At 37.0% G+C, this 72089-nt stretch overlaps 5 protein-coding genes across 5 annotated transcripts; 1 reads left to right on the forward strand and 4 right to left on the reverse strand.

Annotated features, from left to right (window-relative positions):
- Positions 1 to 23095: 23095 nt before the first annotated feature.
- On the reverse strand, positions 23096 to 24175 carry LOC104243429 (uncharacterized). The gene is made up of 2 exons (XM_070152874.1): positions 23747 to 24175; positions 23096 to 23407 (listed from the first exon to the last, which is right to left on the reverse strand). The coding sequence occupies exons 1-2, from the start codon at positions 24173 to 24175 to the stop codon at positions 23096 to 23098; spliced, it is 741 nt and encodes a 246-aa protein (XP_070008975.1).
- A 7106-nt stretch (positions 24176 to 31281) lies between these two features.
- Positions 31282 to 31761, reverse strand: LOC138874444 (uncharacterized). Its single transcript, XM_070152881.1, has one exon. The coding sequence runs from the start codon at positions 31759 to 31761 to the stop codon at positions 31282 to 31284; it is 480 nt and encodes a 159-aa protein (XP_070008982.1).
- Positions 31762 to 33895: 2134 nt separating this feature from the next.
- LOC104243428 (pentatricopeptide repeat-containing protein At1g14470) lies at positions 33896 to 36329 on the forward strand. Its single transcript, XM_009798609.2, has one exon. The coding sequence runs from the start codon at positions 33951 to 33953 to the stop codon at positions 36225 to 36227; it is 2277 nt and encodes a 758-aa protein (XP_009796911.1). The 5' UTR covers positions 33896 to 33950; the 3' UTR covers positions 36228 to 36329.
- Positions 36330 to 36662: 333 nt separating this feature from the next.
- Positions 36663 to 42131, reverse strand: LOC104243427 (PHD finger protein Alfin1-like). The gene is made up of 5 exons (XM_009798607.2): positions 41356 to 42131; positions 41188 to 41220; positions 39319 to 39547; positions 37221 to 37341; positions 36663 to 37137 (listed from the first exon to the last, which is right to left on the reverse strand). Exons 1-5 carry the CDS (start codon positions 41441 to 41443, stop codon positions 36862 to 36864), a joined length of 747 nt encoding a protein of 248 aa, XP_009796909.1. The 5' UTR covers positions 41444 to 42131; the 3' UTR covers positions 36663 to 36861.
- A 5303-nt stretch (positions 42132 to 47434) lies between these two features.
- Positions 47435 to 50734, reverse strand: LOC104243426 (NAC domain-containing protein 35-like). Its single transcript, XM_009798605.2, has 4 exons — positions 50223 to 50734; positions 49598 to 49866; positions 48396 to 49099; positions 47435 to 47558 (listed from the first exon to the last, which is right to left on the reverse strand). Exons 1-4 carry the CDS (start codon positions 50476 to 50478, stop codon positions 47555 to 47557), a joined length of 1233 nt encoding a protein of 410 aa, XP_009796907.1. The 5' UTR covers positions 50479 to 50734; the 3' UTR covers positions 47435 to 47554.
- Positions 50735 to 72089: the final 21355 nt, after the last annotated feature.

Raw genomic sequence — 72089 nt, forward strand, 5'->3', positions numbered from 1 at the left:
AAATTTTCCAAAAATTGGTGTCTTTATTTGTGGTAAAACTACGCACGGTCTGATTCATGCGGGGACATGATACGTAGGCAATCCACATAAGATTCGACCACCGCTAAAAGAAAAAGTGAATAAAAGAAAGAAAAAGAGAGAAAGAGAAAGCAAATAAACAAAAGTTTCAGAAACACCTAAAGGGCACAAGTAAAATAAGCCGGGATGATGCATACGGAGCAAAGACATGTTAGAAATGGTTAAACTACCTAGGAACATTGCATTCCCCAACGTGCAATTGCAATATGTGTTAAACTCTAACGCTAACAAGTTTGTTATTTTCCAGAGATTTCAAACCAGTTAGTTTGTTAGAACGTTCTGGCAGATTACCATTACCAAACAAGATCCAAAGGGCCCATATTGAAAAGCATGACTAACTCAGAAAACAGTGTTGAAGAGGAAAGGACGGAAAGTCAGATGCTGAAAGAGGCAATGGAAAAAATGGAAAAAATCAGACTGGAGATGAACGAAATGTAGCTAGCCCTGGGTAGGGTACAAAAGGGGCCCGAACCACCCGTTACTCCTACTCTCCAACCAGGACACACGCCGGAATACCCTTCACTCGGCCCTTCGACAAGCTTCCCAAGTCATCACTACTATCAGGGAAGAAATCCCTATGATCCCCAAGCTCCACCACCCGATCAGAACCTTCTCCCACCAAATGTTCCTATTTTCGTGGCACCCCCACCAGCCACGTTACAAAGATCATCCAGTGGGTCATTGTTTCAGGCTCACGATAACCAATATTACCCCCTGAACCTACCCTCAAAGCACCCAAGCCATATACTTATAATCCTCACTTTGAAATCCCGATGGAGACTGAAAAGCCGACTAAGGGCCCGGAGCAGGACGAAGTGCTTTGAAAATTTAAAAGCCTGGAGCAGTCCTTCAGGAATATGCATGGGTTAGGCAATCAGGTCAGTGTAGCTTACAAAGATCTATGTCCTTTCCCTGATGTTCAATTACCGGCAGGGTTCAAGATGCCAAAGTTTGATCTATACGAGGGGCACAATGATCCAATGGCACATCTGCGAGGGTTTTGCAGCAAGATGAGAGGAGCAGGTGGTAAAGATGAGCTGCTAATAGCTTACTTTAGTCAAAGTTTAAGTGGGTCTGCACTGGAATGGTACACAAGACAGGATCCGAGCAGGTGGTACACCTGGGACGATCTAGCACAAGCATTCGCAGGTCACTTCCAGTACAACCTTGAGATCGTCCCTGACCGTCTCACATTGCTGAAACTTGAGAAGAAGCCGGGAGAGAGCTTTAGAGAATTTGGGTTCCGGTGGAGAGAACAGGCAGCAAGAGTTGATCCTCCGATGAGAGAGGGGAAATGGTGGACTACTTTCTGCAGACTCTAGAGCCAACTTACTTTGGTCACTTGGTGACGTCAGTTGACAAATCTTTCAACGATATGGTGAAAATGGGTGGTATGATTGAAGAGGGACTTAAGTCTAACAAAATCCTGAGCTATTCGGCAATCAAAGCAACAACTCAGGCCATTCAGAGCAGCACGGGAGGTGCGCTCGGGAAGAAGAAAAGAGAAGAGGTCGCAACAATAGAGGAAGGTAATTGGTCCAGATCGAGAGGTCCTTTCCCCCGCTACCAAGCCAGACCCCATCACCCAAATTACCCACACACTCCAAATTACCCCCCACAGCCCTACTACCCACCACAAGAACCACATTTCTCTGTCTATCAAGCCCAAACATATACCCAGCCTCCGGCTCTCCCATAGTGGCATGCACCGGCTCCCCAAAATACCTATTCACCTCCACATAATACATATCCACTTCCACAAAACATATATCCACCACCAAGGGCCTATAGGAATCCCGCAGGGCCAGGTTTCCGGGGGAATCAAGCTTTCAGAAATAAAAGGGTGCAGAGACAAAGAACATTCATTGAGTTGGGAGAAACCTATACTGCTTTATTCCACAAATTAAAGCCGTTAGGTTTGTTGAGTCCTGTTGAGCCTAGATTGCCGAATCCCCTTCCCCAAAATATGGACCACTCGGTAAGCTGTGAGTATTGTTCGGGGGCTCCCGGACATGATACCGAGAAGTGCTGGAAGTTGAAACGTGCAGTGCAAGATCTTATTGACACCAACAAGATCGAGGTTCAGACACCGGAGGCACCCAATATCAATCAGAACCCGTTTCCAGCACACTACGAAACCCACATGATCGAGTTTGTGCACGAAGGAGGGGAGATAAAGAAACACTCACAGACGGTGATGATGATTCGTGCCAGTCCAAAAGAAAAGTCGACAGGCGGAGAAGAGGTGGTATAGTTGGAAAAGGTAGACGTCAAGCCAGTAGTGGTGATGGGGAAGAGTTCACCTGTTGTTGCAAAGAATCCAGAGCCGGTCAAAGTAACGGTGCGAGAGGTACCAAGCAAGCCAGCATGCATAGGGCCAGTAATGCAGATGTCGATAACCAGCAAGAAAGCCGTGCCATGGAGCTACAATAAAGCGATGGTAATGTACAAAGGGAAGGAGGTTGTGGAAGAAGTATGTGAGGCCCAGGGCTTAACTCGTTCGAGAAGGTGTTTTACTCCCGTAGAGTTAAAAAGGTCCAACCCAGCGGTGGCAAAGAAGCTAGTGACGGAGGAAGAGGCTGAGGAGTTTTTGAAGAAAATGAAGGCACAAGACTACTCCATTGTGGAGCAGTTAAGAAAGATCCCAGCACAGATTTTGTTACTATCACTGCTGATCCATTCCAGCGATCATTGCCAGACACTGATGAAAATCCTGAACGAGGCCCATGTTCCGGATAAAATTTCTGTAAATCACTTGGAGAGGATAGTGCATAAAATCTTCGAGGTAAACCGAGTGACATTTTCTGATGATGAATTGCCAGCAGAGGGTACAGAACACAACAAAGCCCTATACTTGACCGTGAAATGCGAAGACTCGGTGGTCACCCGAGTATTGATTGATAATGGATCAAGCGCCAACATTTGTACTTTGACTACTCTGAACAAGCTGAAAGTTGATCATGACCGGATTCGTAGGAACAACGTCTGCGTCCTAGGTTTCGATGGAGGTGGTACCGACACGGTGGGTGATATCATACTGGGATTGACCATTGGTCCAGTAGAATTCAACATGGAATTCCAAGTGGTAGACATGGCAGTATCATACAATCTTCTATTGGGGCGACCCTGGATCCATGCCGCCAAAGTAGTACCTTCTACATTGCACCAGATGGTGAAATTTGAATGGGACAGGCAGGAGATAATGGTGCACGGGGATGACGGTACAGGCATTGTGAGTGATGCAGTTGTGCCATTCATACAAAATGATGACGACAAAGGTCCATGTGTGTACCAGGTTTTCGATGCGGTTTTAGTGGATAAAATTTTTGAAGGCGAGGACCTTCCACGTCCCAGGATCGTAGCTGCCACCTTCATGGTAGCCTTGGAAATGCTAAACAGTGGGTTTGTACCAGGAAAAGGTTTGGGGGTTGATCTGCAAGGTATGGTCCAACCAATTTCTTTGCCCAAGAACCTGGACACTTTTGGGCTAGGATTCAAGCCTACGGTAGCAGATGTAAGGCGAGCCCGAAAGTTGAAGAAGAAAGTTTGGGTTCTTCCCAAGCCAGTTCCACGTCTTTCTAGATCCTTTGTCAGAGCAGGTATCAGAAGGTTGTCAGTCCCCAAAATTCTCGGACCTCTGATTGGGTCAGATGGAGATTTGAATCAGGGTTTTGAAAGGCTGTTCGCCGACGTCAACGTGATAGAAGCTGGAGAAGGTTCCAGTAGGGCAGATATACAGTTTGTGGGGCCTAGGGCCAATATCAACAACTGGACAGCTACTCCTCTTCCTACCTAGGGGGAGTCTTGGTAGTAGGCTCTGGATTTTCTTTCTTGTTTTCTGGATTATTCTAGAGTTGTAATCCAGTTTTGTTTTATTTTTGTATTCGACAAAAGCGTGAAACTCTGTTATCCCGCATTTTAATATAGTGAAAGTTTTCTCTCTTTATTTTGTTTTAATTCCGTTTTCTTCTTTTCTCTTTCTGAACAGTTCTCTTTATACTGGTTCTAATGACATGACATGCACAACAGATCTTTAACCTAGTCTAAAAAATCAATCTGATTCCGAACTAATTGTACAAGAGGTCAATTATGATGATGAATCAGAATACGATGAGGATGAAGCCTTTGAAGAGATAAACAGAGAATTAAGCCAGTTCGAAGAGAAACCCAAGCCCAATTTGAACGACACTGAAGCTGTCAATTTAGGGAATGCAGACGATGTCAGGGAAACCAAAATAAGCATCCACATTGAGTCGAACATCAGGAAGTAACTAATCAAAACACTCATTGAATTCAAAGATGTTTTTGCATGGTTGTACGATGACATGCCGGGCTTAAGCACCGATCTAGTGGTTCACAAATTGCCCACTGACCTGACGTGCCCTCCCATCAAGCAGAAATTGAGGAAGTTCAAGACAGATATGAGTGTGAAGATTAAAGAAGAAGTAACCAAACAGCTGCAGGCAAAGGTTATTCGGGTCACTCGATATCCTGATTGGTTGGCTAATGTGGTGCTAGTGCCGAAGAAAGATGAGAAGATCAGAGTATGTGTCGATTACTGCAATTTGAACAGGGCAAACCCCAAGGAGGACTTTCCATTACCCAACATCCATATCTTGATCGATAATTGTGCCGGACGTGAGATCGGGTCTTTTGTAGATTGCGATGCTGGGTATCATCAGATTCTGATGGATGAAGAAGATGCGGAAAAGACGACATTCATTACACTGTGGGGGACTTATTGCTACTGGGTAATGCCTTTTGGCTTGAAGAACGCTGGGGCAATGTACATGAGAGCAATGACTACGGTGTTTCATGACATGATACATAAAGAGATTGAGGTGTACGTAGATGATGTGATCATAAAATCTAAGCGTCAAGAAGACCACGTGGCAGACCTAAGAAAGTTTTTCCAAAGACTTCGAAAGTACGACATTAAGCTCAACCCGGCCAAATATGCATTTAGTGTTCCATCTGGAAAGCTACTAGGATTCATCATCAGTCGGCGAGGCATTGAGTTGGACCCGTCAAAAATCAAATCCATCCAGGAATTGCTACTGCCGAAGAACAAAACAGAAGTAATGAATCTGTTGGGAAGGTTGAATTATATCAGCAGGTTCATCGCTCAACTCACGGTGACTTGTGAACCTATTTTTCGGCTACTGAAGAAAGATACTGCGATAGAATAGACGGCAGAATGTCAGGAAGCCTTCGACCAAATCAAGGGGTATCTATCAAACCCACCTGTGTTGGTCCCACCTGAACCAGGAAGACCGTTGATTCTCTATCTAACGGTACTGGAGAATTCATTTGGTTGCGTACTGGGGCAACATGATATCACAGGAAGGAAGGAGCAAGCCATCTATTATCTTAGTAAGAAGTTTACGGTCTATAAGGTTAAGTACACTCAACTTGAGAAGACGTGTTGTGCCCTAACTTGGGTGGCACAAAAGTTTAAACATTATCTGTCATCATATACTACTTATCTCATTTCACGCTTGGATCCACTGAGGTATATTTTCCATAAGCCTATGCCCACAAGGAGGTTAGCAAAATGGTAAATATTACTCACAGAGTTCGACATCGTCTATGTGATGAGGATGGACATGAAAGCCTAAGCATTGGCCGATCACTTGGCTGAGAATCCTGTTGTTGAAGAATATGAGCCATTGAGGACGTATTTTCCTGATGAAAAAGTGATGCATATAGATGAGTTGGAATTATCTGAGGAACCAGGTTGGAAGCTCTTCTTTGATGGAGCCGCAAATGCGAAAGGAGTTGGAATAGGAGCGGTACTTATTTCTGAAACAGGACATCAATATCCTGTTATGGCACAACTACGTTTCTATTGTACCAATAACATGGCTGGATATGAGGCATGCATTTTGGGCTTATGGTTAGTTGCAGACATGGATGTCCAAGACGTCTTGGTCTTGGGAGGCTCGGACCTCCTGGTGCATCAAATCCAGGGTGAATGGGAAACACAGGATTTGAAGCTTATACCATATCGACAATGTTTGCACGATCTGAGCAAGCGATTTCGATCAGTGGAGTTCAGACACATCCCAAGAGTTCACAATGAGGTTGCCGATGCTTTGTCCACTTTAGCATCGATGTTGCACCACCCAGACAAAATTCATGTTGACCCGTTGCATATCCAGGTTCGTGATCAGCATGCTTATTGCAATATGATAGAGGAAGAAATGGATGGCGAGCCATGGTTTTATGATGTCAAGGAATACCTCAGGATGGGGATATACCTAGAGCAGGCCACCGGAGATCAAAAGAGAGCCATTCGGCGATTGGCAAATGGATTTTTCCTCAGTAGAGGAGTGTTATACAAAAGAACACCAGATTTGGGATTGCTGAGATGTATAGATATTGGTCAAGCCACGATAGTGATGACAGAGGTACATGCGGGAGTTTGTGGGCCACATATGAGCGGATATGTATTGGCGAAGAAGATTCTTTGAGAAGGGTATTATTGGCTCACTATGGAGCGTGATTGTATCAATTTCGTGCGAAAATGCCATCAGTGTCAGATACATGGAGATTTGATTCATTCTCCGCCAACAGAATTGCATACAATGTCAGCACCATGTCCATTTGTTTCATGGGGCATGGATGTCATTGGACCGATTGAGCCGGCAACTTCCAATGGTCATAGGTTCATTCTGGTCACCATCGATTATTTCACCAAGTGGGTTGAGGCAAAAACTTTCAAGTCGGTAACCAAGAAGGCGGTGGTGGATTTCGTTCATTCACATATCATCTATAGATTTGGGATCCCCAAAGTGATCATCACGGACAATGGCGCTAATCGTAGCAACAGTTTGATGAAAGAAGTATGTCAACAGTTCAAGATTACACACCGTAATTCCACCCCGTATCGTCCCAAGGCGAATGGCGTGGTTGAGGCAGCCAACAAGAACATAAAGAAGATATTGAGGAAGATGGTAGAAAGGTCCAGGCAATGGCACGAAAAGTTGCCATTTGCATTGTTGGGATATCGCACTACTGTCCGCACTTCAGTAGGTGCAACTCCTTATTTGTTGGTATACGGAACTGAAGCAGTGATACTGGCAGAAGTAGAAATTTCGTCCCTCCGGATTATCGCTGAGGCTGGGATTGATGATGATGAATGGGTCAAAGCCCGATTGGAGCAGTTGAGCTTGATTGATGAAAAGAGATTGACAGCAGTATGTCATGGTAAGTTGTATCAAAAGAGGATGGCAAGAGCATATAATAAGAAGGTGCGTCCTAGAAAATTAGAAGTAGGACAGCAGGTGCTGAAACGAATCTTGCCACATCAGGCCAAAGCAAAGGGCAAGTTCGGCCCGAATTGGCAAAGGCCGTTTATTGTGACCAGAGTGTTATCCAATGGCGCCTCATGTCTGACAGATGTCGAGGGAAGATGCATCGACATGGCTATCAATTCTGGCACAGCCAAAAGATATTATGTGTAATTCCTTTAATTGCAGTTGATGTTTGTCTGTTTGTACTTGGCATTTATCGGAGAATGAAATGACGGAGACAATTCTTTCTTCTATCCAAACACTTTAACCTTTGCTTCCCCCTTTGAGACTTATTTATTCTTTCATACCCCTCTCTTGGAATCACTAATGAAAATGAAAAAAAAAGAAAGAAAAGGAAGAAAAAATAATAACAAAATAAAAAGAAAAGCCACAAGAAAAAGAAATACAAAGGAATCGAATGAACTACGTTCGACATGATTCCTCAAAGAGGATACGTAGGCGCCTCACGACTCAGTCATAGCATAATAAAAATCAAAAAATCCCCCAAACAAGAAAACTGGAGCAGAAGTTACGTTTTAAATTGTGGAAAAAGGTTTGATTCCGAGAGTTGTAATGTTTTACCCATTAAAGTTATTTTGAATCTTTTGATATCCTTTTCCTTTTATCCCCACACAAAAACCCATATTTGATGTCCAAAAAGACCTCCCGATCAGTATCCGAGAGATGTCGAGCAGGCAAATGAAAGCCGAGAATAACACACTGATCCCCGACTGGAAGAGGATTATGAGCCGACGGAATTGATAGCCAAAAGAATCCCCAGTAGAGAGAATCTTATCGGCAACACTCCAATCCCCAGCTGAGAAAGAGAAAATAAAATGAGAGAGTCTTATGGTAAAAACCTTCACAGGCACCGTAAGGCGACGAAAGCTGAGAGAAACAAAATGAGAGAGTCTTATGGTGAAAACCTTCATAGGCACCAGAAGACGACGAGAGTTGAGAGAAATGAGAGAGTCTTATTAGTGAAAACCCCTCGAAGGGCACTATGAGGCGACAAGATAAGATTAGCGGAAAGGATCCGTCGAGGCATCAAGCAATGCAAAAGTGTTGATTTGGAAAAAAGAGTTCGGCGCCTACATATCCCCCAGCGAAATGAGGCCACTAGAAAGATTGATTGATACAAATAGACTGGGTTGATTATCCGGAATGCACGACATGATCGTTGGGATCGGTTATATCATTCAGATAAGTCCTTTTCCTTTTCTTCTCCCCAACATTCGTTCGGAAAGACTTCTTCTTTTTCCATCTTTTGAAATCATCACTTTTCATTTCTTTTGTTTTAAGAATTTTTCCTCCAGCAGTTTGTTTTGAGAAAGATTTTTCAGAGCTTACTACCAGTTGCCAAAACGATGCAAAGCAAAATGCGAATATGACAGGCCAAAGATAAGGCGACAAAGCGAAAAGAAGTTTGTCGCAAGACCAAATGATGAATGAGTCTAGATTCCAAGAGGACCAAATTTCCAGGGGAAGTTGGAGAAAAACAGAAAAAATAACAGTTGAAAAGTTATGGATCAAATTCCAAGAGGATCCCCAGCAGATTTGCGAGATGCAGGAACAACTCCAACAGATTATCGACCAAGTTCCGCGATAGTCGGACAACACAGAGCGGGGAAGGAAGAGAAAAGAAAAACCATCCCCAGCAGGAATATCATCCCCAGCAAATAATATCAACCTCAGCAAGTTTTGTAATAAAACGCAAAGCAGGGAAAGAAAAAAGGGAAAAACCATCCCCAGCAGGAGTGGCACGACCACTCACCACGTTTTAAACTAACAAATTTTTCTTTGATTTGAAGCAGGGAAAGGAAATGTTATTGACAGCGGGAAGACATGGCCACAAAGAAGATTATCAAACTGGGGCAGAAAATTCTCTCATTGCAAAAATTTTCTTGAAATCAGATACCCACTTGGGGAAGATGGAAGATAACACAAGTTTTGAAGGAAGTGGAATCTCCAGCAGTTTACGAGAGAAGACAATACAAGTTTTAAAGAAAGCAATCTTGGAAGAAACAAGATAACCCAAGTTTTAAGGGTAGTGGTCTTTGAATCAGTATCATCCCCACCATTGTTAAAAGGAGGAAAGTAACTAGTCTTAAAGAATGAAGATAATTCCCCAGTAGTGTTATCCCCGGCAGGTTTCAGAGAAGTGAAAACACCAGTTTGAGGGAAGTAATTGTTGATGAAGTCAGGAGCCCGCCTGTAGAATGGAGGTTGTTAAATTTTAAGTTGGAGTCAGGAGCCCGCCTGGAGAATGGAGGTTGTTAAATTTTAAGTTGGAGTCAGGAGCCCGCCTGTAGAATGGAGGTTGTTTATGTTTTAAGTTGAAGAAGTCAGGAGCCCGCCTGTAGAACGGAGCTTGTTATATTTTAAGTTGGAGAAGTCAGGAGCCCGCCTGTAGAATGAAGGTTGTCAAATTTTAAGTTGATGAAGTCAGGAGCCCACCTGTAGAACGGAGGTTGTTATAATTTTAAGTCGAAGAAGTTAGGAGCCCGTCTGTAGAACGGAGGTTGTTATATTTTAAGTTGGAGAAGTCAGGAGCCCGCCTGTAGAATGGAGGTTGTTAAATTTTAAGTTGATGAAGTCAGGAGCCCGCCTGTAGAATGGAGGTTGTTATAATTTTAAGTCGAAGAAGTCAGGAGCCCGCCTGTAGAACGGAGGTTGTTATATTTTAAGTTGGAGAAGTCAGGAGCCCGCCTGTAGAATGGAGGTTGTTAAATTTTAAGTTGATGAAGTCAGGAGCCCGCCTGTAGAACGGAGGTTGTTATAATTTTAATTCGAAGAAGTCAGGAGCCCGCCTGTAGAATGGAGGTTGTTAAATTTTAAGTTGATGAAGTCAGGATCCCACCTGTAGAACGGAGATTGTTATAATTTTAAGTCGAAGAAGTTAGGAGCCCGCCTGTAGAATGGAGGTTGTTAAATTTTAAGTTGATGAAGTCAGGAGCCCGCTTGTAGAATGGAGGTTGTTAAATTTTAAGTTGATGAAGTCAGGAGCCCGCCTGTAGAATGGAGGTTGTTAAATTTTAAGTTGATGAAGTCAGGAGCCCGCCTGTAGAACGGAGATTGTTATAATTTTAAGTCGAAGAAGTCAGGAGCCCGCCTGTAGAATGGAGGTTGTTAAATTTTAAGTTGATGAAGTCAGGAGCCCGCCTGTGGAACGGAGGTTGTTATAATTTTCAGTCGAAGAAGTCAGGAGCCCGCCTGTAGAATGGAGGTTGTTAAATTTTAAGTTGATGAAGTCAGGAGACCGCCTGTAGAATGGAGATTGTTAAATTTTAAGTTGATGAAGTCAGGAGCCCTCCTGTAGAACGGAGGTTGTTATAATTCAAGTGTTGAAGGCAGGAGCCCGCCTGGAGAACAGAGGCATACATTTCAAGTTTCAAAAGTTAGGAGCCCGCCTGAAGAACAGAGAGGAATACATTTCAAGTTTTGAAGTCAGGAGCCCGCTTGGAGAATAGAGGAGTACAATTCAAGTGTTGAAGTCAGGAGCCCGCCTGGAGAACAGAGGCATACATTTCAAGTTTCAGAAGTCAGGAGCCCGCCTGAAGAACAGAGGAGCCTGCCTGGAGAACAGAGGAATACATTTCAAGTTTTGAAGTCAGGAGCCCGCCTGGAAAACAGAGGAGTACAATTCAAGTGTTGAAGTCAGGAGCCCGCCTGGAGAACAGAGGAATATATTTCAAATGTTGAAGTCAGGAGCCTGCCTGGATAACAGAGGGATATATTTCACGTTTTGAAGTGAGGAGCCCGCCTGAAAAATAGAGAAGTCAGGAGCCCGCCTGGAGAACAGAGGAATACCTTTTTAAGTCAAGTAGTCAGTAACCCGCCGGAAGAGCAGAGGAATACAACAAAAATCAAGAGGAATACAACAAAAATCAAGAGAAATACATTCAAGATCAAGAAGTCAGGAGCTCGCCTAGAGAGCAGAGGAAGACGACAATGATCAAGATGGAGACATTTAAAGGATCAGTAATCAGGTACTAGCATAGCGAGAGGGAGATCATTTCAAGAAGTCGGTGCAAAGCGGCAACAATGGATTTCACCGGGAGAATACAAGTCAACATGACAACAAGAGTTGCAAGATCGAGTTTGAAGATGTAGATAAAAATCTTGTAACTCATAGTTGATAGACTTAGTTAGTTTTTTTTATTTGATGTAATAACAGGACCGCGGATCAGAACCTCGACGGAACGGCACCTCGACTGGCTCTCCACCTCGGCATACTCGATAATCTCACTCACTTCTGAACTACACATGACCTGATTCCTTTATAGCCAAGGATATGTAGGCAGCCCAAATACCAGGGCTTGCTCACATTTCCCTTTTCTCTTAAGTTTTGGTCTCTTTAAATAAGGGTCGGGTCAAAAAACATGTCTAGTCGTTCTTTGTCTGAAAACTCTTCACGTTTCCAGTCAAAGAGGGGCAACTGTAGACATGTGATTTTTGATCTTCCCCAAAAAATTTATATTTTGAGCACGTAAATATTTAATTTAGGCCTAATATAGATATTTCAACTCATTTTAACTCTTTTATTTTATTTTCTTACAAGAAAAATACAAATTACAAACAAGTATTTTAGTTTATGTACTTTTCATAAAAAAACAATTTTAAAAAAATAGTACCTTATTTTTATCTTTATATAATTTCAAAACACAAAAATAGTTTATATTTAGTTTAATTAATTAGGATTAGCTTTGGTATTGTGCAATATTTCTATCTTATTTTAAAATGCATTATGTAGTATTTCAGATTATGAAAAAATACAAAAAAAATATATATTGCATCTGCATTTTGGATTTTATTTTACATTTTTAGATTAATTAAGTAAGTTGTTGTTGAAAAAATAGAAAAAGATCATAAAAAAATAGTCATGTTACATTTTACTCTTTAATTTTCAAATTTTGGCAATTTTCTTTTAATTTGGTTTTTAATTGGTTGTAATAATTATTAGAGTTAATTAATTTAATTGTCTAAGATAATTTGGGGATAGAAATTAATTTAGGTTTTATTTAAAAAAATAAAAAAAGAGTCTTACCTAACTAATTAGGAAGCTTCTATATTTGTAGGGTAAAACTAACACTAATGAAAATTAAATAATAACACTAACTAGTGGATAATTAAAGAAGTTAAAAGTATAATTTGTAATGGAAGATGCACTAATTTGATGCCTATTTAGAGATTAGAGAGCTGGAGAAAGAGGGAGGAGAAGTTAAAAAGATAGAGAGGAAAAAAAGATGGCTTCTTCTTAACGAAGACAGGGGGTATACACTCGACATACAGTCATTATACATTATATATACACTAGAGATATTCTCGATATACACGGACAGCCAACGAAAAAAGGGTCTTCTTCCTCCTAAAAATTCTACATCTAGAGCTTAACATCCACCATGAAAGAGCCATGAGATCTCATCTTCTCCACCTGAAAAACACCCCATAAAACGCCCCAAATAGTCCACTTCCAAAACTGTTCCGGCGAGTTTCGAGGTCATCGAAGAACGTAGTTCTGAGGTTTCCGGTTTGAGGTTTCAATTTTGCTTGCGGTTCCTGTTTGACTTTGCCGTTGTTGTTTTGTTTGAATTTGAAAGATAAGGTCAGCTCCTTTTTTCTAGCACTTTGATAATACTACTGTATCAGTGTTGATCTTCTCAGCTAGTTTGGTTATTGTCGATTTTGCATCCCTGTATTTGTTTGACATAAAATATTTTATTATCTTTAGTTAGTTGGAAATGTGAGTTTAAGTTGAAGGCTTTTTGATTTATTTGAAGGTTGCTGAAGAAGTACATGTGATTTCCCTTTGAATTTAAAACTCATTATTTAGAAAGTAAACAACAAAAGCTATGGAAATTGTTAGCTAAAGTTGAAAAAGTATTGCATCATTATGTCCTTTAGATGTGTTTTAACGATGTGTTGTATGTAGTTGTCAAATTAGTGCCTTTATTTATTATATTAGCGGTTAACTTTTAAGATGCCTGAATGATGTGCTGTATCGTATATCTACTTGTGAAATGGCCATGTTTCATATTATTAAATTCTATGAATATTCTCGCGATATTTTGTCAATAAAGAATTTAATATATTTTGATCTCTTCTATTTTGGTTTCACCTGAACCTATGTCAAACAATTTTGATATGCTTGTTTTCTGCACATATTGGAGCAAATGTTTACTTTAGCAGTAATGTACCGCAGATGTATCCACAATAGTTCTCCTATTGAAGATGGTTTTCCACAATATATTTTGTTCATAATCCATAGCCCGCATATAACTAATTTTAATCCTTTAGAAATCGAGGCGTGCCATTAGTTGAATTTTCCATGGCCCTCGCAAATTTGAAAGTGCGTAGTTGCTTTAGGCGCGTTATTTTAATAATTTATCTTCCTAAACTCGGGTGCGCATTTATGTGACCCAAATCTAAATCTCAATAATGTTGGATAAAATACGTCACGGACCGCGGGTGCATTTATGTGACCGGGTTCAAGACGTGTTTTAGATGACGTTGAATTTTTCTTAAAAAATTAAATAAAGAAAAGCGGTTTAAGTTAAAATTTACACATAGGTTTAAACATGTACTAAAATCAGATAATAGGCCAATTATAACAGTTGAGCGACCGTGCTAGAATCATGGAACTCGGGAATGCCTAACACCTTCTCCCGGGTTAACAGAATTCCTTACCCGGATTTCTGTGTTCGCAGACTATAATACAGATTCAATCTTTTCCTCGATTCGGTATTTGAACCGGTGACTTGCGACACCATTAATTATCCCAAGTGGCGACTCTGAATTTTAATTAAAATAATCCCGTTTCGATTGTCACTTAAATTGGAAAAAACTCCCTTTATTATACCCTCCCCGGGGTGTAGCTGAAAAAGGAGGTGTGACAGACACCATACTTTGCAAGCAAAGTGTCAAAAGCTCTATTGCAAAAATGAGACCCCCTATTACTTATGATTGCACGAGGAGTACAAACCTTGTAAAAATGCTCTTCTTGAGAAATGCAACAACACTCCGGGCCTTATTGTTGGGCAAAGCCACGACTTCAACCCACTTTGAAATATAGTCCACCGCTATAAGAATGTATGTGTTCCCACATGAGCTAACAAATGGGCCCATAAAATCAATGCCCCATATATCAACCTTGAGGATGGTATTGAGAGGCATCTTGTTTTCTTCGAAATTCCACCCGCTCTTTGACGTCACACCACTTCACAAGTTCACTTGCATCTTTGTACAAAGTTGGCCAATAAAACCCACAACTAAGAATTTTGGAAGTCGTCCTTGCCCCGACATGATGGCTACCATAGGGAGAGGAATATCAAGCCTCCAAGTACTCAATTGCTCTTCCTCCGGGACACACCTTCGGATCACACCATCTGTGCAAATCTTGAACAAGTACGACTCATCCCAATAGAAATCCAAACTATCCCGCTTGAGGTTCTTTATTTGATTAGAAGAGAGCTCACACGGGATTATACCAGTCATAAGGAAATTAGCAACATTCGCAAACCATGGCATACCATTCATCGACACCGAAAGAAGTTGTTCGTCGCGAAATGAATCATTGATCTCTAGGCCCTCACGAGGACTCCCCTCCTCCTCCAAACGGGACAAGTGGTCTGCCACTTGGTTCTCACTACCCTTCCGGTCCACAATCTCCAAATCAAACTCTTCAAGTAATAAGACCCATCGCATCAGTCTAGCTTTGGAATCCTTCTTTGTCATCAAGTACCGGAGTGCGGCATGGTCGGTATGGATTATGACCTTGGCACCCATAAGATACGACCAAAATTTCTCCATTGCGAACACAATAGCCAAAAGTTCTTTATCGGTCACCGTGTAGTTTACTTGAGCATCATTCATTGTCTTGCTCGCATAGTACACCGGATGAAACATTTTGTTCACTCTTTGACCCAAAACTGCCCCAATTGCAACATCGCTCACATCACACATGAGCTCAAGAGGTAAGCTCCAATTAGGTGTGGTAATGATAGGAGTGGTGGTCAACTTATGCTTGAGAAGTTCAAAGGCTTGCATACATTTTTCATCAAACATGAACTTGACATCTTTTTCCAACAACTTGCACAAGGGATTCACTACCTTCAAAAAGTCTTTGATAAATCTCTGGTAGAACCCCGCATGCCCAAGAAAACTTCGAACTCCCTTGACAGATGTAGGGGGAGGGAGCCTTGAAATCACATCAATTTTTGCTTTGTCTACCTCAATACCATGCTTTAAAATTTTATGCCCAAGAACTATGCCCTCTTCCACCATAAAGTGGCATTTCTCCCAATTGAGAACAAGATTGGGTTCTTCACAACGGGCCAAAACTCTATCAAGATTCTTCAAACACTCATCAAATGAATCTCCCACAACACTAAAGTCGTCCATGAATAACTCCAAAATGTCTTCTACCAAATCGGTGAAAATGGCCATCATGCAACGCTAAAATGTAGCCGGTACATTACACAACCTAAAAGGCATCCTAGAGAAGGAAAATGTGCCATATGAACACGTGAATGTGGTCTTCTCCTGATCTTCTAGAGCAATCAAGATTTGGTTGTTCCCAGAATACCCATCCAAGAAACAGTAGAAGGCACGCCCAACAAGTCGGTCTAACATCTGATCAAGAAAAAGCAAAGGAAATTGATCCTTGCAGGTCACTTTATTCAACTTGCGGTAGTCCATGCATACCCTCCAACCGGTGTTGGTTCTGGTAGGAATCAACTCATTTTGTGAATTCGCAACTACGATCATGCCACCCTTCTTCGGTACACATTGCACCAATGAAGTCCAAGAGCTATCAGAGATGGGGTACACAACCCCGACATCCAACTATTTGATCACCTCTTTTTTCACAACCTTTTGCATTGCCTCGTTCAACCTCCTTTGATGCTCCAAGGAGGGCTTTGCATCCATCTTCCAGAATAATTTTGTGCATACAAAATGTAGGGCTTATCCCCTGAATATCAGCTAAAGTCCATCCAATTACCTTTTTCTGCTTTTGAAGCACCGCCAATGTGGCATCAACCTGCACGTTAGTAAGACAAGAGGAAAGAATAATTGGCAAAGTAGAACTACGGCCTAAGAACTCATACCTAAGGTGTGGAGGCAACAGTTTCAACTCCAACACCGAAGGCTCCTCAATTGAAGGTTTTGTTGGTGGAGTCTTCCTATTCTCGAGATCCAAAGAGAGTTTCCTAGGTGAGTCATCTTTATAGTTTCACAACCCATAGACCGCTTCTTTGTCACCAAGTCCTTCATGAATTTAGCATAGCCCGACATTTGTTCAAGAGCCTCCACTAAAGGCACATTAATGGATAAGCTCTTCATCATGTCAATAAAGTTTTTAAACTGGTTCTCATTTTTTTGCGTCGCGAGCCTTTGAGTATAAGGCGGAGGTGACCTTGGCAAAGGATCCTTGGCTTTAGGCACAACCAACTCTGACATGTCTATTATGTGTTCCCTAGACGGGTTCACATCATTTTGAGTTTCCACCTCGGAATCTTGAATATCAATCCTCACTTTTTCATTCACATTCTCATCAATCACATTTTTAACCACCAAAGGAACTTCATCTTCTTGCAACTCAACATCATCACTAAAGATTTGCTTTTGTTTGGAGGCATTCACATTACCGCCTCGTCCACTCCTTGTAGTTACCGCCATAACATGATTGTTCCCACCTTTTGAGTTCACTACCGTATCACTTGGTAGAGCACCCTTAGGGCGAGTATTCAAGGACTGGGAGATTTGGCCCAACTGAACCTCCAAATTCCGAATAGACGTATTGTGGGGAGACAACTGAGCATCAACATCCGCACTCTTTTTCATCATCTGTTCGAACATCATTTCAATTCTCCCCATATCATTTCTAGAAGAACTGAGACCTTGAGATGGAAATGAGGGTGGATTGTTCGATTGTTGGTACATTGGGGTCCTTTGAAAGCCTTGCCCCCAGTTTCCTTGGTTTGAATTGTTCTATCCACCTTGATTATTGTTACAACCCCAATTGTTGTTACCATTTCAATTTCCTTGATTGTTTTGATTGTTGTTCTGATTGCCCCAGTTAGAGTTTTGTTTGTTGTTCCCCCAATTACCATTGCCTTGTTGTTGCTAATTGCCCCAATTGCTTTGGAGTCTCCATTGTTGTTGGTTGGAAGAATTTCCCCTTTGGCCTTTATAATTATTCACGTATTGCACCTCTTCACTTTGTTCATCAAAATCATCATCTTGAAATCCACCACAATTATTGTCAAATTGCTCCAAATTCCCTTGGTTCTGTTGACCTCTTTGTCTTCTTTTATTGACAAACATGTTAACACCCTCCATGACATTCACTTGGTGAGCATTTTGAACTTGTTGCAACTGTGCCTTTGCTAGTTGGTTCATAGTAGTTGTCAACTCAGCTATAGCCTACCCATTATCATGTAACTCCTTATGCAAATAAGTAACCGTGGGGTCACCCTGGGGCACGTTGGCTCTACTTTTCCACGCAGAAGAAGTGTCAGCCATCTCATCAAGAATGTCACAAGCCTCATCATAAGACAGCTTCATAAAGTTTCCCCCAGCAAGTTGGTTCACTATGCATTGGTTTGTTGTATTAATGCCCCGGTAGAAGGTTTGTTGGATTATCGCCTTGGTCATATCATTGTTGGGGCATTCCTTCACCATTGTTCTATAGCGCTCCCAAATCCCATGCAAAGGTTCCATGGGCTCTTGCTTGAATGCCAAGATCTCATTTCTCAATGCAACCATATGCCCCAGTGAGAAAATTTTTGCAATGAACTTATCCGCTAACTCATCCCAAGTAGTGATGGAATGGTTGGGAAGTCGCTCAAGCCAATCAAGTGCTTTCCCTCTAAGTGAAAATGGGAAGAGTCTCAACTGGAGAGCATCCTCAGACACATTAGTTTGCTTGCTCCCCCAACAGGTGTCCACGAACCCCTTGAGATGTTTGTAAGCATTTTGATTCGCAACGCCCGTGAAATATCCACGCTGCTCCAGCAAAGTCAGCATCACATTGGTTATTTGAAAATTGCCCGTCCGAATCTGGGGCGGAACAATTGCACTTGCATAGCCTTGGTTTGGAAGCACTCTCGGAGCCACTCTTGGAGGTGGCGGATGAGGGTCTGGAATATTGTCATTGGCATTAGCATTGGCCTGGTGGCCTCTACGTTGTCCTTGAGGTATAAGAGGCACCTCATCATTTTCAACATCATTTACCTCCTCCCCCGCAATCACATTTCCAAGAGGGTCATTAAAATTTGCTGTCATTTCGTGCCTGAAGTTGTGATACAAACAAGTTAGTAACAAAGAAGGAAAGAAGAACAATACACAAGACTATTTAGATAGATAGACAAAACCATTAGCTCCCCGGCAACGGCGCCAAAAAGTGATCGAGAAAAACCCTGTACTACTATTGAGTAGCGAGAGAGGTCGAAGCAGCTTTTACCCGATTAAGGTCGGGATCGATTTCCACAGGGAGCTAGATATTGGAGTCGGGTGTCTATCTAAAAAATAGGAAAAGAATCTATTTATACTAAGCTGACAATTCTGGATGAAAATACCCCTGCGAGGTTAGTGCGGACCGCACAAAATCAAGTGCGGCCACACTAAGGCTCTTGACTTGAATTTCCAGCTCTCTGAACTTGGGCAATGCGGATCGCACGAAATCGAGTGCGGCCGCGGTGGCTACTAGTGCGGTCCGCACAAAAAGGAACGCAAACCGCATTGACCTTCATCCTCCAAAACACCACCTCTCTGAACCCTGGCTCCGCGGACCGCACTAAATCGAGTGCGGCCGCAATGATCCCAATGCGGACCACACAAAACCTCTTGCGGTCGCATTGCCTTTTGGCCTGAATGACAACCTTTTTGAACTTCATTTGTACGGATCGCACAGAATAGTGTGCGGCCGTACTGGCCCTGTTTGACTGAGCTTTGTCTTGTCTTGGTACTTGTGCAAGTTTCACTCCTTTTTGAGTTGATATTTGACATCTTGTCACCTTGTTGATTAAACCTGCAATCATGCACAACTTGTGAGCCTTTAGGACTATTTTGTACACATTTCTAATCAAAATTTGAGCATGAAGGAGTGTAAAATGCATCATAATTCCTAGTTATCAGTCACGAATCAACTTCTTTTGCTCACATTTCGTCCAACTTGCTCCTACACATAAGAATGCACGTAATGAGCATAATTCACTACAAAAACTCATGTAACCTACTGTAACCACACAAGTTATGAGATGAAAGTATTTGGCCGCTTATCAGTAATCTTGAGTTTCAAAATGATAACAATCCTCCTTCTTTAAGATATATAATTTTGCTTGTCTTCACTCTCAATTTTGCCTCCAATATTAATAGGATCATATGTATTGTTTCAGATATTTGGGAATAAAATTTTATTTCCTTAAACATTCAACAAAAGTATCGTAAGGTTACCGCACTTATTGTTACTAAAATGTGGAGTTTATATCGCATAAAGAAAGAAAGAAACTGATAAACACAATCAAACAAGTTTTATAATTGCGAAAGATCTAAATCAGCTGGGATAGTTTGAAAGTCATCAATTACCCTTCAAAGAGAGAAAATGCAAACATGATATAGGAAATCTTTTTGAAAAATATTAATACCATATATATAGAAAGAACATGAATGACAGACGTGTGATGAAGAAATAGAGATGTATCACTTGCATTGCATATTTAAAGTTAGACCAAGTGTTAAAGGAATGAGTCTTTCCATCACTGTAAAATATACTTGCATAGTTCACTTTAGTTTATTTCACACGTAATGCGGTAGTGGGTTCGCAGAATGTAACTTCTTGTGTACACCCAAAAACATTCAACAAGGACTAAAGATGCTAGAGATGGGACAATTATATTTAGTTCGGAATTAGCCTAAAAATGCCACTCAACATTCATAAATGGCCTATCGATGCCATCCGTTAAAAATTTATTATTTCCATGCCATTGCCGTTAAAGAAATGGCCTATCTATGCCATTATTTGACTAACAGATGGAATTTGTTTTTAAATTTTTTTTATAAGATTAGAATTTCCACGTGTCCTGTTATTATTTGTCCGAATTAACCCTTGCCCCATTTAATTCTAACCTTGGTTAGATCCATCTACCCATACCCAAACCCAACCCGGTTAAAACAAAACAAATCCCTAACCCAAACCTAACGCTTCATACCAAATCCCCACTCTCCAATCCTCTCTTTCATAAAAAAAAAACTCATTTCTCAAAACTCCCTCTTTAGTCTTACTAGGTTTTCGAATGGAAGCAAAGCTATTGTCGAAGGTGGCTTCAAAAATGTCTGATGGGTCAAGCAGCTCAATTGACTCAAAGAGGAAGTGTCGTTGTGGATTTGTAGCGCATCATTTTACGGCAACAACTCCTATGAACTGTGGGAGACATTTTTACAAGTGTCCATTGCCTGAAGTAAGTATAATTTACATAATGCAATTCGGCATTTTTTGTGTAATATTTTATTTTTATCGGAACATAATCGGAGATTTTATTATATAATTACTTGGCAGAAACAAGGTTGTGGGTATTGAAAATGGGACGATGTTGAATTTACCTCGCGAGCTGTAATCGTCATTAGCAGTCAAAAGAGAAAATTGGAAGCTTTTGAAATTGAAAGAAATAGGTTGTTGAAGAAGATAAATGATTTAGAAGCTTCTGTTGTTATTGATGTTCCAACGATAACAGACTTGAGGGAAAGATTGGATGCACTTGAAGTATCTTCTATTGAGGATAACTTGAAGATTATGGAGTTAAGGGAAAAAGTATTCCGGCAGTCGATTTTCTTGATTTGGTTGTTCGCTTGCCTTATTGTGTTCATGGAAGCATGGGCTACCAAATGATCCATGTAATGATCATTGCTTAGAATTTTAAAAGTTTGGTCTTTTGTTAGGTATATGTTTGTTCTATGTAATTTGGACATGTTTCCAATCTTCCCGAATCATGTAATAGTCTATATTGTGAACTTGTAATAGCTAGACTTGGTAAAGCTAATGCATAATCATTGTGCAGTTTTGAAGTTGATAGGCTTGCTGAACATTTTATGAATTAGGACTGTTTGGATGACATGAGGAAAAGAGACTTGTCAATTTGCTCTTATCCTTTTCAAACATGGAAGCAATAACTGGACATTAAAACTACACATAATTGATGCCATACTACACTGCAAAAACTGGACATAAAACAGCACAGAATTGAAGCTAAATACTGCAATAACTGGACATTAAAACTACACATAATTGATGCCATATAACATTGCAAAAACTGGACATAAAACTGCACAGAATTGAAGCTGAACACTGCAATAACTGCAGATAATTGAAACTAAGCAACACTGTAAAAACTGGACATAAAAACTGCACATTCAGCAGTGTCAAACTGTATTCACACAGTATTTTGCTTAGCTAAACATTACAAAAAATAGTAGGTTAGCTGCCAGTGCTAATTATAAAGAACAGTACTTTAAACACTCTAGCTGCTAGTTCTAATTACAAAAAATAATACTTTAAACAGTCTAGCTGCTAGTGCTAATTACAAAAATAGTAAACTAGCTTTCAATCAATCTGCTGGTTCTCCTTGGCCCTTCCTTGCCTTTATTTTGTACTTCTTTTTTCTAACTTATACTTGAAGTTGGCTTGAAGTAATTGCTGGTTTTCCATTCCAAGTAGCCTTTGTGGGTGAATAAGGCAGGTTTGTTGGTGTTGCTGCACCTATTTCATCTCCAGTAAACTGGATCCTTCTTGTACCAGTTGCAATCATCTGTACCTTCCTCATAGCTAGTCTTGTGTCAGTTTCAGATATAACCATTGGCCTAATTGTTGGGTCTTCATCATCTCCAACATCAGGTCCATAACTGTTGAGCTCTTGTGTTCCAGCTTGAGTGTTAAATACTGACTGTTGTGACTGTTGTGTTCCCACTTCAGTTTCAAAGAATGCTTCACCAAACTCATGTGTTTCATCTTCTGAAGATGTCAATGTGGGGATTGTGTCCACAACTTTCCCCTTGTTTGAACCAAGTCCATCCCCACTACCCTGCCAACCAAAGACAATAGTTAGTAAATAATCTACAAAAATTGTAATTATTTCATAAACTACAATAAATATAAAGCTTTACCTTGTAACATCCTCTTGCATTATGATTTTCATCACCACATTGTCTGCATGTCATTATAATTCCCTTCCTTGATCTACTCCACTCACCTTTCCTTTTCAAAGCTTCATCAGCAACCCTATTCCTCTTTACTTTGAGTCTTCCAACCATCTTGACAATTTCAGGTGGCTCCATGGCCTGACTAGGCAGAACTTTCCAGAATTGCACCCCTCTAACAGGCTGAATTTTGTACTTGTATGTTAGCAAGCAAGCCTCCTTACTATACCACCAGTGTATTTGTGTCACTGGTTCAATCTTCTCATGCATCAATGCCTTAATAGCATGGGGACAAGGTATTCCAGATAAATCACTGTTTGTCTTTACCTTCTGTTATTTCATAGCCATTGTCTCCATTAAAGTTCAAAGTGCAAGCATGTGATTTTCCCTATAATCATGGTATAGTTTCATACATGGTGGACTGAAATTATCAGTCCAGCTCATAGCTTTTCCTTCATAGTTTGCAAGCCTTTCCATTACCTTGATCCTTATGTTCTCCAACATCTTGATAATTGGCATATGTCTAGCATTTAGAATCCATGCATTGAAGGACTCAGTAAAATTGTTATCCACATTAGATTTTTACATTGTGTATCAAAGTAGGCTCTACACCATGCTTTTGGTGGATAGTTGATCAAGTCCCTTGCAACATCCTGTGACATCCCTCCAAGCTTCAACAACTGATCTTTAAATTCTTCTTCATGAGTACTCCAAGCACACCACCACATCAACTTCCTCATTTTCCCATTCCTCCATTTTTTAAACCAGTTGGCTTCAATGTGTCTAGCATAATACCTATGATGAGCATCAGGTAGTACAGTGCTCACAACATCTAATAACCCCTGTGATGGCAGATGAGAACAGAAGAAAACAATAGAAATTAAACATACTTGAAACAGATGAGAACAGAACATAATTGAAACAGCAGAGAATAGAAGAAAAAACAGAATAAAAAACAGCAGTTGAAAACAGAAAAAAATAGAAGTAAAAACGGCAGTTGTAATAGATGAGAACAACAGAAAAACATAATATAAAACAACAGTTGAAAACAGAAAAAAACAAAAGAAAAACAGAAGTAAAAACAACAGTTGAAAATAGATAAAAACAGAAGAAAAAACAGAAGCAAAAATAGAATTAAAATAAGAGTATGGTATCTTTTGCATGTCTGATATAAATGTCACTCCAGCCCCATTATTTAGGTCCAAAGACCTCTTCAAAAGATCAACAAACCAACTCCAGGTCCTGCTTGTTTCCTTGTCAACCACTGCCCAAGCAAGTGGATAGAACTGATTCATAGAATCCTGTCCCATTGCCACCAATAGCTGACCCTTGCATTTTCCCTTCAAGAAAGTACCATCCAAACCAATAAGTGGTCTCAGTCCACTTTTGAAGCCTAGCTTCAAATCTTGGAAACATATGTATAATCTCAAGAACCTCCTTTTTCCTTCTTCAAAAGCATCCTTTGATATGTTGATTGCAACATCACTCCCAGGATTAGATAGTCTTAGTTCTTGACCATAGGCTTCAAGCTTGTTATATTCATCCTTGAAACTCCCATCAAACTTCTCAAGGATCATCACTTTAGCCCTTTTAAGCTTAGATCTTGTCATATTAAACTTAAAATCATTCTCTAAGTATTCTTAATAGTATACTTGAGATTGTTTTGTAGTTTATTCTTAAAGTATTGTGCTAATGTCTTTGCATCAGCATTTGAATTTTTATAACAAGGATTATAATTATGTTTTGCCTTCAAGTTTTTGATACTAAACTCATTAGTCTTTTTATCCCTTGAGATAGAACATCTAAAAGGGAATCCAACATCACAAATATATCTAGCTCTAGTAGGATCTGTTTTTTCAATCTTCAGGCCATATCCATTAGCAATTGCATAATAGTTCACTACCCTTCTAGCTTCCACAATATCTTTAAATGTCATGCCCTTATCCAACTCCTTAAAGTTCTCCAACCTATCACTCAATACCCTCATCCTTTGTTTGCTAATAACGTCAAGTCCTTTAGAATCATATTCAACATCAGATGGAGCATCAACATCAAAATCATAGTCCCCAATAACATGCTCATTTTCAGATACTGCTTCAACATCTACATGGAATGTTTCAGTATGGTGCAGAATACTTTGAGTATGGACAGTCAACTCTAACTCATCTACAACAAACAAGTTCATGATTTTGAAACTATATATAGAACCTATAACAAGAGACTGTAATGCCCTGATACCATCATCTCCATCAATTATATAGAACCTACCCGACGGCCCAACAACTAAAAGTTGTTTCACTTCAATAAACCCTAACTCTTTTGTGAACTCTTCACATAAATCTTTATAAGACAACAAATCTGGGTCAAACCTATTCCACATATGGACCAGCCTGTTATTATACAATACTTCTGGAGAAATTACCCATTCACCCCTATAGTTGAAATACACGTCAACTGTGTCAGTCATGCTTCAATGAAGTTCACATGCAAAAGAAAAACAAAATAGAAAATTGAGGGAATAAATCAGAATTACACATTTCGGCAATTAAAAATACAAGAATAACAAAACCCTAGAAAGACAATTTTTTTTGGGGGGGGGGGGGCGGCATAGAAAAGAACAAAAATATAAAATTAAACCCCACATGCACAACATTTGAAAGACAACCCCAAATAAAAGACAAAAACATGTAACCCCACATGCACAACAATCCCCACATGAACTGAATTTACACCCACCCTATTAAACCACAACCACCAAATTAAATAAGTTTTTCGATCTACTAACCTTGATAATTACATTAATCTTCCAACAAAATCAAATTTTGAAGCCACCTTCGACAATTACTTTGCTTCCGTTCAAAAACCTAGTAAGACTAAAGAGGGAATTTTGAGAAATGGATTATTTTTGATGAAAGAGACGACTGGAGAGTGGGGATTTGGTATGAAGGGTTAGGTTTGGGTTAGGAATTTATTTTGTTTTAACCGGGTTGGGTATGGGTATGGGTAGATGGATCTAACCAAGGTTAGAATTAAGTGGGGCAGGGGTTAATTCAGACAAATAATAACAGGACACGTGGAAATTCAAGTCTTATAAAATAATTTTAAAAATAAATTCCATACGTTAGTCAAATAATAGCATAGATAGGCCATTTCTTTAACGACAATGGCATGGAAATAGAAAATTTTTAACGGAAGGCATCGATAGGCCATTTCTGAAAGTTGAGTAGCATTTTTAGGCCTTTTCCGTATTTAGTTATTGATGTGCAAAAAGTAGAGAAGGTGAAAACTACCAAAGTCTATTTTAGAACAAATAAGATATGTTTATTTAACTATTATCACCTGATTCTTGTTTTTCTGAACCTGTTCCATGGCTGCAAATATTCTCTAGATTCCCAGACTAATTCCAACAACAAGAACCCGCCGTGTGCCAAACCTCCCTATTAGATTGTCATAACTTCCACCGGCAGACTAAAAAACTAAAAAAATTATTTTCTCAATCCGAAACCAAACAAAAAAATCGAAAAACCAATCCAAACTGGAATTTCGGATTGGTTTGATTTGATTTTTTGATTAAATCTGAATAATGCACACCCATCATGGCTCTTTATTTAGCCACTTCATTGTTTCTTTTTTAACTCTAATATTTTCTGTTTTTCAATTACTTCATAATTTCAATTGGAGTGAGTTAAAATCCTTTGGGATCCTTTGGTTACCGAGATAAAGATACTGATTCTGAGGATAAAATTTGAGTTGTATTTATTTCATATTTGGTTATAGGTCTTATCTAATATCGATATAAATTTTATACAAAAATAATGGTATTGACAATCTCATATAGAAGATGGGATAGCTAATCGCTTGAGATATCCCACAATTGTAAACCAAACCAGGAGAGAATAAAAAGTTGAAAGTATATGTTACTGAATTCGTTCCTTGCCTCATTGTTGCTATTTCAGTCCAGAGATGGTAAATTCTCGTCAAGTTTGAGAGATCAAATCTCTCCTGAAAATCATTCCACATTTTCCTCGCATCTGATGCATAGACAGTACTTGGCATTAATTCATTTGAAACTGTGCTTCCTATCCATGACAACACTATTGCATTGTATTTTTCCGTTGTTCAAACGATTCCCTTCTGTACCTAGCCATTACACACGATCCATCCACAAATCTAGTTTGCTCTTTCCTCACAAGGCCAATTTCATTGCTCTACTCCATAGGGTATAATTTCTGGCCCCGTGAGCTTTATTGAAATTAAAACCAGCCCTGGAGTGTATCCAGCTTGAAGGTATAATGGATGATTGTGATCAAGTGAACTTACTTCATTTTCCGTCATGTCCGCCTCTTTCAGCTCGAAATTGTTCTTATTCAGTCGGAGCTTTACACCGGAGTTCACGCCACACGATCGCTGCTCTGATACCATATTAAATTGAGGATTAACTTTGTGAATCTCAATCAATTAACAGAAATATGAAGCTAGGGTTCATCTATGCAAGAAGAATATTCTAGAATCTAGAGAGAATGAAGTATGAGAAAGAAGATATGATTTTTCTCTCTTGCTTTACAAAATGCACAAGTCACATACTTTTATATAAATACACTTGGTAGGATCACGTGCACATCATGTGCTGCTCACTAACCAGCTTACCAACAACCTTAATTAACTACACCAACAGTAATTAGCTAATATAGTAGACTAAATACTCTTTACTCTATTTTAATACTCCCCCTCAAGCTGGAGGGTGAAAGACACCGAACACTCCAAGTGTGGATATAAGTGACTGGTGCTGTGTAATTCCTAGAGCTTTGGTCAGTAAATCAACAAGCTGGACTGTTGTATTGACATGTTCATCATAGTCTACAGTAGTGAGCTTTGTGTTCACCTCTAGTGGTGTGTTAACTGGTTTAGCACCACTTAAACCAAAATCTGAGATCAATTCAAGTGTGTACTTCCTTTGATTGAGAAGTATATCATCCTTAGATCTTAACACCTCAGTTCCCAGGAAATACCTTAGCTCACCTAGGTCCTTCACTTTGAAGTTTCTATGCAGTGTATTCTTGGCTTGCTCAATTACTCTTTCACTGTTATCGGTGATTAGAAGATCATCCATATATACCAAGACAATGACAATTTTATCATTTTCTTTTCTGGCGAATAGAGAATGATCATAAGGGTTTTGAAGATAACCTTCTTCTTGGAGAGCATCTATGAATTTTATGTTCTATTGCCTTGAGGCTTGCTTCAATCCATATAATGATTTGAGTAGCTTGCAGACTTTATACTCCCCCTACCTCTGAAAACTCTAAAGTAGGATCATATAAACATCCTCTTGTAGATCTCTTTGTAGAAATGCATTATTGACATCCATCTGGAATAGAGCCAATTTTTCAAAGCTGCAACACTGATTACTGTTTTCACTGTCACCATCTTAGCAACAACCTAGAGCTGTCAAAATGGGTCAGCCCAGTCCATCCCAGCCAAAGCCTCACGTGTGTTTAAATTTGGTGGGCTAGGACGGGCCGACCGACCACATGAACATGCCTTAAAATAGCCAGCCCAAGCTGGCCTTTCAATTTTTTTTAAGAAAAAAGAATTTCTTTAAGTCCTTAAATACTTTTTCGTGATATAGTCGATTAATCATGTAAATAACTTTTGTTTGCTTAGAGCGTAAAAAAAGCTTGATATTTGACGAGGAATCTCGTAATTGAAATGCAAATTCTCTATATCTCTAACTCTTCTTTTTTAAAGTTATATGAATATTTTCTTAATGCTTTTCTTTCATTTTTTTCAGATTCAGGGTTTGCTTCAACAAGTTTAAATGCTAAGGTTTTTTAATTTAGGATTAATATCATTTGCTGATTTCATCATTATAGTCCATAAAATTTTTAAAATTTCTGAAATTTGCTAGTGGTCAATTATTTTTTTAAGTGTATTTAAAATTGATCTTTTTCTATACTAAAGAGCAGTTTAAATATTAATAGTATATTAAAGTAATCCAAACTGATCATTGACCACTTAAAATAATATTTTCTTTTGAAAAATAATTATTATTAGCCAACTAAAACTTTTCGAGTTCGTTATTAATTAAGCAAAAGAAAAACTACTTTTGTCATATTACATACATGTCAAAAATCTAAATTTTAGTTGATATGGAAGGGTAAATGAGCAATCTTGGATTGGGGAATGGGGATTATAGTTAATAGTTTTTTTAGTTTTTAATTTTTTAAATATTAAATATTTACTAGCTAATTTTTAGCCCACGGGCCGGCCCAGGCCCAACCTCGGTTGCTCTCAAGGGCCAGCGGGCTGACTTGGGCCGGACTTATAAGCCTTAGTTTGAAATGGGCTTAAAAATTCTAGCCCAACCCTACTCAAGCAGCGGGCTGAGTTGGGCTGGCCTCACTGATTAAGCCCATTTTGACTGCTCTAGTAACAGGTGAGAAGGTTTCATGATAGTCTAATCCTTCCTGTTGAGTGTAACCCTTTGCAACAAGCCTGACTTTATATTTGTCCACTTCTCCATTTTGCTTGTACTTGACTTTATATACCCATTTTAACCTATAGTTTGCTCCCCTTTAGGTAAGTCAACAAGCTCCCAAGTGTGGTTTTGCTCTAAAGCATCAACCTCATGTTATATTGTTTCAATCCATTTCTGATCTTGAGATGCCTCCTTGAAGTTTCTTGGCTCAGTGGGGCCTGAAAACAGGCTCAAATACTGCTGATAATTAGCAGATAAGTGATCATATCCCACATAATTTGCAATGGAATATGAGTACTTAGCATACCCTATTTTGATAGTGACATAGTCCTTTAACCAAATGGGTAGCTTAGTAACTCTTTTACCTCTGTCATTATCTGCCATTTGTTCAGCTGAATATTGTCCTTCTACTGGTTCCTCGTTAGGCATCTCTTCATTAGATTTTGTTGGCTGACAATTATGTATTGTCTCTATTGAAGAATTAGGTGCAATGTGTTGTGTATTTGTCTGATGATCTGCAATGTCATGTGTGTGTGTAGTTTCTGTAGACTCACTTCCATCTTGGTGTATTGGATCAGGTGGCTGCTATGGTGTAGGTGAAGCATGAGAATTCTCTTTATTGTGTCGATGTGTACCTCCTAAATTGGTTATTGGCATGAATAATACATCATCTTCATTTTCAATTGGCATGGATCTGAAAGGGAAAGTTCTTTCACTAAAACTGACATCCCTACTGATAAAAAAGGTCTTAGTGTCCAAGTCAAATAGCTTGTACCCCTTCAGAGTCTCAGAATAGCCCATTAACACTACATTCCTTGTTCTAGGAGCGACTTTATCAGACCTAGGTAGACTGTTTGCATAGCATAGACAACCAAACACTCACAAATGATCCATCACGGGTTGCTTGGTGTTTTGCCTTCTAGTACCGGTGTAGGCAACTTATTTATTAGATAGACTGTTGTTTTAACACATTCACCCCAGAATCTGACTGGAATAACGTCTTGAATTTTTAATGCTCTTGCCACTTCTAAAATATATCTATATTTTCTTTCTACTGTCCCATTTAGCTGTGGTATGTAAGCACAACTTCTTTGATGAATGATTCTAAGAGGAGTGAAGAGCTCATCATATTGAGAATTAAAGAATTCTTTGCCATTATCCGACCTTAATATTTTCACACATACATCAAACTGATTTTTTATCATAGTCAAGAAATCCTTAAGTACAACTGACATTTCATAGTTAGATAGAAGTAAACAGATGCAATTGTACCTACTATAATTATCCACCATAGTAACAAAGAATTGTTTTCTATCAAAAGTAGGCATTCTGTAAGGTCCCCATACGTCTACATGTATTAGTTAGAAAATACTACTAGTGTTATTCTTACTAATAGGAAACTTTAATCTCACTTGCTTTGCCATTGGGCATACTGAGCATTGCTCTTGCACTGTGTTATTTAGTTTGTTCTTCAGTCTTGGTATGTGTTGTATTGCTATAGCTAAAGGATGTTCTAGCCTTAAGTGCCACAACTCAGCTTCATCTGCACCATTTATTACAACTGCTCCTACTGTAGGCTTTACTTCTCTTTGCAATATGTAAAGTTCATTATTTTCTCTACCAATCCCCATTATCTTGCCATTGTAAAGTTCCTGAAACACACAAAAGTTAGGAAAGAAAGTGACCTTACACAACAATTCCTTGGTTAGCTTTGATACTGAAAGAAAATTAAATTTGAAGTCTAGCATGTGCAACACATTCATGATTTTATGACTTCCTAATACCACTGTGCTTCTTGCACTAGATATAGATGACTTATTTCTAGTTGGTACTTGTACTCTGCTGCTATGACTCTTTTTTAAGCTTCTTATGTCTTCTAGCAATTCCCAGGGTGTAATATGGTGTGATTCCCCTGAGTCTATTATCCATTCACATATATAAGTCTCAGAAAGCAATGTAACAGTACCTGTTACCATGTTCGAGTTGAATTCACCTGGTGGAGTTTGTTAAGCAAGCTCATGAGTTGTGAATACTCTTCCTTAGTAAAAAAATATCCCTGAACCTAATCCTCTACTACTGCATTGTTGATGCTTGGCTTATAGCCTCCTCCAATCTGTGTTCTGCTGCTAGATTGCCCAAGATTTCCACCAAAATGACCGTTTTTCTTCTTACTTTTAAAGTCTGGGGGTACCCTACAATTTTATAGCAATTTTCCTTCAAGTGGCCTTTATAGCCACACTATTCACATATCATCCCTGGTCCTCTTGGTTTGAACCCTTGCGTTTTTCCTGCAAGCATAGTTAATGGATCTTTGTGAGTGTCCACAACACCAAGTGATCTCTGGCTCTTTTCCTGTGTGACAATCGCATAAGCTTCATTTACTGTCACCACTGGTCTCCTAGCAAGTATATTGCTTCTTACGTTACTGTAACTTTCATTCAATCCCATAAGGAATTGCAGTAAACGTTGTGACTTCAGGAGTTCAATAGATGTCCTCGCTTCCTCACAATCACAACATGATAAAGGAGCCAACACATCCAATTCTTCCCACAAATCCTTCATTTTCGTGTAGTAACTTGTTACTGAATCCGTTCCTTGCCTCATTGTTGCTATTTCAGTCCAGAGATGGTAAATTCTCGTCAAGTTTGAGCAATCAAATCTCTCCTGAAAATCATTCCACACTTTCCTCGCATATGATGCATAGACAATACTTGGCATTAATTCATTCGAAACTGTGCTTCCTATCTATGACAACACTATTGCGTTGCATTTTTCCCATTGTTCAACCAATTCCCTTCTGTACCTAGCATTTACACACGATCCATCCACAAAATCTAGTTTGCTCTTTCCTCGCAAGGCCAATTTCATTGCTCTGCTCCATAGGGCATAATTTCTGGCCCCGTGAGCTTGATTGGAATTAAAACCAACCCTGGAGTGTCTCCAGCTTGAAGGTATAGTGGATGATTGTGATCAAGTGAACTTACTTCATTTTCCGCCATGTCCGCCTCTTTCAGCTCGAAATTGTTCTTATTCAACCGGAGCTTTATGTCGGAGTTCACGCCTCACGATCGCTGCTCTGATACCATGTTAAATTGAGGATCAACTTTGTGAGTCTCAGTCAATTAATAGAAATAGGAAGCTAGGATTCATCTATAGAAGAAGAATGTTCTAGAATCTAGAGAGAAGGAAGTATGAGAAAGAAGATCTTATTTTTCTTTCTTGCTTTACAAAATGCACAAGTCACAGACTTTCATACAAATACACTTGGTAGGATCACGTGCATATCATGTGCTGCTCACTAACCAATTTACTAACAGTCTTAACTAACTACACCAACAATAATTAGCTAATATAACAAACTAACTACTCTTTACTCTATTTTAATAGTATACGTTCATATAAACTTATTAGAGTTGGTAGTGTATTTATTTTTAACATTTTGAGTATACGTTTATATAAACTTATTCATTTCAAGACTAGTATCAGTGAATCAAATCGAAGTAATTTGTCCACGTTTAGAAAACAAATTTCAATGATATAAAAATTATTAATTAGAGTCAATATGAGAAAGTCGTAGAAGTTATTTAAAAATATATGTGATCGAGTCGAGGTATTCAAGATGTTACAATTCCAATTCTTACTTGTTTTTAGTACACTTTTTGATAGCTAAAGTTGAAGATAAAAATTGTTTCGCCTGGTTAATGATGGTTACATTAACAATATAATATATATACACCTAGTAAACTATTAAATTATAAAGGTAGTTTATTTTTTTAACACAAGTAGTGAATACATAGCCATACTTCACCTTATGCAGGTAGGGAGGCTGGTTTCTATAGACCCTCGACTCTAAGCAAATTGTTGAGTATTGAGATTTTGATGATTAACAAAGTTTGTTCAAGGAAATGCTATCAAGAACCAGGTCTCAACGTAGCTGCTTAACTATTCTAAGAACTAGGTCCTCAAGGCTCATGATTGCACGTTCTTATAAGACAGTAACTTTATCAGAAAGTGACTCAAGTCCGAGTTTGTTGGAAGAGGACTGCTACATGATAAGGTTGTTGTCTAAGAAGATATGCTTGCATAAGTGAGAGACAAGAGTCCCAAGATTTGTGGAGTCATTGGAGCAGTAGGAGTCCGATCAAACGAGAAGCTGAATGTGCATAGGACTCCTAAAAGATCTCGGAGTCCAGGGAGTTTAAATACTACTATCTTTTTGTACTGCTGAGATTATCCTTGTACACATTAACTGAAGAACTACATTTTCTATACTCAAGTTGATTACTAGTGTTTGTGTTCTTCTTGAGTCAGTTTAGTAAATGTGTTTTAGGAAATCAAGTTGTAATCAAAGTGTCATATATAATCAGTGAATTGGAGTAATTGTTAGGTTTTGCAAGTTAGAGTAACTTGTAAGTCAAATAGTTGAAGTAGGAGAACTGGAGAGTATTAAGTCACAGGTTTGTAATCGGTACATTTGGCTCATTGTTTTAGTGAAATTGAAGCTAAAATCCTACGTGGTAGGTCGTAGTTTTTGCAGCTTTTGAGTCGGGTGAAAATTGATGCGTTTACTTTACTGTTTATTTTACTTATACTTAAGAAGTAAGGTAACGAACCAAGTTCTTTAGTAATCTATAAAGGTACTCAAATTAACACAAGTATACAATATCATAACATTGTAGAGAAGATATGCATAGTGTACAAGTCAGGAAAACACTAATAACAATAAGATAGTAGAGCAACCAAAACATAGGCAACATCATATAGTAATAGACTTTTAAGAATATAAAAATGCTAATATAACTACTTGAATGAAAAGAAAGACCTTAACTGCATACTAGTTGTAGGGAACAGTTAAGTTGGTTGACAATAAAAAAAGTCCAACGTTGGCACCGAAACAATGTAATGTAATGTCACACTTGAACACGGCAGCACTAAAAGCGACCAAACTAAACCACTTGAAACAGCTTCATGCACAGCTCTTTCAAAACTCCCTTTACCCCGACAACTACTGGGTGGCGCAGCTCATCAATCTCTGCACGCGCCTCCACGCTCCACCCACATACGTTCGCCGAGTTTTCGACTCGGTCGACCAACCCAATGTCTTCGTTTTCACCAACATTCTCAAGTTCTACTCCCAATTGGGTGCCCACGCTGAGGTACTCTATCTGTTTGACAAAATGCAGAAATACAATGTAACCCCTGATGCGTTTGTATATCCCATTCTCATCAAAGCAGCTGGAAAATGCGGCGTTGTGTTCCATGCTAATTGTATTAAATTGGGTCATGAGTGGGATAGGTTCACTCGCAACGCGATTATGGATATGTATGGAAAATTTGGGCCTTTGGAGATTGCTCGGGAACTGTTTGATGAAATGACCGAGAGAGCTGTTGCGGATTGGAATGCTATGATTTCGGGGTATTGGAATTGGGGGAATGAGGCTGAAGCGAGGAGTTTGTTTGATTTGATGCCTGAGAAGAATGTGGTTACTTGGACTGCAATGGTTACTGGGTATTCGAGGAGGAAAGATTTGGAGAACGCTCGAAGGTACTTCAATCAAATGCCGGAGAGAAATGTTGTGTCGTGGAATGCAATGCTGACGGGGTATGCTCAAAATGGGTCAGTTGAAGAAGTTATAAGGTTGTTTAATGAGATGGTGAGTTGTGGGGTTCGCCCTGATGAAACTACATGGGTTACTGTCATCTCTTCTTATTCTTCGCTTGGTGATGCTAGCCTCGCCGAGGCCCTTGTCAAGATGATAAATGAGAAGGGTGTTCGCTTAAATTGTTTTGCAAAGACTGCGCTACTTGACATGTATGCTAAGTGTGGGAACCTTGCCATGGCTAGGAAGATCTTTGATGAATTAGGTACATATAAGAACTTAGTTACATGGAATGCAATGATTTCGGCGTATGCAAGAGTTGGTGATTTGGCTTCTGCAAGAGAACTCTTTGATACGATGCCTGAGAAGAATGTCATCTCTTGGAATTCAATTATAGCTGGTTATGCTCAAAATGGGCAATCAAAAGTGGCTATTGACCTTTTCAAAGATATGATAGAAAAAGATATGCTGCCAGATGAAGTCACCATGGTTAGTGTGATCTCTGCCTGCGGTCACCTTGGGGCTTTAGAATTTGGCAATTGGGCAGTGAATTTCCTGGAAAAGCATCAAATCACGTTGAGCATTTCAGGGTACAATGCTCTAATTTTCATGTACTCCAAGTGTGGAAGTATGAAAGATGCGAAGAAAGTATTTCAATCAATGGAAACCAGAGATGTAGTTTCCTATAACACATTGATTACAGGTTTTGCAGCTTATGGCAATGGGATTGAGGTTGTTGATCTGTTGTGCAAGATGAAGAAAGGAAATATTGAACCAGATCGAATAACATATATTGGGGTACTAACAGCTTGCAGTCATGGTGGACTGCTAGAAGAAGGTCGAAGGATATTTAACTCAATCAAAGATCCAGACTCTGATCATTATGCGTGCATGGTTGATTTATTAGGTAGAAATGGTAAACTAGACGAAGCAAAATGTTTGATAAAAAGTATGCCAACTCGTCCACACGCAGGTGTATATGGGTCCCTTTTACATGCTAGTCGAGTTCACAAAAGGATAGACCTTGGAGAATTTGCTGCTAAAAAGCTCTTTGAAATAGAACCAGAAAATTCAGGTAATTATGTTTTGCTTTCGAACATATATGCCTCAGCAAGAAGATGGGAAGATGTAGATCGGGTGAGAGGGTTGATGAAAATTGGAGGAGTAATGAAGACAACTGGATGGAGTTGGATTGAACACGAGGGTGAGATGCACAAGTTTATAGTGGGTGATAGGTCACACGTGCAATCAGAAGATATTTATAGAGTGCTGGCTGAAACAAAAAAGAAGATGAGGCTAGCTGGATACATGGCTGATAAGAGCTGTGTTTTAAAAGACGTTGAAGAAGAAGAGATGGAGGAGATGGTAGGGACCCATAGCGAGAAGTTGGCTGTGGCTTTTGCACTTCTTGTTACTGAACCATGTTCGGTCATAAGGGTGGTGAAGAACCTCAGGATATGTAGGGATTGCCACACAGCAATCAAAATCATTTCAAAGTTGGAGGGGAGAGAGATTATTGTAAGGGATAATAATCGATTCCACTGCTTCAGTAAAGGGCAGTGTTCTTGTAAAGACTATTGGTAGTCATGCCATTCTGTGTACCAAACTACAATATCTGATGTTCGGCTCGCACATAAGCATATTTCCTAGTTACAGGAAAATAGTTAGGCTCTGTTTGGCTGGTTACTTTGTTCTACCAACAATCTTTATGTTGTGTGGATAGAAACACACTTGGACATCACAGTTGACCATAGAGAAATGGTTCAGCCAGAGGTTATTGCTTGCTCTGATTCTATTATGAATTGGACAAGTTATAGGGCGGTGATTGTTAGATTGTTTTTGTTCCACCAGCAATTGAATTCATTTCAGTTTCACATAATAACAAGTTTAAGGAGGTTGCTGTTCCCCTATTAAAATTAAGATTCTCAAAAGTTTCTAAATTTCTCATACTACCGCAGCCTGGTATTTAGATAAGCCATTATAGTAAAAGAAAAAGATGAAAATATACCCTCAAACACAAGATGGTAACAGGCACAAATGTAATTATCTAAAACGCAATCCAAAAGCAAGATAAACAGACAGAAAATATTTATGAAAGGGACATCCGATCAGCAAACATTCAACTTTGATACAGATGACACTTCAGTAACTGAGCTAAAAGTTCTAGACCTTCCAACATCACAACTTGATTGATGCTGCTCTTTAAAGTTACCACAATTTAAACTCTAGCTCTCTTGCTACTGCAACTAGGACACTTATACTGCTTGATGTGTTCAGCTTTTGCTGGAGTAATCTTCACACATTTGCCATGGAACCATCTCTCGCAAATATCACAGCAAATCCAGAATTCATCAGTGGCGTAATTATCACCACAAGCTCCACAGAGAGTTGCCCCTTGTTCATCATCTTCTTCTTCTTCCTCCTCCCCACTTTCATCCTCCATTTTAGGTGGAGATATCTTTACTGCCTTGGGTTGGGGTTCTGGCTGTCGAGACTGCAAACCAAAGATGATAGCAAAAATCATTTATGAGAGGAATAAAAATATAATTATACATGTTAGGTCATGTATATGAGAACCTTTCCACTTGATTTGCTTTTGCTGCTATTATTGTGAGCGGCATCATGTGCCTGCTTAGCAGCTCCGGTTACAACCTCAAATACTGTTGGCAGATCATTTATCATTTGGAAAAGCCTCTTCCTGTATACATAATTTCCAGAATAAAACAATTATCCTCTCTAAATTAATATCAGATAACCATTTAACCAATGGAAGCCACATCTATGAGATTGGACTAGCTAGGCAAACTATGGCACTTGACAAATATAAACCAAATTCAAGTTAACATTTATGGACATAGAACACATGATTATGGAACCCCACGCGATCCAACCAGTTTCCCAGTATAAAATCCAGCTTATAAGGATTTCTGTCATAGTTTTGTGTTCCAAGAGATCCTCTAACCTACACGAATAAAGAGTAGAAAAGAAAAGAAAGGGGGGAGGGGGGGATGCTACACAAAAAGTTGCTCCAAGTGTTATACAGCACTTGTGCCATCCTGACATGTTAGACATCCTTCGGTAACTCAAGTAATCACTAACTTATCCAATGATGCTACAGCCAGTATTAATAGCTGATGGTGAACCTCTCAAGATGTCAGACCTCCTTCGGTTCACCCCACTGAGCACTATTTTATTCGATGAACATCCAAAAACACCAGCAGAAGGTAAACATCTCAACATGTCAGGCATCCTTAGTTTCATTAACCAAACACTATCTTAACCAATGATGCCACAAACCAATGCAACTAAGTGAATGAATTTGCTTTTATCTAAAAACTAGCACCTAATAACCTTCCCCAGAATAGAGAAAGGACCAAGAGCATTGCAAATCTTTAATCATTCCCTTTTTAAAATAAGGAAATTGTAAAGAAATTCTATAACCATAACCTAAAAATGGAAGATGTTTGAAATCTCATCACACCAAGAATATCATTGCAACAAGTCATCAATGTGCCCACCAAGACAAAGAAAAACAATTCTTTTCATGATGGAGAGAATATAAAACACCGTCAACTTTGGTTAAAGGTGGATTCCTATATTGGCCAAATAATCTAACTGACAGTAATTCTTCATCCTAGAGTTTCTAACTTGGTTAGTAATTACAGCTAAGACTTATACTTTAGAGGGTTACTGTTTTAAACTCAATATATTTGCAGTTTTGCACCTTCTTGGTGCTTTTGTGAGAATATATTTAACATGAAAAAAATATTTTTAAACTCAATACCATCAATTGACCACAACTCTGTCTATGTGAGACTTGCAAAGCATGGCTGGCCCTATGCCAATAAAGGAGAAGGGTTGTGGTAGATAAATGGCAAGCGTAAGATCGTCTAACTATGATGAATTCCAAATACTGAATCTTGGAGAGTGCAAAGCGGATAAAATGAAGCAGACATAATTTGTTTGGGATAAGGCCTAGTTCATTGGTCAGTTGACTGTTGGGTCAACCTCAGTGAGATACAGCAAACAGGTCAAACACTATGTGGTAAGCGAGAGGACAATAAAAAGGAATATATATACCAATTTCTTCATCAGCGATTGAAGGGTAGAAAAGGGAGCTCCAACTGTCTGGGTTAGAAAAGGGAAAAAAGAGACTTCCATAACATGATTCTTGATTAAATTTCTTCTGTGATTTTTCATGGAACAATGATGTCTCACCTATGAAACAAAAAAAAAAAAAAAAACGGACAGCAAGCATTTAAGCTTTTCTCCCTGAAATCGGTCAGCGGAGCACACAAGTTCTGGATGCACCAATTGCTTATGGAGGTGAGTTTTAAGCAGCATGACGGAAATTAGTATGTGAAAGAAGTAGCTCAACTTATGCCACCACAGCCACCCCCGAAAAGATAAAAAGTGTTGTAGACAAGCAAAGACTACCCGATAGACACTGCAATGACAGAGTTTAGAAGGGAGCACAGAAAATCCACACAATTTATTAGGACGCCAGCACATGGCACAACACTTATTTACATTTGCCAAAAGGTAGCCCCAGCCCCCAATGTCTTCATCAAACAAGATAAACATAAATATGCAAATGAAATACAACAGATAGGAGCAAGGTGGAAAAACAGTAAAAGAAGATGGTGAAATCTAAAGGTAACAGACATTATAATACCTTTCACTCTTGCCGAACCCAAACCGTGCACCAAAGTAGAACGCAACAGAAAGCAACCATGAATCACTGTGAACAGCAACAAGTGATAACCAGTCTTTCTCTTGCATTCCATCACGTGCAAAATTTATGCCTAATGCTGGCTCCGGAAGTTCTGGAGGCACCTCTTCCACAGGGAGGTTTACTTCCCACGTCTCACTAGGAAGCCCATAGAGACACAAGTTCTCCTTTTCTGAAAGTAAAAACATGTGTTAAGTTCAGAAAAGGTTATAAACACTTCATAAAGACATAAATGATCTGCATAAGTAGTCTAAATAAACCAACAATTGAACAACACCCAATGAGGGAAACACCCAACAAGCTCAAAACAAGGGAAAAGAGAGGGTACACTGTGAAGTGAGGGAAAGGGGGGGGGATGAATGATGCGACAACACAAAAGAAAAATCTATTTTCCTGACAACTTCCAAGTCGCAATTCCACGAAGCCCTTAAATAAATACACTGTCATAAAGACTGACACAACTGTTTGATATAGTAGCCGATTGATATACTTTGTGATGAAGGTCATAATCAGAATTTCTGTTAATGGGAAAAAAATAAATAACAGCAACGAAATAAAGAATTTGAACGAGTTCTTCAAATAGAGTTATTTACAGACACTATAATAGATATAAACAAGTTAGACACTGCATCAAAGAAAGAAGTCAAACATCCGGGACAAAGCTACATTATGTTTCACTATTATATCAAATATTTCAAAAACAATTCATGAATTATGGCACAAAAAAGCACCTCTAATCCTGGCAACATGCAAAATAAGGTTTTCCAAATAACAGAACTCTCACCTCCTCAACCCCCCCAAAGAAAAAACCTAAAAAAAAGAACTTGTCCAGAGAGGGAAAAATAGAAGACGAGAACATTTATTAATCACAAGGTGAGAATATACTATCATCACACACTACCACAAACTTCAACCATTTTAATTAAACTGCCTCAAGACACCTTAAGTAACTATACACCAAATGCATCTACATCAAAGTGCTTTCAACACTGCAATCATATTTTTCTATCCTCATAAGTATACCAGTTGATACAATCAGAAAAAATCTGACATTTTTTTTAATGCAACAGACACCGAAACAGGCCTATTCACCCATAGTAAACAAGATTAACGGTTATTAGACTTTTATATCAATGTGATAGAGAAATGATGATCACTGCCACATAAAAGAAGTTTTACAGCTCTTCTTCCTTGAGATTTGATAACAGTCATCAACATTATAACGAAAACACTTCTGACATTGAAACTCTCGCTAAACGACATAACATTCTAAGTAATGATCTCATTGTTACAACTTATTTTGGAATACAGTTTAAGATCATGACACTTTTGTCATAAATGCAGAAGAATTACTCTTTCAAATGAAGACGACAATTAACTACTCGTTAAAGATTTGATCTTTCCATTCCTGCATAACAGCCAAAGAACACATCAAATGCCAAAATGATGCAAACAGACAGAAAGCTCTAACAACGTGTTTTAGACCACCCTACGGGGCAGCAACATTAAAAATTACAGAACTGATACAGTAACACTACAAGAAGCAAATTTATGAAAATCTGATATATTAACAGTCAAAAGGTCCTAATCAAGTGGCTTAATCACTCTATGGACGAAGACGATTTAAAATAAAGTAGGAACATGAAACAACAGAAATTTATAAGAATTAGAAATACAAAGAAAACAATTCCAGAAATTAAAAGCTACTGCATTCAGAAATACAACTCAAGCTCAATTATCCAAAAAGAACCAAATGTACACATATAGATGGACCACAACAATCCAATCAAACACTGAGAAACGAAAACTCACCAGGATCACACTGCTGATAAAACTTCTCAACATCTGCAATAATTAATTAAAAAAAGCAAAAAATCATAATTAGCAAAACCAACAAAATTCAGAAACACCCAGAAAGTGCTTATGCTCAAAAACACATAAAAGCGCATGAGAAAAAAAAAAGGAAACAAATTTACAAACCTACGGTAAGTGCTTTAATTAAACCAGCTCTACGACCTTTGAAATCGTTGAATACTTCTTCTACAGTCCTAGGTACCGGATTTTCCATATTATCCTTTTCTCCACGCAATTTTCAACAAACCCACAAGCAAAAAATTGAGTCTTTGGAAAAACCAAGAATTGGGTAGAAGGGAATTAGGGTTTTGTGCTAAGAGCTAGGGTTTCCTCTTCATGTTTGCCCAAAATTTAAAATTGGCTTGCTATGTGCTGTAAAAATGAAGAAGATAAATAAAAGTTTAATTTTTTATGAGAAATTGTAAGAAGTAATAAGAAAAATTGTAAGAAATGGATATAAAGAGAGAGAAGAAAGAGAGGAAACAGCGGGAAGAAAAAGGAAAGTGCAGGGTGGTGGGGGAGAGGGTTTTAGCAGCTGCCTCTTTTTTTTTTTTTTTTTTTTTTGAGGGTAAGCGCTATTTTAGTAAAATAAATACGTAGTATATACTGTAGTATATTTTTTGGTTTTAAAATTTTTATTTTTTGGTGAAAACTTATTAGATCTATAGGGGTTTCTTTTCTTGTTGGGAGAGATGAGAATTCAGAAATCTGATGCGAAATGCCTTTTTCTTTCTTGTTAAAAATTATAGCCTACTACTTGAGAATTTTTTATTGGTTGGGCCGAAGATTTTGCCTTGGAGAACGAAAAGGTTTCTCTATCTTCTTTTTCTTCTTGTTCTGAGGAAGAGGTGTTAGAATAGAATGATAGTTGTGATTTGTGAGTTTTGATTTTGACATTTGTTAAGCAGAGGGTCTATCCTAACAGTGTTTTAATATTCTAGAGCAAGTCTATATACATATTACTCTCTCTAAATTTTATTTGTGTAAATTTACTTGATTTGTTGTTGTTGCTATTATAGGAGTAAGGGTAAGGATAAGGTCGACATCCGCTCCTTCTGTGAAAATTCGATGTTATTATTGCTAACATTGTTGTTGTCAATAAAAGTTGGACTGGGATAGAAATAACACGAATGGCTTCTTTGCTTATAGTACTTTTTAGTCTTCGTTATCCAATTTGGATGTCCTTGTTTTGTAATCAAAAGTGGAGTAGTTTATATTTTTCACTTTTTTAAAGTGAAAAGTACGGAGGGTGAAATTCGTTGGGTTGTGTCTCGGTTGCAATTGCACCAGTATTCCAAATGAAGTAGCATCGTTTTTTCTCTTTTCTTTAAAAAGAATAGTCATTTTCGGTTAAAGCAAGACAAAGCTTTCATTATTGTATCAAGTATAGTCAGTTCCAAGACGGTTTGGTTATTGTAGTTGATGGCAAACATAAAAGTAGTTTAATTATGATAAAATCCTTTGAGTGGTTTCGAAATGTTCATTTAACCGATGATTCCAACTAATTTGAGAATGTAGGCTCCTGATGCTGGACTTCATCAATGACAGTCACTGCTTCTTCAATCCGAGAATCTGCTTGTTTGTCGCTTAAGGCCTGTGTGGCTTGGTTCAGCTGAGCATGTGGGCGAATGGAGTACCCCCGAAGGCCAATGAAGGCCTGAATACAAGACATTCTAGAAAATGGTCTTCTATTCATACACTTTCAAGAATAGATTAAATGAGACTTTGATTGACAAAGTAGGGGACTGTGAGTCTTGTCTCCTTTCTCTTTGTCCTACTCGGAGGAATGATACTGACTGATTTGTTTTTTCTTTTAGCTTGTAGTTGATTGATTGATCGATGAAAAAGATGAGCCAAAGAGAAAGAAGAAAGAAGCTCTCGAGTAAAAATTGAATTAAAACGCGATTGGTTATACGGGACAACTCCAACATGGAAATAAGCTGAATAGCTTTTTAATCGCTAATTGTCATGTAGTAAAATTACTCTTTATTTTCTCGCATGGTTTCACCATTTCTATGTTTTCCTAAGAGCTCATGTTCTAGTTGGTTTGACTTCTTTTCTCTCCAAATTAAAGACTGTAAATATCAAATGAAAGCCAATAAACAAAAAGGCGTTTTCGAATTTTGACCATCTCATCATCTTAGCAATGGTAGTTGGTGTAAACTACTCAAGAAAAGAGAAGAATGAGTAGTATGTTTATTATTAAAGGAAACAATAGTGCAGTTTTCATTGATTCTGATCTCTTTTTATAAACTTGTTTCACTGCTCTGAACTCACATATACTTTCTAAAACAACCACTTCACAGAACCTGCCATTGGTTCGATTCAGCTTCAAGATCCCATAAAACCTGTAATGGCATTGAATTGAAACTATTCAAAAGCAGTCTGAATTTGATTCCTGATATCTAATTGATTCAGATTACTCGATCACTTCTCTGCGCTATTAGTAGTGAGAATGGTCTCAAAAGTTCTGGTTTTGTCACCACAACTTGGATTTGGCTTGAGGCTTTGTAGTAGTAGTAGTAGTAGTTAGAACAGTTGGTACTCATTTGATAGTATCACTTTTGTTGTGCTGGTAAATACAACGGTTTAAGCAGTTGGGTATTTCAGTTGGATGGTTATTTGTCCCATATTCGGTTAATTCTGTTAGTGATTCCCTATTTTAGGTTTAGTTGCAAATAGCTTCACTACATATGTGATGAGAAGTCACTGTGAATTGTGAATCGGAGGCTTCCTCTCTTTGTTTCTCTAATTTATCCTCTTCTTTACCCTCTATCCACTTTGACCGAATTCCTTCATGGATTGTTCTTCCCCTCAATCCCTTAAATTCTGCTCATCAAGTAGTTTGATCAACACTGGTGGTGGAACTGCACTTTCAGGATAAAATTATTGCCAATGGCAATGGACATTTATGTTGAAAACTCTGGACTTTTTCGGCGCAAGATTTGCAAGATGAGTTATCTGATTTTGATTTTGTGGCTTCAGATGCTGATAGGTATTTGTTTTCTAACGTTAAATCTGCCATTCCTAGTTGTGCTGATGGGCTAAAAGACAAACGTCCCATTAAAATGTTGATTTGTATTGTCGAGCTTCTACTGTTGTGATTGTAGGACGTCCTAATGTAAGGAAATCAGCAGCAAGGAGATTCCAATTTCATTTTTCAAAACACGTCTATTTCTAGTGCAACGGAACACTCCGTTTGATATGTGTCATGTAACTATTATTTGATTTGTCTGTGTATACAAAACTCTACTGAGCATGTTACAGGAGAAGACTAAGAGGTTGCAAAATTAGGCGATTTGCAGTTTATGGAGTTAGATTCTGCTGGGTTTTAGAAGCAGTGGCTTGTTCTGTTTAGGTAGAAGCGACAACATGACTGGAAAGGAGCTGGCAAAAGATGAAGTAGCACTCTTTTATCGTTGATGCAAGGTTAGTCTTGGTATGAGTAACTCTCTCTCTTAAATGTACATACTACTGCTGCTAATATTCCAGAATTTACTTGGACATAATTTCTAAAATAACTTCTCGTTTTTGTCAAATCACATGCCTCAAGACTGATAATCTATCATGAATGGGGTACCTGCATCTTTGCAAACTGGATGTAGAATATCTAACTGAAGTGCGAATTCATTAGTTATCAGCTCACTTCGTCAAGCTTGAATTCTAAATGTAACTGTCACTATATCGTGTTATGACTAGAGACGGAAAACAACCCATTTTTTATGCGGGACACTGGTTGAGGAACAACGCAATTGGAATCAAGACTATTGTGGTGACAAATAAATCTGAGAACTTGATGATGGTGATGGTTCACTTGCTTACATTCCCCATTGTATCTGTTAACATTGCATGACAGCTTTCTACAAGATGTTCCTTCACGTTTTGAATAAACTTTGGCCTTTAACTTTCTCCTTATGTTAGTACTCCTTCTCAGAAAACTGTTCCCTAGTTTACAAAATTGAATACAGCTGTATATTATCCTTCTGACATATCTGCAATATTCCCCCGCCACTTTCAAATCCTGGGTCCGCCTCTAAATATCAATAAGAATATAGTAATCATACATTACGTTACTCTGTTCATCAATTTCAATTATTCAAATACTATACAGAGGTATCTTTTCCCCTTAAACGAACTCCAGCATCTAAACAGATGTGAACTCCAATACTTCAAGCTTGATGTAGAAGTCAAATAATGCTTCCTTGATATGATATGTGCTTTAATTTTTCTAAATATAGAAGACTTTAGTAGCAATTCTTGTAGGTTCTGCAAAATCACTATCATACTGAATCTTCAAGAGAATGACCTATTACTATTAGTAGTTGGACAACCTATATATACGTAGAAGAAAAAGGAGCTCGGAGCAGAGCCGGATCCAGTATTTAGAAGTAGCACTCGGGTGCACATTTACATTCAACCAAAATTTGCTTTGTATATAGGGTATCATTGCTAATATATTATTTTTTTAACGACATGTACATGTATATATCGAATTTTTATCAAACTTTACGGGTGCCGATGACTCCTCATTTGTCCGCCTTTGGTTCGGAGTCTATTCCTACACTACAAATTAAAGAGGTAATTAATGTGCAAGTTTCAAAAAGCCATCGAGATCAATATGTTAATTCTTTTTTCTTATTTCAATTTATAGTAGATTAGTTCATGCAGGTTCAATCATTTCAAATTGAAAAAAATTAGTGAGACACACCAAAATGAGATAATACTCAAATTAATAGTATTCAAGTTAGTAATTATTCATTCTTTTTGGTCTAATAAGAAAAAATCTCAACAGATTTAATTGCATATCAAACAACATTAAACAGTCATTTCCTCTTGACTTGTCTTGGACGGCTAGTGTCACATTGGCCGTTTCCAAATTTTTGTTATAAAGTCATGTCATTCTCCAGTATCTTAGAGCTTGATATCGTTTAGAAAAAAGATTGTTTTTAGTCAATAAAATGACTCAATCTTATGCATACTTGGTCAATTAAATGATTCAAGGTTCTGTCACCTACAAATAAGAAAAACTAAGAAGAGTTCGTTCTTGAACCTTTTATTTTTTCAACTGATTTTTTGCCAATAAAAAATAGACAAAATATTATATGTTAGAAAAGCAACGTATATGAGATTACGAAAGGACTTGTTGTTACAAGAAGATAGATATGGGTTTAGTAAGTATATATATTTTCCTATAATAATGATTCATATTAATAAATAGGAAATTAAGCATGGATAGTAAAATACGAAATTATTTAAACAAGTGTTCTTCATACATTTGAAATAAAAGAGAAAGAATGTAAAAAAGAATAATACATCCAAAGAAGAAAATAAACCATATATTGTTATCAGCAATCCGCACTTCCCTTTGAAATTGAAGAACGTAACCTCTCCACCAAATAATTATTTTTTGAAAAAAATATTAGTCCAAGATAGTATATATAATTTCAGCCAATTATACCATCCAATTAAATATGGCTTTCCAAACAGGATCAAAATCACATTTTCGTCGTATTACACGTGAATTTGGAATGTGCTTGGCCTAGTCATTTCATAATTCCGTCCCGCCACTTAATATAAAGCTCTTTTAATAAATAGGAAATTCTAATTAGTAATTAATAAGGCTCTTACTCTTCTACCCTCTAATTAGGAAAACAACTTTTGACAATCAAATACTCTAAACTTAACAGTTTGTGAGAACACGTTTATCTTTTTTTGGGTTTTCCAGCCGGTGTTCGGTAACCGTATTTGACCCCGGCTATATCCGAATTCGCGCTGCGTAGGGTCCCATTGGGGGGGAGGAGGGAGTACCCCATTGGGGGGGAGCGCTCCCTATCAAGAATTTTTCCATACTCAAAACTCGAACCCAAGACCTCTGGTTAAGGGAAGAACAATCTCATCTACTGCACCACATCCTTTAATGGTAGAAAACGTTCATCTAAAATACCAAAACATGCAACCTCTCAATGGCGCACATATACCCTCTCCCTCTAGTCACAAATGTTAAGAAAATGTACAAGATAATATTTCTCCTTGATGGATAAATAGAGTAGCATTTTGTTAGAACGATGTAAAGAACTTTTTAGACTAGCCGACACATATATATAGAAAAGATAATCTCAAGAAATAACGTAGCTATATATATAAATAAATTGGATCTAGTACTGATATTTTACTCAACAATGAAATATTTGTAATGGATTAGTTACCACCAGAACTATTCAGGCAAATCTTGATGTACAATTAATTTGTCTTCTATATAGATGTTGGCTTGTGAAAATGCGTTCCTTTTCCAACATTTTCCATATGCAGTTTTGTCTCTTCATAGTCATCTGTGAATCAATCATATTATATCATTATTTCTCATGAATAACAGTATGTTTATTGGAACAATAGACAGTCAGCTTTTTATGTTCATCCCTTTTGATTCCAAAAACTTCAATGGAAACGATTTTGCCTCTTTATCATTTTGTTAGCTGTATACCTGAATAATGAAGGGACATATACTAGACCCGTGGGGGACGCAGGTGGTTGCAAGCGGGTTCAACTGAACCGGCTTTATCAAAAAATAATACTGTATATATGTATAAATTAGGATTAAAGCTACGTAAATTTTGTATAAATATTTTATTTGAGCCTACTTGACAATTACTATTTTGCGATTAAAGTTATATACTTCTAAGATTGAACCCGCTTGCACAAAATTCTGGGTCCACCACTGTACAAGGCACAGTGTTTTGATTCCTAAAATAATTCTAGATATAATTAGTAGGTATTTTTCTTTTGCTTAATAGTAGAAAGTAAAAGTAATTCACTCCATTAGTACTTCCTCTCCAAATTTTCCCAAATATATGTCAAAGCTAAAACTTGTAAACAAGAAGGCCTTTAACTCGATATAATCAACAAAAACAAAAATGTTGGATACCATAGAAGTTAATGAATTAATTAACTATAATTAACCTTTTTCCTTATTGAAAAGTACAGCTAAATCACATATTTAATCAAGTACCGATAGTAAGAGAAATTACAATTAACTAAAAACTAATAATCTAACTAAGATCCCAAAACCCTAACAAAGGTACCATGCACATTATTTTGACCACTGCTAGTAAAAATATAGAGCTCTATGTATATATATATGTCTATTAGTAGCTTATTCATAAGACTACCTGAAGGGGTTATTGGGTTGGTAGTCTTTACAGTTTGCATCAGTTTGAATTGAACTCCATTCCCATAATCTGTCTGAAAAAGACGACGAGGACGACTGAAGAGATCCTTGGAACAATAAAGATTGAGGCTGCGCATGTTGTGGTAATACTTGTGGCTGCAAAAATTGCTGGGATGCAACAGCAGGAATATGGTTAATGGGATTATTATGAAAATTCTGATTATGAAACACGACCTGCTGATCTAAGTTGATTAGTTTGTGGAGATCATCGACTACAGCACCAGTACTACTCTGTGAGACTAACGAAGCAAAAGGCGATAAGGAGCTGGATGTTGTAAGGAGGGCTGAAGTGACTGTGTCCCTAGCCATGGGGTCTAACGCGATGGAATTGTAAGAATTTGAAAGGGAATTGAGGCCGAGAGATGTAGCGACGTGATGATGATGGTGGTGATCAGTGCTAGTACTGCTTGCACTTGTTTCAGTACTCAATTTTTCATCAATTTGCTGTTGGGAGGTTTGACCTGCTACATATGGTGAGATCAATGAATTTTGTACTACTTGTTGATGGTGTTGTTTCTTGATTGAATTAGTTGTCCCTCTTGAGGAAGAAGAAGATGATGCTCTTGTTGTGGGAAGTGATCGAGGGAGAGATGGATGGTCTTCTACTCCAGATCTTTTATGGACACGACACAGTGAAATTTCAGCCTGAAAAACATCGTATAGATTCATTCAGTAACTTACACAACAATCAAAATTTGACCTCTTGTGAATTGAAAAAAAGGATCAGGAGGTCATAAATTCGTAACTTCCATGCATGTTAATATATTGGATCTACGTTTTCGTCATGGGCATTTAAAAATTAAACTCAACTAAATTTATGATTAAATGAATCCCTTGTCAACTTGGTAAACTACGTGCATTTGTTCTATTCACATTTTTCTTCCTCATATGTTGCCCTTTTCATCTTCTATGAGCTTAATCTTAACATTGAGAATGAAAAATTAGTAGTATTAGGTTTTCTAATGAACCATTAATTGGAGCTAACATTGATTGATTCTGTAGCTTCCCACTTTTGAATAAATAGTAGGTCAATAGTCAAGCTTGATATGCACATCTTTGTAACCAAGAACACCATAAGACGGTCAAGAAATGAGGAATTTGTGAAGTTACTCTTATTATAGAGCAATTAATTGAATCCATTACCTTTTGTAGGCGTTCAGTCTCATGCTGTGGCAGACGATATTCATTCATAATCCAACTAGTTCTAATCCCCTTAGGAGCTTTGCCGGAGTAGAAAACCAATGTCTTTTTCAGGCCAATCGACCGCGAATTCTCGCTTCGAATCATTCTATCAGCTCCAGTAGCTTTCCAGTAACCTGAAGTTGTCACCCTATTAGGCCTGTCCCCATTTCTGTACTTCCGATCTCTTGGTACATAGAAATACCATTCCTTCTCTCCAATTGATGCCAACGCTAAAACCAACAAAGCAAACCAAGTTATAAAACTTACAAGAAAACCCCCTAAACACTTCCAAGATTATGTGCTAGCACCAAGAGGCGGATGCAATATTTGTACCATTAATTGTCTCAACTTTACTCAGTATATTCGACATGGAAACATTAAATTCTGAACTCATAATTTCAAAAGTACAACAAGTTAAAGAACGAAAGGGTTGAACCCATCAAGTTTAAAATTCTAAATCCGCCTCTACTAGTACCAATATCAATACGGAGAATGATTGAGAAAAAATAGGAAAAGTGAAAGAGTAAGAGATTGGAATTCAGTGAAATAGGGAGATAAAAGGAGAGTAGAAAATTAATATATATACCAGGAAGCTCCCAAGGGTCATAGCGATAAAGATCAAGAAAAGTGATGAGTTCAACATTAAAACGCTTGCCTTCAACCTTACGGCGAAGATAAAACTCTACAAGTTCTTCTTCAGTAGGGTGGAAACGAAAACCAGGCATGACCATGTCATGTTCATGATCATCATCATCATCTTTAATGGTGTTGTTAATGTTGTCGATGGTGTCATCTTGTTGGCTTTGGCTCATGATGATGCTTGTAAATGGGACAATTGCCATAAAAATACTAAACTAGTATGAACTTTAATTTCTTTAGTAACAGTAACTTGTCATAAAGGGAATCCAACTCCCAATTATCTTTAGGCTAAAAAGTGGGAGTTGCTTCGTCCCCTTTATATTACCTGGATTTATTGTACGATAATGCAAGCTGTGGATGAGAGATATGAACAGAAAACAAACCCACACAAGTCAAAGTCTTAACTATAGTCCTCTCTCTTACTCTAGAGGGTAGAAGAAAATGTGGAGTTTCTTTTTTTTTTTTTTTTGCATGGGGTGGGGTAGGAGTTATTAGAAAGATCTACATAGCTATCAGACCCTACATGAGAAGATGTTGAGTTAAGATGAGAAAAAGACATCACAAAAAAATATGACAGGGTGTCTAGCGGTGGGTTTGGAGGTTTCTTAATTATCCCCTGTTGAAGTTATTTTCGTTTAGTTACTAGTACTACTTTCTTACCCAAGATTTCACATTCAAGAGTTATCTCTAACGACTTTAATATGAAAAGTGTTGAGTATTGAAATTTTGATGATTAACAAAGTTTGTACAGATAAAATGCTCTAAGAACAAGGTCCTCAACATAGATGCTTAACTGCTGTGCTCTAAGAACCAGCTCCTCAAGGTTGATGATAGCACGTTTTTGCAAGACACTTTATCTCAAAGTTACCCAGGTCCGAATTTGTGGGACGAGGACTGCTAAACATGATAAGGGTTGTTGCCCAGGAAGATACGCTTGCATAAATGAGAGATAAGAGTCCCAAGACTTGTGGAGTCCTTGGAGCAGTAAGAATTCTATCAAACGAGAAACTGATTATGCATAGGACTCCTAAAAGAATTCAGATTCTAGGGAATTTAAATACTATCTTTTTAGACTACTGAGATCAACCCTTTACACATCAACTGAAGAACTACATTTTCATATACTCGAGTCGAGTACCTGTGTTGTGTTCATCTTGAGTCAGTCTAGTAAATGTATTTTAGGAAATCAAGTTGGAATCAAAGTGTCATATATAATCAATGAATTGGAGTGAGTGTTTGATTTTGCAAGTTAGAATAACTTATAAATCAAATAGTTGAAGTAGGATAACTGGAAAGTATTGAGTTACAGATTTATAATCGATACATTTGGCTCATTGTTCTAGTAAAGTTGAAGCTAAAATCCCACGTGGTAGGTCATGGTTTTTGTACCTTTAGAGCCGGATAATTTTCTACATAAAATTATTGTATTTACTTTACTGTTTATTTTACCTTATGCGTAATAAGTAAGGTAATGAACCAACTTTTTTAGTAATCCAAAAAAGCACTCAAACTAACAATTGGTATCAAAGCAGGTCGTTTCATACACGATTAACACTTAGAGAGATCTTGAAAAAAAATGAGTGATCCGTCTGGATTTAACGAAGGATAGTCAACTACTAGACCACCTCTATTTAATGATAAATACTACAGTTGGTAAAAAGCAAGAATGAAAGATTTCCTGATGGCAGAAGACTGTGAACTATGGACCATAGTGAACCAAGGTCCACTAACTCCTACTAAACAAAATGGGCAAAATGAAAATGTTCTCAAAGACCCCTCTGAATTTGTAGCAACAAATTTCAGAATGATGGAGAAGAATGCAAAGGCTAAGAAAATCCTTATCTATTGACTTAGTTTTGATGAGTACAACAGGATATCAGCTTGCTCTAATGCAAAGGAGATCTGGGATGCACTTAAAACTGTTCATGAAGGAACAAACCAAGTGAAGAAATAAAGGATTGAATTTCTTATGAGGAACTATGAGCTCTTCTCCATGAAGGAGTCTGAGCCCATCCAAGAGATGATGACTAGGTTTACTATAATAACAAATGAACTGAAATCACTTGGGAAGGTATTTACTTCAGAAGAGTTGGTTAGCAAAGTTTAAGGATTCTTATAGCTTCATGAGAATCAAAAGCCACAGCTATTTAGGAAGCCAAGGAGATGGATAAGATATCGCTTGATGAGTTGGTTGGAAACTTAAAGACTCATGAAATGAGAAAGATAGAACTGCGCCAAAGAAGAACCAAGAAGGGATAAGGCCTTGGCTCTTAAGTCATCTGAAGAAGATGAATCTGACAGTGATGATCCTAACCTAGCAATGTTTTCTAAGTTCATGAGGAATTCCAAAAATGTATCTAAGAGAGAGAACAATGGTAAGCCTAAACTGATCGACAAAGCCACTTATGATGGGTGCTACAAGTGTAAAGAGCTAGATCACATGGTCAAATAGTGCCAAATGTGGGAAATTGAGTGGAATAAAGAAAGAGCTAAAAAGGAGAAACAGGAAAAACTAAGAGAGAAAGGTCCAAACAACGGAAAATTTTTAGGTAAGGATTCACTGAAGCAATGAAGCAGTCTTTTCTAGCATCATATGAGGACAATGGAAGTGATAAAGAAAAAGATAAAGAGGATGGGGCCACAAGTCTCTATGCTGTAATTGATGCACATCAGACAGTGGAAACAGAACCTCCAGTACATCTTGGAATACACATTGGAATACCTCTTCTATTTGATGGACATCACTATGATAAATGAAAGATGTTGGAAACATTCCTTCAAACCACTAACTTTGATCTATGGCTGATTATCAGTCATGGACTAATCATCCCCACCAAAGTGGATAGAGAAGGAAACAAATAAAACAAGAGAGAAGAGGCTTATAATAATAAAGATTATCATGTAATCCAGAAAAATGCTAAAGTAAGGGACCTGTTCAACAGAATTTTGCCCAGAAATATTCTCTACGAGGTGCCATCTTGCATTTCTGCTCATGATATATGTTGAGGACCTTGGAAACAGATTTTGGAGATGAAAGCCTCGAGGTGGCGCTGATAGCAATTGAGGAAAGCCAAACATAAGAACAAGTGATAGGGATGATGTCCATGAGTGATTCAGAGACTGAAGATGAGACAAATCAGGTAAGTGTCTTTAACTTGAAATAAACCATTCATGTTATGTCTAAAAAATAGCTAATGGCTATAACTGTGGCCATGATGAGTAATATGGACAAGATGAGTAATGGAAATGATCAATTAATAAGCAATATTTCATGTGTTAAACTTGACCTCAAAGAACTTGAATCTGACAATGATGATCTTGAAGGACAGGTCCAAGACCTTCAGAACTAGGTTCTTGAGCTCATTTCTAAAAATGATAAATCATCTGATACACACAGTAAAGAAAAAATGAGTGATATGCAAGATAAGCTTCAAAAAGGAACCAAAAGAGGCTAAAGATAATCTTTGTGATGTTGAATGTAAAGTATTGCAAGAAAATCTAGAAAAAGCTAAATATGAACTATCTAGGCTAAGGAAGTGGCATAGATCCTTATATGCATTAAATTGGCTTAATGAAAACTACAGCATTAACAAACCAGGAATTGGCTATAAAAAACTTGTTCCTAAATTGATCCAAGGTATGTAAGAATTTCTGATAACAAGATGTGCACTCATTGTGGGAAGGAAGGATACTTTAGAGATACTTTCCCTACCTTAATTCATGCTCAGTTTAAGAGCACTTATGATATTGCTAAAAATGTGAAGAAGGAAGAAGAACCAAAAGTCAAGCCTCTTGTCCAAACTAAGATGTTAAAGTCAACAAGAAAACAGTTGTTAATCCGCTTCCCTTCTGGGCAGGATAAAATATGATTCATCATTTTTTAAATAAAAGGGACACAAGCTTCTCTGGGTTCCCAAGACTAAATTGTGATTTCTGGTGCAAGCTAAAGTGGGAGGAAACAATCAAGACTGGTATCTAGACAATGGTTGCTCAAGACATATGACTGGAGAAAAGAAAATTTTCTCTCGCTAATAACCTTCTAAGAAGGGAGTGTATCATTTAAAAATGAGAAAAATGAATAGATAATAGGTATTGGTAAGGCCGGTAAGTCACTCTCTCATGCTATAAAAGATGTGTATTATGTAATAGGACTTAAACATAATCTCCTTAGCATTTCTCAAATGTGTGATAAAGGAAATGAGATAAAATTTAATTTCTAAATCTGCACTGTCACTAAGCTTGATATTGATGAAATTGTGTTAAAGGATAAGAGACACAACAATGTCTATAAGATATCCATTATATCTTTTCCTCAGAGTGAGCACACATGCTTTAGTGTAGTGGAAGATGACCCACTGTTATGGCATAGAAAACTAGGACATGCTAGTCTATCTCAACTCAGCAAGTTGGCAGCGAAGGACCTGGTCCTTGGACTACCAAAAGTTGAGTTCACCTCAGACAAGGTATGTGATGCTTGTGTCAGAGAAAAACATGTAAGGTCGTCTTTTAAATCTAAAAAGGTTGTCAACTTCCAAACCCTTGGAACTCCTTCACATGGACCTATGTGGACCAATAAGAGTGAGGAGAAGGGGAGGCAAGAGGTATGTATTTGTCATTGTAGATGACTTTTTAGGTACACATGGACCTTATTTTTGGAATCTAAAGATGAAACTTTTGATATTTTTTGTGTGTTTGTCAGAATGATCCAACAAAATCTGGTTGTGATGTTTTAAGTATAAGAACAGACCATGGAACTGAGTTTGAAAATTCTAAATTCCTTGAGTTCTGTAGCATACATGGAATTGATCATAGCTTCTCTTCACCAAGAACTCCCCAACAAAATGGTATTATGAAAAGAAAGAATAGATCTCTAGAAGATATGGGGAGGACCATGCTGATTGAAATTGGGCTGCCTAAGAGCTTTTGGGCTGAGGAAGTCAATATTGTTTGTTACTTGCTAAATAGCTATATGGTCAGACCCATTCTTGAGAAAACTCCCTATGAGTTACTTCGAGAAAGAAAGCCCAACATCTCTCACCTAAGAGCTTTCGGGTGCAAATGTTTTGTGCACAATAATGGCAAAAAAGCTCTAGGTAAGTTTGATAACAGAAGTAATGAGGAAATTTTCTTGGGTTACTCACCACATAGTAAATCTTACAAAGTTCTTAATAAAAGAACTATGTGCGTAGAAAAAAATGTTCATGTTATTTTTGATGAATCTAACAACATGGCTAAGAAAGGTCTACAAGATGAAGACTATGACATAGGACTCACTGATGAAGGAGCTTCTAAAGAACTTGAACATTAATATGAAGATGGATCAGAAGATCCTAAGGAAGTTGAAAGTGATCATGAGGTACAAGAAGAAGAGAGAACTACTTTGACTGCTAACCAGACTGATGAAGTTGTACCTACTAACATTATTCCTTTGGTCACTCCTTGGGTGAACCATCTTTGAGGATGCTGATTAGACCTTGGAAACATCAAAGTTCACACCCCCTTGAGAAAATCATCTCCGATCCTAATGCTGGAGTGTAAACTAGGCCATCTTTGAGAAATTTGTGCACTTACAACATTCCTCTTGCAGGTTCACCCTAGGAATATAAAACATGCTCTGAAGGATCCATATTGGATTAAAGCCATGCAAGAGGAGCTAAATCAGTTTGAAAGAAGTAAGGTTTGTCACTTGGTGCAAAGACCTAAGAACAAAACTATCATATATACCCGATGGGTATTCATAAACAAGATGGATGAGCAAGGAAATATAACAAGGAACAAAGCCGGACTTGTGGTTCAGGAATATAATCAAGAAGAAAGAATTGACTATGATAAGACATTTATACCTATTGATAGAATGGAAGCTATAAGGATGCTAATAGTTTTTACTGCACACATGAAGTTCACCCTATATTCTATAGATGTACAGAGTACATTTTTGAACATTTACCTAAAAGATGAAGTATTTGTTTTAAACAACCTCATGGGTTTGAGAGTGAAGAATTTCCTGACTATGTGTTCAAGTTAGACAAAACCCTGTATGACTGAAACATGTTCCAAGAGCTTGGCATGAAAGACTCTCAAAATTCATCTTAACCAATAACTTTGTAAGTTTATGAGGAGTAAAGAAAAAACTGTTCTGATTGTAGAAGTATATGTGGATGAATGAAGCAATGTGCAAGGAATTTGCTGAGATGACAGGGAATGAGTTTGAAATGAGCATGGTGGGTGAATTGAACTTCTTGGGGTTACAAATTAAGCAAACACCAACTGGAACCATGGTACATCAGCAAAAATACATCAAGGAACTGCTAAAGAAATTTAACATAGACTCTTCTAAGTCCTTAGATATTTTCATTGCCATAGCAACAAAGCTGGACCTTGATGAATGAGAAAAAAATGTTGAAAAGAAGCTATATAGAGGAATGATTGGGTCACTGTTGTATCTTACATCAAGCATGCTTGATATTGTATTTAGTATGGGATTGTCTGCAAGATTTTAGGCAAATCCCAAAGAGTCTCTTCTAAAGGATATCAAAAAGATACTAAGATATCTAAAAGGGACTCCTAATTTGTGTCTGTGGTATCCTAGAGGGTATAGTTTTGATTTAGGTGGTTATGCTGATACTAATTATGCAGGTTTTCATATTGACAGAGAAATCACTTCAGGAACATCACACTTTCTTGGTTCTTGCCTAGTGTCTTGGGTAACAAATAAGCAAAACTTAGTGGTTTTATCTACACTTGAAGTAGAATATGTGGCAGCATCATCTTGTTGTGCTTAGTTGTTGTGGTTAAGACAACAACTATGGGACTATGGTATTTTTATTGATTATGTTCTTGTATTTTATGATATAACTAGTTCCATAAATATTGCTAAAAATCCCTATCAACACAAGATAACTAATCACATTGACATTATATATCACTTTCTTAGAGACAATGTTGAATAGAGAAATATCTCAATTAACTTATGTAAAACTAAAAACCAAATTGCTGATATTTTTACTAAAGCTCTGAGTAAGGATCACTTTGAAAGGAATAGACTGGATTTTGGTCCAATTAATACTTCTAACTATGTTGAACCCCAATGATTGGCTAGAAAATTTATAATAAGATGTAGATGGTCGAGTACAATGTGTTTGATTCAATCTCGTGCTTGTTTTGAGTACAGACACTCGTCCAGAAAAGTCTAGCTAATAACAATGTCTTATGATACTAACCTATAGTGCTGAAGCTTTATTGCATAAATGAGTAAGGAGTTACTAAGGAATTGATTCTTTGACTCAAGTACGCGACATATTATCTTAATTCTTTGGGGCTTAATATTTGAAATTACTGCAATGCTCAGACTCTTTAATCCAGTTAGCATCACCCTTAGTTGTCATCCAGTTAAAGATTAAGGGAGAATCCTATAGCAATTAGAGTCTAATTACTACTAAAATTCCAACAGTCAAAAGTAACTGTTATTAGAGTCCCACTAGAACTCAAATTCGGTTACTCTTTTTCTTCCAATCAAATCAGAAGTTTCCTCTTTAAAAGTCCCCTTGTGATATGTTTCTCAGACCCCATTGTTCCTCTCAAACCCTAAGTAAGAATCAAGAAATATTTCTCTGTTTCCTCATCAATTTCATTCTCTCCTCACTATGCATAAATCTAGCCAAACCCTCTCTAAAGCAAAATCATCATCCAAGACTGAAACCAAACCCAAGATCATGAAACCCAAAGCAAAGAAAAGTACAATCATCAAGTGAACATGCACCCGCACCTATTCCTTCTTCACATACACCATCCATTGTACCTGTACCATCGTCCCCTGTTCATGTTTCACCCACTATTACCACTTCTACTGGACCTTCTCTAGCAAAACCACCTTCCATTGTACCTGTGTCTACTTCGAAAAACATCTCTAAGTTTACTAGGATCAAGGCTACGTCAAGGAAATCTGTTAGGAGTGGCATGGTAATAATTGATGTTGCTGCTAAGGTGGACATAATGGTTAAGGAAGCTGTGGCTCGGGGGAATCAATGTCAACTACTACAGATCAGGTAAAATTGCCTCCATCAAATTTAAATGTTCTTATTTCTGCTATTGATGTTTCACCCTTAGATATTGTTCCACCCACAAGTGATAAACTATGAGTGGGGAAACTTACTATAGAAACAGACGTTGCAACTCAGGAGAAAATGGTAGATACCACCAATGTTATGCCTATGGTTGGGGGGAAACTGAGAAAAAACCAGTGAATCAAGAGGCTTTAGATAGTCTCTCTTTCAGCTAGATTAAGGATGAGGATGATTATAGAGGCGAGGAAGAAGGATGAGTGGTGGCTAGTCATGAGAAGCTTTAGGGTCAGGACATGGCTTAAGATACTGATGAGAAAAAGAGTGATAATGAGTGGGAATCTGGTGAGGGAAAGGAGAGTGAGGCAGAAGATAATTTAGATGAACAAGTGGGAAATTCTGGAGAGAGGAAGAAAAATATAGTGCGGAAAAAGATGATTATGAGAGTGAAGGTGAGGAAGAAGAAAAGCGATGTGAAAGTGAGTGAAAAGAAAATGTAAATGGGGAATCTGAAGGCTCTACGGCTATTGCGAACACTATCATAGCCCCTTCAGAAGAAGCAAGTGGATAGAAAAGGGCCGAAGAAACTGGCCTCTGTTAACTCTTTTTACTGGAGATGAGGAGATTAGCAGTGATGAGGATGATTTACCACTGTCTGCAGTAGGGAAGAAGAGCAAGAAGGCCCATGTGAAAGAAACAAAGTCAATTATCCCTACAAGAAAAAAAGTGGCTCCTCCTGCTAGGATTCCTCTCACAAGGAGTAAAAGAAAGGTTGTTGATGAACAAATTATTAAGGAGTCAAGAGGTACCAAGAAGCCAAGGAAGTAAGTTCCAGTGTTGAACATGTGGTTGAGTTGGATGAAGAAGATGAGTCAGATTCTACTTTGTAAGAAAAGACATCAGCACAGAATAAGAAGGTTGTTAAACCTATTAAGGCAGCTACTACATCTAAGAAGGCCAGTAAAGGAAATAAAAAAGAAGGGTATGTTTGCTGTGGTTGATAGGCTCACTGAGTTCAGGAACAAAAAAGTGTTGAATGGGAAATTTTTTGCAAACAATGATGAGAAAGGGATAACTCAGTTAGTTGAAAAACTTAAGCTACAGGGATGGAGACACATGTTTGTTAAGGCATTCCCTCCTATGTGTGCCTGTTGTGGTGGAATTCTATGTCAACTTCCAATTTGATAGCAAAGTGGTCAAGAGTTCTGTAAGAAGGTTTGAGATGGAGTTTGATGCTGAGGAGCTTGAGATGCCACTGAATATTCCCTCTTTAGATTTTGACAATTATTTGAAGAAAAAATGGCTCTCTATATACAATGATGTGGACACAGGAATTGTGGTCACAAGGAAGTTCTCTAAGAAGTTTGAGTTAGATGCTCCTCAGAAAGTGTACAAGACTGATATGACTCCTTTTCACAAGCTGTTGTTTCACTTTGTGAACTCCTGCATATTGTAGAGATTTGAGAGAAGGCAAGAGTACCCTGTTGGACATTGCTGTAATGGAACTACTTGATACTCGTAGAGCTATCAATCTCCCTAGCTTGATGATTCAACACATGATAAGGGCTGCAGACACTTCCAAGTTAACTTCCAAGCCTAAGCATGATATGTCTTATGCCTTCATGTTGACTGAGTTGTTTGGAAAGTTCAATATTTTCTTTTCTGAGCTAAAGTTTGGAAACCGCAATGATATTCCAGATGATGTTACCCTCAAGCAGTATGGCTATGAGAAGATCAAGGCTAGGGGACCAACAAGTTCTGTTGTTTTACATACTAGCAGTAGGGCAGCAGAGCTCACTAAAAGGTTGGAGTTAGCTCTTAAGGAGAATGTCAAGCTTAGAGAAGACAATGATGAGTTGAAAAAAGAAACCAAGCAGCTTAGATAGGAGCTCAGAAGGGACAAAGAGGCTCATTCCCAACAGATTGCCACCCTTGTGAAAGCCTTGATCCCATCCTCCTCTCACCTTTGACCCTAGTTCTTCACCCCATGTCTTTAGCTTATTGTGTTATCCCAATGGTGCTTTAGTTCTTGTTTCTTTTGTTCTAGTTTTGAGTAGGTTACATGATGTTTAGTTTATTTTGCTCTAATATTTTAAGTTAAGGCCCTGGGCTTATTTTGGCACTGCTAAATGACTTCTTTTATAATGTTTTAATGTTTCGCACATGGTTATACACTACAACATTATGCATCTACAACTACTAATTCTTTGCTACGAATAAAAATAGTGTGGCTATTATCTAGCAATAGCCATAAAAATTGAAATTCCCTGGTTGTTCACAATTTGGTGAAATTTCTTAGCTATAAAAAGTAAATTGGCAAAGCTAATTCCTACTTTTTGCTATAGTTGGTTAGTATTGTGACAATAACTGCGAAAATAGCTATACATTTACTGCCACATTATAAATTTGTAGCTAATTGTTAGTTTTTGCCATACATTTAATTTATTGTAGCAACAATAAATATTTAGCCACAATAAATTATGCCAAATAAAATATTGAATATATTTTCTTCAAGTTATAAAAATCGTGGCAATAATTGGCTCAATAGCTACGATGAATATCATGGCAAAATAATATAGCCACGAATTTATATAGCTAATCTATTTCTATAAACAACTATGCTATGTTTACCAATATTTATTTATTAATTTAATAAAAAATTCGCCATAGTTTCCCTTGAGAATCCATCAATATAACACCTGGTAGAAAAGATCATTCAACCAATCCAACACTATTGAATATTAACTCATATTCAATTGGAGTAATTCACTAATATAATAAAGTAATACATAAATTCTTTAAAATAATAAAGAACTAAACACCGTCTCTCAAATAAATAAGTAAAATTTTAACATTACTTGAGGATAAAAAAATATGCAAATATGACTTCTAAATATTTTACAGTAATAAATCTTCATCATCAGTTTCAGGTTCTGATTCGATGTCTTCAATAATATCATCATCTAAGGTAACATTAGTGCTAATAACATCAAGATCATTTCTTCTCCAGTTCATAAAGTCTTTATCTTCATCAAATGTACCAGAGAACTCTTGAGCATTTTGTTGAAAAGTTTCTTCACTGAGAGCACCACCAGTAAAATAAGTAGAATGACCATTCAAGACAATGGACCAATTGGGATGAAGATTATCCTTGACATAAAAAACTTGTTTTGCTTGAGATGCAAGAACAAATGGTTCATTTTTTGCTAGCTTTCGTTTAGTATTGACACTAACAAAGCCATGTTTATCTATCTTCACTCCTTTTTCAATGTGATCAACATCCAACCAATCACATTTAAATAAAACAATCCGTTTACCTTCAAGATATTGAAGTTCTACTATTTCGATCAGAGTACTATAATAATTTATATTTTGGCCATACATTATTCCTCGTACTAAAACACAACTATTTTGCTTCACCCTCTTTCCTTCGAGTTGTTTAGTATGAAATCTAAAACCATTTATCTCATACCCTTTGAATCTTTGGACTCCATCAAAAGGACCTCTAGCCAAAGAATATAACTTGCAACTTACTTGTGAATTTCCTTTCTTGCGCATTTGCACAATCTGTATAATAATAAATAAATAAAATAATGATGCTAAAGAAGTATTAGAAATAAAAATTAACAATGTAATGAAAACTTACTCGATGGAAAAACCAATCATCGAAGTTCATGTTCCTATTATTCTGCTCACACTCACTCTCGTACTCACTGTTTAAAATAACCATAATAATTGAGAAAAGGCTAACAAAATCAAGCAGAAATGTACAATGGCATAAAGAAACATACTGTAAAAATGGTTGAACTTCTTCACAATTTCTCAAAACATAAAGATGAGCTTGTTTTCGTTCAAGCTCTTCAAGATTTCTGGATGTATCTCCTAATAAAGGGCAACCCTTTGTTCAAAAATTGATAATCTACTAAATGGCTCAACCTGATCACCTTCACAAATTTTGTCCACTGGATTATTCTCTTTCCCACTTCCATGTAAATACCTTGAACAAAATATCACACTTTCTTCAACAATATATCCTTCTGCAATAGTATATAAACTAATCAATACATACTCAAAATGCTTCCGGGTCATCCAAAATCTGATCCGAGCATACATACAAGTCCGAAATTATCATGCGAACCTATTGGAACCGTTAAATATCGATTCCTAGGTCGTTTACTCAAAATATTGACCAAAGTCAAACTTAGCCTTTTTAGCTAACCTTAAGGAACTACTTGTTCCGATTTCAACCCGAACCCTTCCAAATCCCGAACTAATCATCCCTGCAAGTCATAAAACAATAAAATCACATAGGGGAGTCTTATTTAGGAGATCAGAGTTCTAGAAAGCAAAACGACCGGTCTGGTCCCTAAATGAGAGTTTTAGTTTTAGAAATTGGACCGTAGTCGGAGCAGTGTGAAGACGACCTCGAGATGGAATTTTGTTGGTTCTGTTAGCTCCGTTGGGTGATTTTGAGGATACCGAGAGATCTCCAGCATAGATATCGAGAATACTAAGAGATCCTCGGGATACTGAGAGATCCCCAGCACACATATTGAGGATACTAAAAGATCCTCGGGATACTGAGAGATCCCCCGTACACATATTGAGGATACTAAGAGATCCTCGGGATACTAAGAGATCCTCGGGATACTAAGAGATCCCCGGTTGTTATCTCTATGTTGAGTTGTACTCCTTTCCGTGATTATTTTGTGTCTGTTATAGTTGTTGTTGTTCTTTCTATTCTGTGTTATTTCTTACTATTGCACTTAATTATGCTGTCTTATTCTACATTGTTATACCTTATATTTTATTTAATCTCAGTAGGGCTCTGACTTTTCTCGTCACTGTCCGACCGATGTTAGGCTTGGCACTTACTAAGTACCGTTGTGGTGTACTCATGCCCTTTCTGCGCATGTTTTTCATGTGCAGATCCAGGTACTTCGACTCAGTCCCATCACCCTTGAGGCGAGGCGTTTTCATAGAGACTTCGAGGTATATCTGCCGCATCTGCAGACTGAAGAGTCCCTTTCTATTCGCAGTATTAATATAGCCCTTCTGTATTTTCATTTTGATAGACATTCTAGAGTTAGAGCTTTTATGTATCTCTTAGCTTGTGATTCATGAGGTTCCGTATTTTGGGAGTGTTAGGTTGAGATTTTGTATTGTTAAATGCCATGTGGCATCTTAAACACTGTTTCTTTTTGTTATATCAGATTTTAATTATCTTCCTTTCGCAATTGTTTTCTTTTCCGCATTTGTTAGGCTTATCTAGTCGTAGATACTAGGTGCCATCACGATAGTTCACGGAGGGCGAACTGGGGTCGTGACACTTTCACAATAGACAAAATTATAATTTAAGTTACTTTCCTAATATTTAGGACTTTGAAATTAATTTAAATTTTACATATTAAACATTTTCTTATTAATCTACAATTAACTATATTTGTGTTTTCTTGAATGAACTTGAGAATAACTTTTGAATTTTGTTTTTAGAAAATTCTTAAATCATCAAGGGTTGTGTGTTTTTACCAATGTCATGACCCAAAATCCATTAAAAGGTCGTGATGGCGCCAGACATCACTGTCAGGCAAGTCAATACATACTCAAAACGCTCCCGGGTCATTCAAAACCTGATCGGAACATACGTCCAAGTCTGAAATCATCATACGAACATGCTGGAACCTTCAAATCCTGATTCCGAGGTCGTTTACTCAAAAATCCAATCTTAGTCAATTCTTCCAACTTAAGGTTTCCGAAATGAGAATTCACATTCCAAATCGACTCCGAACTTCCCGAAATTCAATTTCGGCCACGCATACGAGTCATAATACCTGAAATGAAGTTGCTCATGGCCTCAAATCGCAGATCAACACGCTAGAGCTCAAAACGACCAGTCGGGTCGTTACAACTAAAACTAAAAAGAAAGCAAGATCACTTGTAAAGTTGAATTGATAAAATTATAATTATATAGTTGGAAATGTCGTTCGACTTTTTTACCCTTTAAAAATTATAATTGTAACTATATTAAAAGCACGAAGGCCCTTAGTGATATGTTGTTTGTCTTTTTTACTCTTTAAAAATATATTTTACTAGGATAATATTGTAATTTAACTATTCTCCTAATATTTAAAAAATTTAAATTAACTAAAATTTTGGTTATAATATTTTTTCATATTTGAACTATACAAAACTACTTATATTTAAAACTTTCAAAATTTATTATAAATACACCACTTCGACTCTTCTAGATCTTTTTACCTAACTAATAATCGTGCTCTAACATTTTCAAAAAAACTAATATTTAAGAATTTGGATTCAACTATAATTCCTTTAAAATGGTAAGAAGGAAATTGTCCCAACTTTTGCCGTGAGATATTTTTTCCTAAAACTCTGCTGCTCAACAAACCAAAAAAGAAAAAAAGGAAATCTATCAACTATTTCACCTTCCTTTTTGACAACCAAACGGTACCAAAGGATTCTCCAACAAAATTTTATTGTTAATTTAATTCCTTTGAAATATGTTCATTAAGCTTAGGTTTTTTTTGCCAAAATATCAGAATAAATTTTTAGAAAAACAAAGTATCCTAAAAATAAATAAAAAAGGAAACTATATTTCCAAAAGGAACAAAATTGCCGTCAAATAATAATTTGTTATACTTACAAAAATATGGAGCTTCTTTTTTGTGGTTATTGATTATTAGGAGGGAAACATGAATTCTCTTTTTGAAGTACGTGAATTAACAAAAACAAAAGAATTCCCTCCATATTATTTCCCTCTAAATATTTTGTGCCTAAATTAAAGCCTCCTAATTCTATTAGAGAGTAATATACTGTTCCTTTTCTATAGAAAGATTAGAGTGCAAAAAAATCTTAAAACACTAAAAGCACAAAAGAAAGCCAAAAAGTGAGGTGTAGGTTTTTTATTACTTGTCTGAATCAACTTGTCATATCACTAGAAGCAAAGGTTCTAATTTCTTTCTATATCTCTGTTCCAATTTATGCATTATACATTTAAATTTCTGTTATTTTGTTTAATTCTGCAGACTTAGGCAAATTTTCTTGTTCTTAGATTATCAGCACGTATCCCTTTTTTTACTTTTTGGTTCAACTTTGTTAAGAAATGGAATCCTAGTGATTTCTTTTTGTGCTATCTTAAATATATGAAGTTTACTTCTTCTTCTTTGTTACTTTTGAAATTTTGGGGCTGTAAGTGTGTGTTGATTGGTCTATATTTGTTTTCTCATGTCTGTTTGATTTTTTATTTTAAAGCACTGTGAAGAATTTGTCCGAAAATTATGAACTCTTAAAGTTCACTATTAGATACCGTACACTAATTAAAAAGATCTGGTTATACAATGGGGGTACAATATTTCTGAAAGTTCAAATGATATATAAACTCTATTACTATAGTATTTATCATGTTATAAGTACACAGTTTGAGGTTTTATTCAATTCTTAAAGTTGGCTACTAAGTACTTATAGAAAATATCATTTATATTTGTATTTATGATAATTTATTTTAGTGTCTTACAAATTCTTATTTGTAACCAAACATGGGTAGGAATGATTTTTGGAAAAACTAATCGCTTGACTGATAATCGTGACTCGGAACTTGTTAAGAGTTCTAAGAAGCCGTCTATTGACGAAAACTTGCTCACGCAATCTGTAGAAGAACTTGTTTATCCGGGTAATTGTAATATGATTATTGTGCAATATTGAATTTGTCATTAAATGTTTTTTCTCATTATATAAATTTGTGTCTTTGTTTATTCATATTTAGCTAATTCATCTTCAATAATTTTCTCGGAAGCGCGGACATGATAAGAGAGAAAGAAATTAGCTATCACTATGGTGACCATTTTGTATTCTCCCCTTCTAGAAAATATGTAGGTGGTCATTTGAAGAAAAAGAATATTGATGTTGCTTTTATATCTTTTATTGACCTATTGGATGACTTAAAAGAGTATTGTAACTTCAATATTTGTGAGGGAGACAAGTTCTTTTATTTGAGAGGTGATAGAAATATTAGTGATTATGATGGGCTAGTTGAATGTCATGACGATCAAGATATTAAAAACATGTTTGTTAGTTATAGAATGCATAAAGAAAAGCCTATTGAGATTTATACAGTGCTGAAAAATAATATTTTTATGAGTACTTCTCTTAGAGAAAATAGTTCTAGGGGTAATGAGTCCGAAGAGGTGACAAAATCAGTTGTAGGAGCACACGAATCAGCAAATTCAGTAGGTAATCACTATTTTTATTGATTTTAATTATTTCTATCGATATTTTTACTTGACGTTATTTATTTAACCTTCGTAGGTTCCAACGCTGTGAAAAGAAAAACTAGAAGTCCTACACGGTGTGTGAAAATAATTAACTTACAAGAGGGACAAAAATTACCGGTGGAATTTGATGAAGATCATCAAGGTATCGGTGAGAATGCAAGCAAATTAATTTGGTTTTTAGGATAAACAGTTAGAAGCCGAACTTGTTGCCCTTTAAAGGTAAATGGTTGGAAAGAGATTGAGCAAGATAAGATCGACCATATGTGGGAAATTGTCTTGGTAAGAAAAACTAACAAACTAATAATTTATAATATTTTATAATTTCTTATGGTTTAACAATTACTAGAATATATGATTATAAACTTTGATTGTATTTTTTTTATATGGGAAAAGTTTATTTTGATGTATCCGAGGGAAGAAAAAGCGCAATTCTTGGCAAAATGAGTGACCTCTTTAGAGACTATAGGTACAAGTTGAAGAAGAAGTATTTTGATTCAAAAGCAAATTACCAACTTCGACTACGAAACAAGCCTAAACTTGTTGCCGCAGATGAATGGAAATATTTGGTCAATCTTTGGAGTGATGCCGACTTTCAGGTATTTAAATTGTAAATTAATTTGTTTCTGCCTTTTTATTATTATGTGTTTCATATTTTGAGGATCTCAAGTTTATTTAAGAAAATTAATTATGGGCGTGTTTGAGATAACTAAAACTGTTTTACTCTGAATTATTATTTTTGTGATCCATGGTTTGGATTCCAAATAAAATTAAGCTCTCTTTTTATCACTAACATTTTCTTATATAAGAGCACGATACTTTTATTGTCTTTGTATTTCATATTCGATTTGCTAGTTTTTATGAGTAAATCCAAGGGCATATTAAGCTCTCTTTTATCACTGGCTTTTCTTTAGTAACTAATGTTCTTAATTTTTTTTCAATTTTTATTTAGAAGAAGAGCACACAAAACAAGACAAATAGATCGAAACGTTCCTTGCCTCCATACATTGGGACCAAAAGTTATGCAAGACTTAGATACGAAATGGTATGAACGTTGTAATAATATTTTTAGAACAAATTTAGTAGAACTATATTCACATATTCTATTCATTTAATGATAATGATTATTTTTCCGCAGGAGCAAAAAAATGGAAAAGCTCCTTCTCGTGTTGAAGTTTTTATGGAATCCCGCAAGAGAAAAAAAGGAAAACAAGTTGATGCTTTTCAATAAGATGTTATTGTAATGTCAATGTGTTCTCTTTTCTTTTTATCTCCTTTTATATTACACATTTGTACTTATATTTGATTAATTTGCATTTTTTGATTGTAGGACCAATTTTACCAATTTAAAAAGCAGCAAAAAGAAGGAGAAATTTCTTTAAATGATGATGATATCTTCGAAAAAGTACTCGGGGCCGAAAAAAATGGATATCTTCGTGCGTATGGCCCCAGAAAAAATATTAGTGAATATTTTGGTGGTAGACCAACAAAAGTACAACTTATAAAGCAACTAGAATTGACTAGAAAAGAGGCAAATGAGCGTGTGGAAGAAGTTAAAAGGGAAGCTAAGGAACAAGTTGAAGAAATCAAGAAAGACATGAATAATCAACTAGTAGAGATGAATAAATAATGGGAAGAAAAATTTCGAATGATACTTGCAGCACAAGGACTACAATAAAATGATATAGATCTAACGGTAAGTAACTTATTAGACTTTTATTACTATCTTTTTATATTAGTAATTTAGTATATATGTGATTTCTTTTAGGTAATATTCATATTAAAAATAAAATTTAATTTTTATATAAAAAATACTTCATTGTATCATTTAGTTATATGCTTTTTTTCTATTGTTATTGCAGCCTGTGGAGGAATTATAAAAGCATCAAGGTCGACGGACACATGAATAATGTATTTCCTCTTGTCAAAGCTTATTGATATGTTTCAAACAATGTTTTAATATTTGGAATGATATTGTTGAACCTTTGTTAAATTTTGTTTATTAATATATTGTGTTTATTACGTAATTGAAGATCTTATGCTACAGTTGCCTATGTGTTTCACTGTCAAAATTTGATTGTATTTCTAAATAGGTTTTATATGAATTATTGCGACTAATAATGCTTGTGGCAATTTTTTAATTAGTAGCAAGGAATTTTTAAATTTGTAGCTAAACATATATATTGCAACATATTAAAACGTAGCTATATATTTTTTTATTTTCATAGCAAAAATGAAGAAAATTTATTGCTACGATTTTATGTTTCATGGCAAAAGAGAATGGAATATTAGCTATGGGTTTTTCAATTTGTAGCTAAACATATACACGTACAATAACCACGTATCAAGAACATGGCTATTCATTTTCACTTTTCGTAGCAAATGATGAAAATCATTTGCTATAGTTCTATATATTTCATGGTTAAAAGTATGGAATATTACTACAATATGAAAAGGTTTATGGCAAATACTTCAATTCATAGCTACGGAGTTTTAAAATTGTAGCTAAACATGAGTACTATTGCCACGAGACTAAGCTCTAGAAATAGCCACAAAATTTGAGTTTGCATAGCAAATAAATTAAATCTTTTGCTACAACACAACAATTCGTGTCTACAATATGAAGATAACTACAAATTTGTTCATCGTGGAAAAAGAATAAAATCACTTGCTATAAGTATATTTTTTGTAGCAAAAACCTTTTACCATCATCGCTACAACATAAAAAATTTCCGTAGCAATAAATATTAGTCCTTAGCCACAGATCATATAAAGTCTGTAGCTGAGTTTTAGCTATGCTACATTTTTGCTATGAATGCTACGGAAAAAAATATTGTGGCTAAAGTATTTTGCCATGAAAATTTTCATATTTAGCTACGATGCTTTTCATAGCTATATATGTGTAATGTTGTAGTGATATCATCAGCTTAATTTATTTGCTTTGATAATTCTTGAGCCTGTATTGTAGCCTAAATGGCCATAAATCTTTCATTAACTGTGCTTAGTCTGTCTAACATCTTTTTGTTATTTTTTCGATGATGCCAAAAGGGGAAAGATAGAGTTGGGGGTATTGGTGTTGATGTGCGCTTGTTGTACAGATGTTGTACCTATTCTAGTCATAGTGTGGTGATATGATGATATGAGGTGATTACCTGGTTTTAATGTGCACAAAGTTTGTCATCATCAAAAAGGAGAATTTGTTTAGTATTGAGATTTTGATTATTAACAAAGTTTGTTAAGATGAAATGCTCTAAGAACTAGGTTCTCAACGTAGCTGCTTAACTGCTTTAAGAACTAGCTCCTCAAAGTTGATGATAGCACGTTTTTACAACACAATAACTTTATCTCAAAGTTGTCCAGGTCTGAGTTTGTTGGAAGAGGACTACTAAACATTATAAGGGTTGTTGCCCAAGAAAATACGTTTGCATAAGTGAGAGACAAGTGTCCCAAGACTTGTAGAGTCCTTGGAGCAGTAGGAGTCCTATCAAATGAGAAGCTGATTACGTATAGGAGTCCTTTACTGCTTATTTAAAGGAGAGTTAGGAGGTCCTCAATTGATTTTTGTTCGCTTTAAACACACACACATAGATACGGATTTAAATTATATACATACTAAGATTTTTCCAAGGGAAAAGATGTAGTGTAATATAAAGCTAGGCTGGGGGTTGGTTGGAGTCTACTTAAAGTGTGTGTCTATGTGAGGGGTGACTGCCTGCAATTGTCAAGAGAAGCCCGTGACAACTCTCAGCAACTTAGGATGATTACGAAAAATATCACAGTAGCTTAACTCCTCTCTTTAATTTCTTCTTAATTTCATGTAGAAGAGCAAATTACTCGTTAATTACTGCACTGATGTTCCCCAACATGCATATACACTAATCAATCTTCTATACACAACTTTATTGAATGTATATTCAATGAAAGAAGTTAGAACTATATGCTATTAAGTAACGCAGCCGATGTTGTTGTATTGCAGTATAGAAGAGTCAAAACGTGTCCTCTTTTAGAGAAAACAAGACGTTCACACGGATCTTTATTGGAATTGTTAAAAAAAATAATATTAATTTGTCTAGTCACGAGTTATGAGGTCACAGTTCTCTCTTTAGAAGTTCCAGAACATTAATATAACTTGAATATAATGTTCTTCTTGCATCATACTGTCTTATGAAATAATATTATACAAGTATAATCCAATAAAAGATGATGATTTCTTCCAATGAAATGGACTGCCTTCCTATCACATCCTTTCCTCAACAATTTTTTAATTCGAAAGCATGCGAGTTAAATATTATTTTATTAAAACCCTAATTAAAGTAGGTGGAAGAGTAATTTAGTCCATCCAACTAGAAAACAAATGGAGATTTGATTTGCTTCGCTTGCATTTAGGTAACGTGCTTTAACAAGAATGGTGCAAGTTAGGCTAATTATTTTCACCTACTTCATATAATATAAATTATTATATGACAAGCTAGTATCTATTGATAGTACATGTTAATTTTCATTAATTTTATTGATTAGGAGAATCAAGAAAATTCTATTGGAGACCAGAACTCCCCCATCCCCCCCCCACCCCCACCCAAATCATTTTCAATGGACCCCATTAATTGGACTGCTCAGTTGGCCTCCTACTTAGATTTATATATTCAGATTAATTTCTTACAGTAAAATTCAGCCATATGATAAATTTGTCTTCTCTACGGGAAACTTGTAGTCCCTCCTCATGTTTTATCTCTCGTGAAAGTAGCTAGCTTCCAAATATTGGATAGTTGACTTCATATATTTCCTATAATTTCATTAGTTGTTTTTGTTTTGTTTCCTCTACCCCTTTTTGGTTTCTACTTATTCTTTCTTGTCTTCATCTTACCCTCATTTATCATGAGTCAAAGCTTAGAGAAAACACTATCTCATGTAATACGTACATTTACGGAGTTTCAAGAAAAAATTGAATCTCAACTTTCTACGTAGCAAAACGTATTTGTATTTCTTAATTATGGAAATAAAAAACCGTAAACTCATTCTTTTTAGATAATCTGATATTCAAAATTCACCGGCTTATTAAGTTTTTTTAGAAGCATCTCTAGGTTAACGTATACAGGGGCGAATTTACATGGGAGGGGGTGGTTCACGTGAACTCATCCTCCTTTCCCTAAACCTTGTATAGCACCAGTAAATTTCAGCACAAAATACTTGAATTTGTATGGGTGAACCCATACTTAAGTGAACATTGTAATGCACTTGTAGAGAAGTGGTTCGAATCCCCGCAATACCCTTTTTAAAATTATCCATTATTTCACTTTTTAATTAATAAATTGGCTACATACCCATGCTCCTGGGCCCACAGTTTAAAGTTTCCCATGCTCTTTAGCACACACGTTCTTTTTTTCTTTTCTTCTCTTTATTACTACATAACTGCTTCTTAATCTTTCAGTTATACTTTCAAAATCCCTAAATTAAAAATACATCTCCACA

This window comes from Nicotiana sylvestris, chromosome 1 (assembly GCF_000393655.2).
Source record: "Nicotiana sylvestris chromosome 1, ASM39365v2, whole genome shotgun sequence".
Lineage (NCBI taxonomy): Eukaryota > Viridiplantae > Streptophyta > Magnoliopsida > Solanales > Solanaceae > Nicotiana > Nicotiana sylvestris.

Bases quoted from the DNA above. Each gene is read 5' to 3' on its own strand.
- LOC138874444 (XM_070152881.1), bottom strand. From the start codon at position 31,761: ATGCCAAGTATTGTCTATGCATCATATGCGAGGAAAGTGTGGAATGAT.
- LOC104243426 (XM_009798605.2), bottom strand. From the start codon at position 50,478: ATGGCAATTGTCCCATTTACAAGCATCATCATGAGCCAAAGCCAACAA. The intron at 49,867-50,222 runs GTATATATATTA...TGTTGGTTTTAG, and splicing joins TGACCCTTGGGAGCTTCCTG to CGTTGGCATCAATTGGAGAG. The intron at 49,100-49,597 runs GTAATGGATTCA...GATGTTTTTCAG, and splicing joins AGACTGAACGCCTACAAAAG to GCTGAAATTTCACTGTGTCG.
- LOC104243428 (XM_009798609.2), top strand. From the start codon at position 33,951: ATGTCACACTTGAACACGGCAGCACTAAAAGCGACCAAACTAAACCAC.
- LOC104243427 (XM_009798607.2), bottom strand. From the start codon at position 41,443: ATGGAAAATCCGGTACCTAGGACTGTAGAAGAAGTATTCAACGATTTC. The intron at 41,221-41,355 runs GTTTGTAAATTT...TAATTATTGCAG, and splicing joins AATTAAAGCACTTACCGTAG to ATGTTGAGAAGTTTTATCAG. The intron at 37,342-39,318 runs GTATTATAATGT...TTATGTATACAG, and splicing joins GGGTTCGGCAAGAGTGAAAG to GAAGAGGCTTTTCCAAATGA.
- LOC104243429 (XM_070152874.1), bottom strand. From the start codon at position 24,175: ATGACAAGATCTAAGCTTAAAAGGGCTAAAGTGATGATCCTTGAGAAG. The intron at 23,408-23,746 runs GTGACATTTATA...CTGCCATCACAG, and splicing joins ACCTAAATAATGGGGCTGGA to GGGTTATTAGATGTTGTGAG.